At 39.5% G+C, this 72,089-nt stretch overlaps 5 protein-coding genes across 10 annotated transcripts in view; 4 read left to right on the top strand and 1 right to left on the bottom strand.

The window, feature by feature from the left end:
* Positions 1-26,255: 26,255 nt before the first annotated feature.
* fdx2 (ferredoxin 2) lies at positions 26,256-30,737 on the top strand. The gene is made up of 5 exons (XM_067579425.1): positions 26,256-26,471; positions 26,822-26,873; positions 29,006-29,112; positions 29,200-29,287; positions 29,407-30,737. Exons 1-5 carry the CDS (start codon positions 26,285-26,287, stop codon positions 29,561-29,563), a joined length of 591 nt encoding a protein of 196 aa, XP_067435526.1. The 5' UTR covers positions 26,256-26,284; the 3' UTR covers positions 29,564-30,737.
* A 191-nt stretch (positions 30,738-30,928) lies between these two features.
* zglp1 (zinc finger GATA like protein 1) lies at positions 30,929-37,296 on the top strand. Of its 3 annotated transcripts, XM_067579415.1 has the most exons (6): positions 31,516-31,535; positions 31,638-31,783; positions 32,520-34,010; positions 34,144-34,256; positions 35,248-35,341; positions 36,334-37,296. In XM_067579415.1, exons 3-6 carry the CDS (start codon positions 32,533-32,535, stop codon positions 36,464-36,466), a joined length of 1,818 nt encoding a protein of 605 aa, XP_067435516.1. In that variant the 5' UTR covers positions 31,516-31,535; positions 31,638-31,783; positions 32,520-32,532; the 3' UTR covers positions 36,467-37,296. The 3 variants fall into 3 exon arrangements, with proteins under 3 accessions (XP_067435498.1, XP_067435508.1, XP_067435516.1); XM_067579397.1 differs by lacking the exons at positions 31,516-31,535; positions 31,638-31,783 and adding an exon at positions 30,929-31,130; XM_067579407.1 differs by lacking the exons at positions 31,516-31,535; positions 31,638-31,783 and adding an exon at positions 30,929-31,075.
* Positions 37,297-38,326: 1,030 nt separating this feature from the next.
* On the top strand, positions 38,327-39,727 carry LOC137174254 (forkhead box protein D1-like). Its single transcript, XM_067579435.1, has one exon. The coding sequence runs from the start codon at positions 38,602-38,604 to the stop codon at positions 39,514-39,516; it is 915 nt and encodes a 304-aa protein (XP_067435536.1). The 5' UTR covers positions 38,327-38,601; the 3' UTR covers positions 39,517-39,727.
* An 8,128-nt stretch (positions 39,728-47,855) lies between these two features.
* Positions 47,856-52,543, bottom strand: LOC137174262 (sialidase-3-like). 4 transcript variants are annotated; one of them, XM_067579468.1, is made up of 5 exons: positions 52,338-52,542; positions 52,107-52,199; positions 49,765-49,822; positions 49,488-49,673; positions 47,856-49,358 (listed from the first exon to the last, which is right to left on the bottom strand). In XM_067579468.1, exons 4-5 carry the CDS (start codon positions 49,671-49,673, stop codon positions 48,450-48,452), a joined length of 1,095 nt encoding a protein of 364 aa, XP_067435569.1. In that variant the 5' UTR covers positions 49,765-49,822; positions 52,107-52,199; positions 52,338-52,542; the 3' UTR covers positions 47,856-48,449. The 4 variants fall into 4 exon arrangements, with proteins under 4 accessions (XP_067435569.1, XP_067435554.1, XP_067435561.1 ...); XM_067579453.1 differs by having other exon boundaries at positions 49,488-49,822; positions 52,338-52,543; XM_067579460.1 differs by lacking the exon at positions 52,107-52,199 and having other exon boundaries at positions 52,338-52,541.
* An 18,486-nt stretch (positions 52,544-71,029) lies between these two features.
* The window catches only part of lyl1 (LYL1 basic helix-loop-helix family member), a 6,778-nt gene continuing 5,718 nt past the window's right edge, over positions 71,030-72,089 (top strand). The window contains exon 1 of the mRNA XM_067579554.1: positions 71,030-71,718. The gene's annotated coding sequence lies outside the window, so the exon portion shown is untranslated. The remainder of the gene's footprint in view (positions 71,719-72,089) is intronic.

A 72,089-nucleotide genomic window follows, 5' to 3' on the forward strand; every position in this document is an offset into this window, starting at 1 on the left:
ATCTCACTCAATCCTAAAGATGATGTGTGTTCATGTTTTTCCTGCCATGTCAGAATTAACACACAGCGCTAATCGACGCTTGGTCCCTGAGGGCATTTGTGCGTACATCTGAGCGTTTGTCAGTTAGAGATTTTGCATATACACACTTTTACTGATGAATGTGTACACACATCTCTACATGAAAAGATAATAATTGACTTTGATGCAACTGTTCCGCTCTGAACCAAATCGTTAACTTCATCAGTACACGCTTAACCTTCAATCCAAACCCAAACTTGAACTAGTAACAGTTTTAACCCTAAAATAAGAAGTACTCAGATCCTTTACTTAAGTTAAGTACCAATACAGCAGTGTAAAAATAATCCATTACAAGTAAAAGTCCTGCATGAAAAATCCTACTGCAGTAAAAGTATCAGCAGCAAAATGTAGTTAAAGTATTGCAGTAAAAGTAGTGGTTTGGTCCCTCTGACTGATATATTATTATATATGACATCATTAGATTATTAATAGTGAAGCATCAGTGTTAGAGCAGCATGTTACTGTTGTAGCTGCTGGAGGTGGAGCTAGTTTACACTACTTTATATACAGTTAGCTAGTTTAGTCCAGTGGTTCCCAACCTAGGGTTCAAGCCCTTCCAGAGGGTCAGCAGATAAATCTGAGGGGTCGTGAGATGATTAATGGGAGAGGAAAGAAGAAAAAACAAAGTTCTGATACACAAATCTGTTTTCAGTTTTTGGAATTTTTCTTATCTTATCTTATTTCTGTTGAAATATTAAACATTTATTGAGATGAAATCATGTGAAAAGTTGTCAAATGTGTGCGTCAGATCTTCATCTGAAAAGAAACTAAAGCTGTCAAATAAATGTAGTGGAATAGAAAGTACAATGTTTCCCTCTGAAATGTAGTGGAGTGGAAGTATAAAGAAGCATTAAATGAAAATACTAGTAGACTAGATAAGTAATCTGCATGTTGTGGTTGGAAACAAAACTATGACAGCACTGGCAGTAAACAGTAAAGCTATGAACTTTAAAACCAAAACAATGAGCTGGGTGATCATTTCCTGTGGGTTCAGCGACACCTTCGTAGCTTTAACTTCATCTAAAAAAGATGCACTCAACATTAACCCCCCAAAATGGAACTTAAAGTTCAGTAAACACATAGCAGTTTCTATGATGTCAATAGAGATATATTTCAAAGTAATAAAAAATACTGCCGCCAGTTTTTGTGGCAAAGGATAGAAAAATTTGCTCTTTTTGAATGATATCAAATGAATTGCAGTGTCTACCACACACTTGCCAATACATTCATACACATCCTTGCAACACACGAGTTCTGCCCTCATGGATCTCTAGAGACATGATGGTAATCAGAGAAGATGGGCGGACAAAGACATTACAACCACACGGCAGCCATACGGATCCCTGTGGGACGCTCACTCAGGGATTTTGTTGCTTGAATGATTCGTGCTGTTTCTTTTTGGCCCCTTGAAATTCCATCTTGCTCTCTTTTCTTGAAGAAAAAAAAAAGGGAGCAGGAGAGGCACAAACCAGTGAGAATGTAAATGGATGCCAGATCTCCCAGTATTGGCCCCTCTCTGCATCCCGGCATAATTTGTAAAAACGTGCAGCCAAGACGCTGATAAGGTGAGAGTGAGGAGAAAGGCACAAGACAAGCTCGGGCTTGAAACCTTTTTTTTTTCTGTTTTTCCTTTCTGTTTCTTTCCTTTTTTTTTGTCTCTCTTCTCATTTTCCATGTTTGACCTCTCGTCACTTTCTTTCTCACTAACTCTCTCTCTATATGTCTCTATTCAGAAGGTGTTTTATTAAGAGAAAGGCTCAGGCAAAATGGGCAGAGTACCAGCTCAGTCAACCAGGGTAAGGTTAGCGTGACTGAGAGTGATTTGAAATGAAGTCTGGTTTCCCCCTTTTTTATTTCCTTCCAGTGTTTATTCTTACAGAGCATACCACTCAAAAAAAAACAAAAAAAACGCTGACCTCAGCTGAGCAATTAGCCCCTTGCATCGTCCTCAAACCAAACCAAGTGACGTTGGCTCCATTAATTGTTCAAAGAATCTTTCCCACTGGTGGTCCACTCATTTCATTGTGGTCATGAGTGTAAAAGAGAAAGTTTGCGCAAGGTTAACTGGTGCCAGATCAAACAGATGACACTTAAAGGAATAGTTTTCCATTTTGACATTTAGGCATGCATTGATCCCCACTCTTGCTGAGAGTTAGATGAGAAGATCGATGCTATTCTCATGTTTGTGCACCAAGTAGCCTCTGGAGCTAGAGCTAGATGTTGATTGGCTTAGTTTAGCATTAAGAGTTGAAGCAGGGGTTTTACTATGTCCGGTTGCTGGTTGCTAAGAAACAGTTACAACCATAGACTATATATAAAGATAGACGTAGCGAGGTGTGATGTCATCCGTTGGTTTGCATTGGAGTCAGTTTGAAGTTGAGTTGTAGTTTATGGTTGACACCATCTTTTCTGTTTGGAGCCAGGACCTTCCAAATAAGAAGTTTGGAGTGTCACCTTTCAAATTCTGGAGCTAAAAAAGCTTAAAGCTACTATACATCTCTACATCTTGTTAACGGAACAATAATTTCCAAAACGACCACCAGTACACTTGTTAGAGGGCCTGAATTTAGCAGTTGAGACCATAATGACTCACTGAAAGAAATGATTGACTTAGTATCTCTAGATGTTGATGCATTTTGAATGGGAGTCAATGGGAGACGGGAACTTTTTGGAGGCAGCATCTAGCGGTCGTCACCGGCATTGCACTTAAAGATACTTCCACATTGGATTTAGCCTCAACTTGTGGTAGTTGCTGCTTGGTGAAAGTGAATGTTTCCAAAGATGTCAAACTATTCCTTCAAAAGGACAAACAGTTATAATAGTGCTCTGAATGTCTCACAAGGTCAACCTGGATACCTACATACATACATACAGAGAAGTGAGTTACTGAGTGCTGATGGGTAGATTCCCTGTTTGATCCTATTACACAATTAACACAACGTGTTAAAGTGTAAATATTTTATTGCACACATAAACTTACTTGGAGGAATCAAAGCATTCAGAATTTAGCAATAAGCTGAACATGTGTCTCAGATCTGAGCCGTGTTAACACATTTGGCGTTCTACCATTTGATGTGTTGTTATCCATAAATCATTTTGGCTGCTCTCCCATTCAAACTGGCTTGTTCAGTTTTAAAATGGGAGGTTTTATCAGAGCGGCGGCAGGTATTTCATCCTCTTACTGTGCCTGAAATATCTGTCACATCTTACACTGCTGCCTCGCCAATGAATGCATGAGATAAGAACAGATTAAGATAAGCAGCAAGGGTGAAAGAGAAATTCTCATTCAAAGAACTCATTATGGAGACTAATTTATCATACAGACAACTGGATTCTAAAACACTATGGATTGTGTGTAAAACTTCATGTATGAGCTCTGATAGCCTATTTTGTTTTGAACACTCTTGAACACTCTTTCAGCAAGCCCATTAGTGGAAGTCAACGCTCTGATGTCATTCAGGCTCTGCAACCAATTAAGCGCGGTTCAGAGAAATTCAAATGCAGAAACTTAATGTCTTCCTCGGTTTCTGAGCCTCCACGTCTATGTGTCAGTCATCCATCTCTTTACCCCCCCAACCCACCACCACTGCCCCCGCCACCTCCCCTCTTCCAGAAACCACATTTCCAAGCTGCTTGTTCCATTGCAAGCAATTAGATGTCAGGTCACAAGCACACCAGCAGCTGGGTCCTGTTTAAATGTGCGGTGGTGCAAGTTCAGTGCAGGTTTCAGTAAATGGGGTATCATGAGTACATCAGCCAGACTGTACACACATGTAGATACAAACCAGCTGGCCTCTTCAGCTTATTTGCTCCACAGCAAAAAAGCGAAAGAAAAGTGAAGGGGATTTTAATTCTATTTGAAAAGTGTTCTTGATGAGAAGTGTTTCCTCACTTCCACCTTGAGCAGTCGCAGCAGCAGAATAATTACATGTACAGGCATGTACACATGCACACACTCTCTCTGGGGAGTGGGGTAAATTCTTCCAGAGCAATGTTTCTCCTCATTTATCAGGCAACCCCTCTCTTTGCCTTCATGCTTCAGTAGATCAGAAATAGACTCAGCTGACAGCCAGAAGGGACAGAAGAAATCTCCAGAGTCACAAAATCCCCAGTCAAACATCCCTCTGTTGAAAATCAGTCAGTTTCTCATGTTTTCAATCATGACGTCTGATTAAACAGTTTTCATTTGATTGTGACCCACCACTACATAAGGGATCAAGTTACTTTGTCATCACAGATTCCTTCAGTTGTTTGTTTGTCAGCAATGTGCAGTTGCAAGCCGAGTTGTCAAGTCAACTCAGCAGAGGGGTTTCAAATCAAGCAATCGTACTGGGGCTTGTTAGCCTTAACTGAACATCTGGGCAATGAGGAGATTACTTGTCAGTCCCACAAAGCCATTGGCAGGTCTGTCATGAGATTTGCTCAAACCTGCAGAACTTGTAAATTCAAATCCAGATGCCAAAGTTTCCAAAGGTATCAAATATGCCAGGGTGAAATACAGGAGAATGTGTATAAAATGACACAAAGGCGTCGTTCATTTTCCATCTTCTGTAAGTAAATTTTAATCAACATTATCGTTATGTAGCTTCAGTGATGTGTTGGAGGAAGCAGATACAGTATGTATGTGACCTTAAACCGAAACCGGCTTCATCTCATCATCATCATTTTGAAATTAGGTCAATTGACTTTCAAAGCAAATATTGGGAACAAATAGTTGAAATCCCACAACAATGTTATGGTATGTCTATGCATAGTTGTGTGTCAGTGCCAATCAGCACTGTGGGACTGCAGAGATCAGCAGGTCAATGTGAGTTCCAGCTCCGTGTCTTATTTTGGTGTTTTGTTTGGGTGCTTTTCAGGAGGGAGGGTATTTTAGTTTTCCCAGTGACTGATAGGCCTTGTTGTTTACGGAAGCACAATTATATGAGCGACTGGGCAGCACACTGATCCCAAATGAGTCCCTATAGGCCATGTAATGGCTCACCATAACTGCTGAGGTTTGGTGAAAGGGCAGCTAGTGTCTTTGTTAGCTGCTATAAACCATTTTATTGTTCGCTAACACTGTAGACATTGTGCTGGGTCTGCATTTGCGAGGTCTTCCATGTTTAAATGTTAGGATTGAGAGGGACTGACAGAGGCAGTGGTATTTTTACATGTGGTGCAGAGGCTGGAGAAGGAGCCACTGGCGATGGATTTCACAAGCTTCCTGATGAGCCTCTGACATTCCCACTGGGACTTGTCATCTGGGACCTTTCCCCCCTCTCTGAAAGGTGGGATGTCAGGAACAGTTTAGAGGAGTAGAAGAGTAGAAGAAGGAAGATGGAAGAGTAGCCAGGGACAAATAAAAAGAAAGTCACTTTGAAGAAGAGAGGAAAATGGAGGAAGAGACAGCTGGACAGAGATAAAACCACCAACACCAACAAAGACGATGATATACAGATTTTAACATTAGCCAGTTGCTGCACACATAAAGCAGCTTTAATGAAAACACGGAAAGTGCCTCTCTCAGTGTATGGCCAGGAATATGCCAGTGCCCGAAGAGAAATGGCACTCTTATTTCAAGCTTGTTTAGACTGGAGAGCAAAAGATCCTCCATAATTCCTCACATTCATTTGGTGTCTTTTCTTCTTCTCGAACATAAACATTTTTCTCAATCTCTACAGAATATCCTTTCTTCTGGCTTTTACTCTCCAACTAGGGCTTAAAAGTGAAATGTCTGCTCTTGCACATCTGTGCTCGTGTTTATACAGGAAAACATAAAAATCCCTCGCCACACTGACATGTTGAGCGTCAGCTGCAGTGCATCTTTTAGCGTGGTGTGTTTAATCGCCTCACAAAAACACACTGTACAGACCAGTCACTTAAGTCCACTGTAAGTCCGTTGGGTTTGGTGAACGACAATAAATCAGAGGGTTCAAATCTGTATTTACAGTACATGTTCTCCAACAGGCAGGGTACATGTTCTTTATGGCTACCAGCTGAGGGAAACACTCAACCAGAGCATTTAGAGGAGGAGAATGGACTGGGATGCAGTTGAATGAGGAAATATGTGGTACATGTAATATATGGTGCTCAGTATGAGCATGTGAACTCAGCTGGAGGGCTCATGCTTCATCAGGAGGGGGGGTTGTTTATTTACTATTCAACACTTCCGTTCTCACCCAGGCCCTGCTCCCACTTTCTCCCTCAGATTCCTCGACTCCCCCTCTTTCTTTTTTCCTGAACGCTTTTCTTACTTTGCTCTGGCTATTTCCATCCACCGGATCACTTGCACCTTTTCACCAATTTGCTAATTCTTTAAACCTGTGAATCGGCTGCTTGACATGCCAGCATCAACACTCAGACTTCCTTTAGCAGTCTTCTTTTCTGTAACTTTTGGAAACCTACTATACCACAAGCATGCCCACTTCCAGCAACAATAGTGTGTGGAGGTAAGAAAGCAGACTTTCCTCTCAAACTTCCTTTATTTCTCACTCTACACATGACTACTTCAGTCACTTTTCATGTGTAAAAAAGAGTGCAAAAGTGTGCGCTGTTATCCCCATTTGAAAGGTCATTGCACCTCACTGCTCATATGAAGGCATGTTTTTTAACCGCGCCTTTGAATGTGGAGGAAAAGCTATCACTAATGCCTTTCGACATGTTCATACATACGTTATACAAACTAGTTTGTTCAAGCATACCCCTTTACTCAGGCCCTTAGCCTATACTCTCCGTCTGCTCTATAAACCATCACATAGTCTACCTCTTGTAGCCCAGAATTCTTCGATGCCTTTTCAGACACGGATGACAAAGGAATTCAGATGGGTTAGTGTTGCCATCAGCAGAGAATATGAACGGAAAATAGGTCAAAGTCAATATGGAATATATGCATGCAGTTAGTAACTGAAACCTGATGACAACACATGAAAGGAAATACACTTAATCGTCTCACAATTGCATTCTGAATAAGAAGGGAAAAGATTTTTAAGACATTACTTTTCCATGATTAGCTCTTCTCTATTCAGTTCAATGGAGAATTGTGTTGGCTGGCAATATTTGGATGAGTCCAATGGAAACAGAATACAGATGGTCACGAAATCTCCCTCCAGCCTACTTCCCAAACTCCGTCTCCTCCAGGACAGCTGACAATTTCATGCCTATTTCTGGACAACTCTTTCAGGGTATCTATGCTACACAGAGCAAAACAAGTAATCAGCAACACAGTCATCAAATGTTATCATCATACTTGCCACTCTCAATTTAAATGTTGCGTTGTGCCAATAAGGATTAAGAGAATGTCAATTTCATTTAAACACGGGCTCAAAACAAGCTCATTCATAGGCTGTTACTTCCTATTAATAACTACCATTACTCTTTCTAGGTATACATGCCAACAAGACATGGAAGACTGATTAAGTGAACAAAGGAGATTAAATCTCCAGGCCATGTTTGTATAGTTTTCCAATTGGGATTATTTGTTTATTTTGGTTCTCTGACAAGCACTCCCTAATTGCAGATGTGATTTTCCGATGACTCTTAACTGGTTTATGAAGATATGTGCTTCACCGTGGGTGACCTTTCAAGTCTGCGGGAAGTTTTGTAGGCGAGGTTCTCTGTGATACCTTTGGCCTACTTACGAGTATTTGCATATGTTTGGATATGTTTTTCTGAGTGTGTGTGTGTGTGTAGCAGTAACTTAGCCCCAGGTCAACTGGACAGGTAGAGTCATAGGCCCCAAAAAAACAAAATATTCTCAGGAAACGAACTTCAGCAACATTATCTGTCAACTCTGACCTTTAGCTCTTAATGGTGATTCCTGAGAGCTTGTTTTCATTCTTTACATTACCCTCATTCCCTCACCAGTGCACCACCCACCCCTTTAAACCTTTCTTCAAAGCTTTGAGTCTCAGTGTCAGATTTTTTTTTTTTTTTTTACTTGTTTTCCTCTGTGACCCACTGCCTTGGCTCTTAAGTGCTACATTAACATCAATTTACACAATTAAACTAGAATGCGTGCAGAGTTAGCACGTTGGCGCTCTCCAGCCAAATATGTAATTGAGCTAATAGCAGCTGTTCAAGCCGGATCTTATAGCACATTCACATGTTCCATTAGGGGCTGCACTCACGAGCCAGCGGTGGAGTGACTGGCTCCAGATGTTCTCTCTCTGTGGCAGTAAAGAAAAACCTCACAGGATACAACAGGGGAGATGAGGAGATGTGTTTTCTGTCACAAGAGAAGGATGAGAATCATCCCTGGTGATTTTAAATACCCTACAAGGAGCTCTGTTTTTACCAGCTCGGAGCCAATTGAGCTGCATTTAATCAGACATCCTTTCGTTGCCAAATCCTCAGGAGTAATGATGTCTTACGAGCTGTCCAAATGATAACACCTCAGTGATTTTGTTATTATGTTTTTGATTCTGGGAAACTGTGATTACTTCATGTTTGTGGTGGAAGGATGTAAACAGCGCTGCATGATTCAGAACTGATCAAGGGAGACTCTTCCATAAATCTGATTTTCTTTAATGTTAGATGGATGCTTTCTTGGTAATCGTTATACTCTTGTCTCACATACATGTCCTGAGGTGATTTCTTCAACATTTGTTTGTGCCAAAAAAATTCCATTGTTTGTGCAGTGAAATCTGATTAGCAGCATTAAAACTACTGTTGCAGATTCTGCTGCCGGTAAACTCTGTCCAAACTAGACAGCTGTGTTCTCAAGGGAAAGCTATTATCGTCACTGATGAGAGACTCTCTCCTTAGGCACTTCATGTAGAATCAAGCTTTGCAAACATTTCCCTCATGACTCAGGCTTTCTCTTCCTCCAGCCAAGATGAGGTTAATTATTTATGCTTTTTTTTTCACCTGGTTTGGATTAATGTAACGCTCATTGTGTACTCGCTTATGCAGGATCATCACTTGATTGTATACAAGTGATTTATGAGATTGCTGCTGTTGAGTGTCTGACTTATACATTATACCCATCTTTATCTTGATCTTGATCATCTTGATCATCTCTATATTTCCACAGGCACCCCATCTAATTCAGAATTCAAGTGAAAATCCTCGCCATTATTCATGTTTAGAGCTCTGCACAGACAGTCGACTGTTTACACCACTGAATTATTGCAAGATGTTGGACTGAGTCTATTGAGTCTGTCGAGTCTGTTGGACTCCAGATCTGTGGATTCTGTGGGCACCTTTAACAACTACATTCTGTTCGGGTCGAATTTGACCCATTTTTACACTTGAGAGCAGGAAAAACACCCCAAACACCATTATTCTAGCCTGAAGTTTTCTGAATTTTCCAAAAGTTACCCATGTATATGTATATGTATATGTATATGTATATGTATATGTATATGTATATGTATATATATGTGTGTGTGTATGTATCTCTCTCTCTCTCTCTTCTTTAGTTTTTGTGCAGCTGATACATGATAAACCTGTGTTTTTTCAAAACTTCAAAAATCACCATTCAGAAATGTAGTTGTATTATTCACATTCAATAACATCCTTTGAATGATCCTGTTGTGGATGTTCTCCTGTTTTAAATAACATAGAACCATAATATAATGTGAGTGTGAAATGTTTTTTCTCTATAAACAAATAGCATAAAACCTAAAGAATAAACTCTCTGCTCTCTGAAGGCTTCATTAAGGATTAATCACCCATTTATCAATGACTGATATGAAGTATTTATAAATGAAAAATAGATTTGTGGTTCAGAAGTTTGGTATAGAGACTAAATATGAGGCCATACTGTGAAGTATGTTAGGATTAAAAAATGGTTATTTATTTTTGTGTATGTAGTTTGTGTGTTTATGACATATTGTTTTACTACTTTTTATCACTCTGCCCAGTATCCTTAGGAATTGTGTTCATGTTGGCCGATTCTGCACCTCATGATTTACTGTACGTCCAATGCCAACGTTCAGTGTCAGAGCAGTGAGTAGTGTGACAGTAAACGTGTGGAGGTTGTGATGATAGGTGGGTGTTTAGCACATCAGGAGACCAGAGTTCATGTCACAGACCTGCAAATTAATTTTCTTCTTTTTATTACCTGTGACCATAATTTTTTCCTAACTTTCAGCAAGAGTTTTAGTTGCTGAACCCAAACCATATCCACTGTTTATCTGCCATAAGCATGATATTACTCTAGCCTTAACCATACCAGAGCTGCCAGGTGCAAATATTAAAATGGTATAAATATTTAAATCTGCTCCCTAATGGTACAATATAAAGAAAATGTACTAATTTAAAGCTGCAATATATCACTTTCTCACATTTAAATTTACAATGAAAAAGCAGTAAGAACACCAAAGCTGACATGCATTTATTTTATTTTTTTCTGTATTGCCTGCATTGTCTATTAGCTTCTTTATCAGTTTAACATGACACTGCACATCATGGTTACCTCAGGCTCGGGGGTTGATGACAGCTCATCAGAATAAGAAACAAGTGGTGGAATAGAAATGTGAGCAAGTGAGAGAAAGAGGAGGGTAGAACTGTCACACACTCACTGCTTTCATGTAAGAAAAAGACTACAACTTGAAATGATCATGCAGGCGAGTTTGCACGTTTTAGTTAATTAATTACAGATGTATTCTGTGTCTTGTATTCTTTTCATTACTGTGCTGCAAACCAGGTTGTAGTGTTTCAGATATTTGAATGCATTTGTCTACTCTACCTCCTGGACAGGCATGATCTCCATTCATTTGTGTTTGAAATGAAATCAATTGGCAGAATCTTAATATTGTACAGAAATGAATGGATAACAACTGATGCCTGAAGTTAAGAAAACATACATCCAGAAATATGACTGACCCACAATCAGTCAATCAACATGCCCTCTATTTTTGGCTAATAAGAGTAAAATCTGCTGCCGTACCTTAATTTGTGTGAAAATGAGGAAATAACTTCATCACTTCAGATTCATTTGAAAGTAAATGTTAATTTCCCTGAAACCCTTCGAGTGTTGAAGAAGTGTTTCTCAAACTGACTTTGGGACACTGGCTCCTTTTCTACAGAGTCCCAGTTCAGAGGTTTCTCCTGTGTCAGGCAATGTGGTTTTTACGAGCCCATCTTCTCATCTGTATGCTCTCTTGTGGTATGGGTTTGTGTGGCTCTGATCTCTGCAGCTAACTGCTCCTTAAGCAGTCAACTCAACTATAAATCTTAAATTTTAACCAGATCTTGGATCTAGAGAAGAGTTTTGCCACATCATAGCTTAAGTTGTAGGTAATTGGAGGAATTGGCGTCTGGGGAGTTTTTTAATGATGTAGTCATTGGGGTGGCTTATGTGCTTAATGGCTGTGGTTCACATCTGCTTGCTCACAGTAAAAGAAGTCCAGTTTGATGAAGAACTGGATGCAGTGTGTTTCATGTAAACATGAACCGCTAAACAAAGAATAGTGTTCTCTCTCAGCCCCTTTTCAATCTTTTCTCCATCTCATCATCTATCGAAACACCACAACACCTTTTTATCTGGTTAGACAAACATGCCGAGGCTCTTTCTCAGTGTTAGAATACACACAGTGAAACGCCATCAGCTCGTATATCTCGAGCAAACTCGCAGCAGAAGAAAACAAAACAAAAGGCTACCCAGAGAGACTTTACACAAGCTTAGACCCAGTAGTGCTACACTAACACAGCGCAGACAGCGACAAGCCTCACTCCCAACTTCAACTCTCTGAAAGTGTTCCTTTTCACTCCCTGCAAGAGTAACAAGCACAGTTCAAAGACAAAGTGTGTGTGTGGAGCAACACTTGTCATTAACAACCTTTGACTGTGACTGACATTAAACAAGGAAATGACACTGTAACGGTGTCATGGGATCCTTGGTTTACACTAGCAGCACTCTAAGTAATCCAAATCTGTTCGGTGCCGCTTAATGACATGGAATTAATGTCAAGTTTAACATGCTAGTCGACGGACAAGTGACTCCACACTCTTGAGGTGACGTCACATCCTCTGCTAATGAACCCTTCAGAGACACATGAGTGAGAGAGAGAGAGAGAGATAGAGAGATTCCCTACATTCTTGTTGCAGAGTCAGTTACTGTTGTTGCAGCTATGATTATAGTTAAGTCTTTTCATTGGCAAACTTACAGGCGTTTGCTTGAAATCTCAGAGATAAATTTTATTGAATTACTGCTGTTTTTCACAATGTGACCCAACGTTGACCGTCAATCCCCACCCCCTCCTTCCATTTTTCAGAATTTTTTCTAAAAGGCCAATTTCAGGAAATTTCAGTTGTTGAGTGATACTGTATTTGGGAAATATAGGCAGACAGAGTGCAAAACCTCTGACCAAAACGGTTATTAGCCTTTATATCCTTGCTGAACTCAATTAAGTGCAATGATACAAAAATTTCATGTTCATACCGTGGTTCATACTAAAGTTCGTCCAAAGCTCACATGAGGCTTCAGCAGTCGAGTTAGCCAAATCAAATGGGTCTGAAGTTAGTCTTCTCTCTTTGTGTTGTGTTTCCCCAGACAGTTTTTTTTTTACTAAACCACCTGGGAGGATTACTTGATTCAGCTAACTCACGTTGCTGAAGCCTCGTTGGCTTTAGCTGAACTTTAAAACCCAGTCACCCCAGCATTTAAAACGACTGAGTAGCATGTTAGCAGTTAGCTCACCAGCTGCAGTGGTTCACTAATGAGCCATGCGTGTAAGCTTCTAGCACCACTTATTCTTGCGAGTGTTGTGCAACTTTCTAGTGTTCAGAATGCAGTTTTACACAACGAGGGCCGTGTGTTTTGTCCCTCATCTTCTCTTACTGGCAATTTTGGAGCCACATAGTTAAGATCTTTGTGATATTGTGCAGTGAAGCAAAAAAAGTGAGCCAATCCATGCTGTCGTCATAGATGTTAGCGATGCAAGCTGTAAAGCTAGCAAGTCCCACTACTCTGTGTAAACAAACTCTGTTGTTCAGCCCTCCTCCTAGACAACTGGAGCCGTTACCAGCCACCGCAGAAACCCAAGGCTCTCTCCTTATTAAAGATTGCCTTCATCCACGGCCGTTTTCATAAGCCCCTCTACTCCCTCCCATTCGCCTGCTCTCCATCCCTTTCTCCCTTTCTCCTGCGATGTCATTCTTTGTGGGTTTGGGGTTGGCGAGTGTTTGGCGTCAAAGATATTGAGGCCCACTCTTTCGCTCCCCCTCTCTTTAATTTTTTCTCTTCTCGCTTCTCTGTCTCTCTGCTCCCCCTCCTCTTCCTCTCTCCTTCCTTCCTTCACTCCCTTTCTCGGGACTGGGCGTTCACATTTTTTAAAGGAGAGGCCTTGCCAAAGCACATGTCAACGGTCGAGTGTTGTCGAGAAACAATAAGGGAAGGTTAGTTTGAGAGAAAACACAGGAAGCCAACATGTATGGACTCCAGCGAGCCTGTACCCCGGTAAGAGCGAGAGCCAGCCAGAGGAGAGTGTGGTTTGTGGGTGCGGCCCGCTGGGTTTTCTACCCGGGAAGAGAACAATTTACCTCACACAGACAGAACCCGCTGAACTTGCTCACACACACACACACACGCACAAAAAAAATCACTCAGACACTTGCCAGAACGCAAGAATAAACACACATTGATATTCTGAATTCTCTATTTCCTTTTATTCTCCAAATAAATTTCATGAAAACAGTTCAGCATAAATGGTCCAGAAAATTCAACCCTGTTTCCAAATGTATGTGTGTGTGTGTTTGGCTTTGACATGAGACTGATTGGCAAGATAGTTAATGGAAACCTGCAGGGACAGATAAGGAGTGAGCATTATGTTGAGGGTGAAGATTTTACAACCAGTGTGTGTATATATGTGTGTGTGTGTGGGGGTGGGGGTGGGGGGGGTGGGGGGCAGATGGACCCCTGTAGATGCCGATGACGGGGGTCTAAGTGAGCCTTTGTTGATAACAGTGATGGATGATGTTCTTATGGACTTATGGGGTGGTAGATGGTATCTATTTTTACACAGACGTAAAGATGGATCTGGGGGAGATGGGCGCAGCGCCACGCTCCATTCATCATGTAAGGAAAGAAAGAGAGAAGGACAGACAGAGAAAGAGATACTGTTGTTTGAACATACGTTGTTTATGGTGAGTCCTGCTCCTTACATGGGGCTTTCCACCAAAAGGCCTTTCAACTGTGAAACATAGCAACATGAAACACATGGTGGAAACAGGAGTTGGGAAGAGAACAAGAGTAATTATTGGCACGGTGGGAGTCATGGAGTCATGAGGGAGTGCAGTCTGTGCAACTGGCATATCCTCCCATTTTGTGGTTTCATATGAATCATTAAGAAAAGTTTACTGAAGAATTTCAACTTCAGTTCTCACACATGGACTTTTTATTGAAGCTGCAAAGCTCACAGAGTGAACCTGCTAAAAGGACACATCGAGTGGTTCATCTGCCTGCTGCTCCTGCTTGCATGCCTGGTATTGTGGCTCCTCATCAAGCATGTCTTCATATTTTACACAGATGGCAAAGCTGACCTCTTGAGTAGAAGCAAAACCAAAACCAAACGTATTAATTTTCTGTGAGGGGAAAAACTTACACGAGCGGATAGCTTTATGAAAAATGCAGCTTTCAAGAAACATCTGCTCTGTGTTTCTTCATCTTCTTCTTCTGCGCTGGAAACGTTTGACTGACAACCCACTACCGCTGTGTGACATTTAGCTTTTGCAACACAGGAAAGGTCAGCGGGGAGAGTTTGGGGGGGGCAAAGTGCCAATAATCAAGAAACATGATCCAAGACGCCCGATGCTGGACCAAACCTTGGCTGCCTGTAGTTAAACGAATGCAAGATCAGCAGCCTGCCTGCATGTGCGAAACAAAATCTCATTTACACCTAAAGTAAACGTAGCCTGTAGTCACTCTAAGTAACTTGTACATTAGGTAAGGAAATGCCCTTGAGGAAAGTGAAAGAGCGATTTGTAATGAATTCTTTCCGTGCAGGGAATTTCCACACGCAGATGGGTTACTATTAAACTTGTCTAAATTGTATATCTTCTGTGTCAGAGGAATGTGTAGCGTAACCCCTTCCGCTTTCATCTATTCAGCCCCGACTACGAGAAATAAAAACCTCATTTATGCAGCTGTGGATCATAACTTTAATTAAAACCCAAATTACTGAATAGATTTTGGTCAAATGACTATGTAACCAAAGTTTTGGCAGACACTCTTCATGACTAAACTTCCAGTAAAGATCAGTCATCACACTTGTCTTTGACATATTTTAACAGTCTTATTATTGATGCTCATCCTTGTTTGTCTGTTTACAACATTCTAACACACTAAGTCTGTCTGCCTTCCCAGCATTTGTTGTTTTTAATGTCATAAATTGACTTGAGTTGCATGAAAGTCTGACTGCTTGTTTTCATGTGTGTATGTGTGGTTTTACGTTGGTCTTTATGAAATAACGTGACTTTGTGCTGCCTTATAGACTTTAGAGAAAGGATGACGTAAGTATACTGTGATAATTACAGTAAGGGACCGTGTGTGTGTGTGTGTGTGTGTGTGTTTGTGAGAGTCTGTCTGCATCTGATGTGTGCAGCATGGGCGTATGTGTTCATGTCTTGGAATGCGTATGACTAAAACCTGCACTGTGCACAAGCTTGATGTTACAGCGGCAGACACACACAGTAGCCTTTGACACACCTGTTCACACCACGTCACCTTCCCAGCTGTCTGGTTTTGGTTCTGCTCTTTAATGAAAAGACCCAACAGACAGTTATACTGTATGTCTATGTGAATTCACCTCATTATAAGACAATAAACAGATGATTATAAAGCACACGTGACTCCGAAACCCTCCTGGTTGCACGTGATCACAGCGTATGTAATGTATACATCAGACATTTGACAGCAAGTGTGTCTCTGTGCCTTCATGTGTGTGACCGTGTCAACAGGAAACCCCTGAGTAATAACTCAGTCAGAGCGGTGACAGGAGCTGCTGCGATGCCCAGCGCAGATACACCATCCCGGATCAGGCAACACCGCTCACAGCTGCCCATTTTCCAGGAAAAACCACACCAGACCGTTCAACTGCCACCTGCCAAGCCTTTATCATCACCCCCTGTCCTGATGGTGTGTGTGTGTGTGTGTGTGTGTGTGTGTGTGTGTGTGGGGTGCGGACAGGCAGGGGAAAGGGGTGCGATGTGGCCACTGGTAGGAGATAAAGCGAAGGAACCAGTTTAAAGAATTGCATCATGTGAAAGGCTGTAGTAAATGAGAGTGAGAGGAAAGCTGGTGGAAGGAAGATGTGTGTTTGTGCGTGTGCGTGCGAGCTTGGTGTGTCACACAAACGTCTCATTTCCATAATGAAAATCATGCAGACTGTTAATCATTTCCACACAGTGATCCCAGTGTTACTCACATGATGGCCCGTGCGATGTTCATTTACTTAACAAATTATCATCTCGAATAAAATGAAAGCTCCGGCTGCTCTTTGAATCAGTCCTCATGTAATATAATATCTTTTTCAATCGACATGTCTGACCTAAATACACAGCGTAATGAGAGTTTGGTGCCAATTTGAACTAGATGACTTTGCCTGAGTTTTGCTTGACACAGTTAGACCTCTTCCTCTCTTCTTATTTTGTACACTCTCCAATCCATCTCCTCATAAATCTGTCCTGTCATAATCCTCCTCCGGCCTGCTGTACAAACCCCTGAGATGTAAAAAAGAATGAAGGCTTTGTTTAAGTTTGCTTAAGCGTTGCTTAAATCTTAAATCTTTGCAGCTCTCTTACAGCTTGGAGAGACTAATCTTCTCACATGTCTTCAACCGCAGCAGAGTTTACGGTACAAACACCAACATCAGAGACAGACCTAGATTAAATCTGAAGCGTAGAAGAGAAAATCCTCTCAAGCTCGTTTAAGTTCAGTCAGCACAAATTCACTGAGGAGTTGTGTGTAGAATTTCAAATGATTGTACACGTGTTGGGACTCTCTGAGCTATCAGAAAGCTTCCTGTTTCTTATGAGTTCTTTTTGTCTTTCAGTAGACAGTCAGTCAGTCAGGCAGTCTGTCAGTTTTCTAGTTCATAGCAACCAAAATGAATTCACAATTCCAAATCTAAATCCAGAGAGAGAGAGAGTGATTTAGGTGCCAAATGACGCACAAGAAATAATCATGTTTAGAATTTTTCCCACATTAGGCTGTCAGAAATAATTTAACTTGAGATTTCACATCATCCCTTGAAAGGTCAATTTCAGTCGACCCGAATTACAAAAAATCACATTTTCTCACATACCTCTACAGTTTTAGATTAATTTGCCTACATTCATCATGTGTTTTCTGCCTTTGCCCCCATGCAATGGAGGTACATTTTGTTTGTGGTGCTCATGGCATTAAAAAAAAAAAATCAACAGTAACATATCTTTATAGAATCAGTAACCCACAGGAAGCTGTCACCAGATGTCATTATGTGTGTTGGTTTGTGTATGTCGCAATATCACTTTTGCGGATCAGTTTAGTCTTAAAACCAGCTATTTGAGGAGAGCACGTGTGATGCCAGTATGAACAGACAAGTGTGCTTTATGGTCAGAAACAGATACCAGACAGACCAACACCACGTCCTGCCGTATCTCTTATCATCTCTGCTGTAGGACGATAAAGCCCTGAGCTCCAGATGATAACATTACTCAGGCAGGAGACGGACAACCCCGACATGTTTAATACACAAACAAACCACACACACACACATGCAAGGAAACATATACCACCTGTAGGATTATTATACCATGTACCTTTTGGATAACAATATATTACTATACAATTTTAAGATTTAATCATCATCTATGGCATTTATAAAAAAAAAAAAATTACACAGCGGATTTTGATCTATGACGTGGCCTCTCAAGTAAACACATTATTGATAAAACTCTCAGGAAAGCTGAGGGCATGCATGAGGACGCATGTACACAGATGCCTACCATTATGTTATGTAACAATAAAAAAAACATTTGAGACACACACACACACACACACACACACACACACACACACGTACACATACAAAATAGGTTTCCCGTCTCATGCTGCTTTGGGCCTTTTCGGTCTGCAAACACCACTGCTGATAACACTGTTTAGACTGGCTATTCTCTAGATATGTCTGCCTGATTCAGAAGAAAAAAAAAGTTGTTCTTGTGTTTTGTTTTGGTCATGAAGTGGATGAGGGATGGGGGTTTATCTGAGAGACAGCAGTAGATGGAGAGAACGTGGTGGATGGAAAATAGAGACAGGGGTGAAGTACGCCAGGACAAGCAGAGATGATGCACTGACTGAGACTTGATGTGTCTGATACCAGAGTGAAGCTTGTTTTACAGCGAACAAATCAAAATAATCACCAGAAATGCCGTACATGGAGTATATTTTGTTCTTTGTGCAAGTTTCTTTTTCGTTTTGATGCTTCCTAAAATGACTGGTTCAGTCATTTTTGGGGGGGAGGGTAGACAAAGTTGGCAAACTAGAACCAGATCCTGTTTGTGTTGGTTCAAGCTGTGAGTCTGGACTTAAAATCCTGCTCACTTGAACACAGTGTGACCTATAAATGTTACTGCTCACTGCTCAGCTAGATCCTCTATTAGGTGAGACTGGGGTCACGTCTACTCCAGTCTGTACCCATACTTTGTTTTCATTTTAATTACATCTAAACAGATGTGGCATTTTGTAAAAGGCTAATAAGTCATTTTGAAATACACCGTTGAAATACAAAAAATTTACAGCTGCAATAAAAAGTTGCACTGGAATCATGTGGAGTGAAACAGAGTCCAGTTTGTCATGGAGTTAACACCTCTTGGTTCCCCAGAGAGACATTGTACTCTGTTTTGGACTGAATGTTTCACAGAGGCCAGGTCTGGATCATGAAGGGTCAATTACAGTCACTGTTCCAGCCATAAGTCAATGACAACACACAGAGCTCCAAGAACAGACACACACACACACACACACACACACACACACACACACACACACACACACACCCACACACACACACACACACACACACACACACACACACACACACACAGGCCAGTAGTCAGTCTTTTTCATTTGAATTAAAGTAAGATACATATGTATTTACACAGCCATACATACTCATGCATAAGTCTTTACCTGTTGACGACACAGAGAGCAGGCCTGGAGCTGCTCTCTCTTTCTCTAAGGAGCCTATCAATCATTCTGCTGTCATGACAACAGAAGAAGGCCTGCGGTTGGCTGGCAGTATGATGTTTCAAGTTCTGGAGTGCCAGTGGTTGCCATGTTTCCCTGGCAACCACTGAGTGACTGACAGGTTAGTTTGCTTTCTATGGCAAACTGGAAACAACTGGAAAGCTTTCTTAGATGGAGATGATTTGTGGATATTATGGGAAGGGGAGATGATATACTGTGAACAACCGATGAGTCCGTTTATTTCACTTGATATCATCAAATCCCACGAGAAAAACAAAACCAACAATGAAATGGCAAGTATGGTGCGTTTAGCCAAAGCCTGATATAACATATTCCTCTGTGCCATAGACATCCAGTGTTGTTAAAAACACATCAGTGAGCCACACTGCTGCACTGGGTGACATAATCCTTCATTATGACCAACATGGGCAGTTTATTTTGAGTCTATCCCACATGCATCATCCTGCTGGTGTTTTAAAGGGTAACTCCACACTTAGTCATTTTTTACGCTGTACACATAATCACATAGGCTTTTGTTGGCTCATGATGTTAATGCAGGTGATTTTTCCAACAATACACATACTGTGTGTATTGCGTTTTGTGCTTTTTCTGCTCAAATTATCTTATTTCTTTCTGCTTGGATTTGAAAATTCAGTTCAGCCGAATTCTCTGCCCCTCCCAAACCGTGACGTAATAGGCAAGACTCCGAGGTCTATTTCATTTCAGCTGCTGTGTGTCAAGTATAAATATCAGAACACCGGCTAGCTGTAGCCTCAGTTTGTGCCTCTCACACACAGCTGCTGCAGCGCTAGCAAGCCTGATAGGAGATGGCAGAGAGACAACGTCATGCTACTCAGAGAACCGTGGTTATGCAAATAACCCAAAGATTTATTCCTTTTCTGCAGCAGTAAATACAACACATGGGCCTTATATTTAGAGCTTTACAAGATATTCAGGGCTGACAATGTTAATGATAAACAGCCCCACAGACACACAAACACACACAAACACACCAGAGAGCCTCTCGTCGAAGAGCCACTAGCTCAGCTACAACACAGGTACCACATAGAAACTAGTACAAAGTGTCATGAATGTCCTTCTAGTGCCTTTCCAGCGTGGACACAGATTCTGTCACTATTCATGCTACTGAGTGGTGGTCAGTTGGTGTCCCCTGACCTTCTGGGTCATGCTCCCTACATTCATTTCCCTGCGGTCCTCTGTTGCATTTTTTAAACATGCTGGGAGGGAGGGAGCTAGCAGAATTTGAGCATGTAGTTACCCCTTAAGTACTCACTAGGGCACCAATGTGTATTAACCCACCACCAGAAATGGGCTGAGTGCTACAGACAGGCTGGGGAAGTCGTAAAGTATTGAGACACTAACTTTAAGCAAAGCTGGTTTTAGTCTTTATGGGATTTGTTGACAATAAAACTAATGTAGAATGTCACCAGCCCCCTTTAAATGTGAGGAAATCTTATCAACATACTGTGTATCCTCATTCAGATGCTCATGTATGTTAAAATCCACAAACTTTTCTACTCAAACAAGCAACAAACAGACAAACATAAAAACATAATTGGAGTGGACTCATGATTTCCGCGGTGTGTTTGGATTGTGATGACATGATTGGTTGCACCTCTGTGACCTCCCCAGTCTTTGACCTCTTTCCGCAGCTTTACTTTATCCAGTGTCAAAGGTCAACAGTCAGCAGTCAACGCTGTCCATCACGGGCCAGACATTAGACGCTCAGCCACAGACTGAAACCACTAAACCACAATCAGACCTCAAGCTAAAACAAACACCTCACCGCTGGCCGCTGTGCACTTTTTAGTGCTGTGCGTTAAAAAGGTCATTAATTACACACAACCGAACGCAACCTTGAATCCCAGGGAGACATTTAACTGTCACACAATTGAGAAAGTGTCCCAGAGCAGACATATAAGCATCACAGGAGTTTGACTAAGATGCTGTTTTGCCTGTAATAATTCCAGCTCCCAGGCTGCTGTGTTTACTCACATTGATGGTAAGTTCCTTTTGTGTGGCTGAGAAACAAGAATTCCCACACAGACGGAGCATGACAGGTCATAGGGGTACTTTTTTTTCTCCTTTTCACTGTTCTAATTAGTTACTCTCAGAGGTTTGTGTGAGTCATCTGAGAGGAGGGATCCTCTACACGGCTTGCACAACATTGCACACACACAAGTACACACACGCATTGAAAGTGGGTTTAAACATTAAGATGAAGATATGATAAGATCAAATGGAATTAAGTTACAATAGTTCAGACATGTTCAGATGTTTAGTGTTATTTCAACTAATTCAGAATGTTTTAGCACTTAAGAAAACTTATTGTCTCATTAAGCCGCTGGGCGCCGATGCAAAAGGAAATCACTTCATTTAAGTTCAGGCTCTGAATGTCTGCAAACGCTTGCGTCATTCAAAGCTGCTTTAAAGGCAATGTTGATCTACGAAACATTCAAACTCTGCACTCACTTTAAAACACCATCTAACTCTGAGCAGACTGCAGTAAAGCAGCTGAAATCAAATGAAACAGCTGCTGTCATTCAACCCAGTGGCCTAATATAGATCATCACACCCGATGATGTGGTTACAGGCAGGTCTGTCACAACATTTAACACGAAGTAAAAATGAGCACACACACTCACAAACACACATTTGGAAAAACCTTACATTTTAGATTTTTTTCATGTTTTGACATTAATGGCTTTTAAACACCACAAAAAATGACTTCAGTTAAGTTTTTGACAGTTCAGACAAACTCCATCTGTTGAGGAAGATTGTGTTATATGAGTAAGTTCAAAGATAAGGCTCGTGTTATTCTGTGCTTTTCTAATTGTCTATAAATCCCATGAAATACCAAAACCAACAATGTATTCATCAATCTTTCAGCACTTCCCTGCCCTGTCTGTGGCCTTCAGCCCAAAGTCAATTCTTTCCTACTGACGAGGTAAAGTCTATAAAAATTGGTCACAAATATAGTTTCATTTTTAAGAAAGACTATTGTAGGTTAAAACAGGAGAAAATCATGCATTTATTGAGGACTATTTTCATTGGTGCATTAATACAACATTCTCATTGATGTATATTTAAAGGGGACGTATCACGCTTTTTGTGATTTTCTGTTATTTATATAAATATACACACACACACACACATATATATATATATATATAAAAGTATATGTATATACTGTTGTAATGTCTGACGTCTATGATAACTTGGCTAAAGTTCCAAACTTTAGGTGAACGTATGTAAAAACGTCTTCAACATGCTCTGAACACTCCATTTGCAAAGTTATCTGTACTTCTCCATCAAACTGATATGAGATCGTTCACGCATGCCCGCTAATTGTCGTCCTTTCTGTAGCCATTGTTGCTAACATTGCTCCATGGGCTGCTCATGTTGTCCACTTGCAAATTTTGGATCAGATTCATGATCAAAAAATTGGGAGAGTTGAGCTAAAAGAGACAGGAGCTGCTTCAGACAGAGGCTGAACTGAAAAATAAAAAGTAATTAAGGAGATTTTTGAACTGCAAATGATGCAAAGATATTCCAGTAGAGCCTGGAATAGAATTGGAAATGTGCAAGAAATACCCCCTTTAATAGTTTTTGGACAACAATACTTGATTTCCAAGTTCCATATGGAGACTTTTTTTTTGAAGAGAAAGCTCAATTTAAACTTCATATAAGTATATCCCAAAAGTTCTGTTGTGAATGACAAGGTGGGAAAGTAAAACACAATAATGGGAGTACTGATGGGAGTGATTGAATGGCACCCAAAGGATTGCTGAGAAATGTTTTGTTTTTCCATGCTTTATCTTTTCTTGGAAACATAAGCTGTGCACATAGACATTGTGTTCTCTGGGGACATTCAGCAGATCACTATATCAGTGCTAAAATGTCCACACATGCTGTTGCTGTTGAGCTTGTTAACTGTGTGTGTGTGTGTGTGTGTGTGTGTGTGTGTTGCATGCGCATGTCTGTCTTGAGACGTGTCTTGTTTAAGTATTTCAGTGTGAATGGCTTAAGGAGGTATATGCGTGTTAATGTCTATGTGGGGGTGTATGACTTATTGTACTGCTTAGTCATCAGGGAGCATGGGGAGTGTAATCTGAAGGAACAATTTAATATCCTAGTCAAGCGTGTAAGAGCCTCCACCCGCCACACCTCTACACACACACACACACACACACACACACACACACCTGCAGGACCTGAAGACAACAGGGCCCAAGGACACACTAAATGCTCTAAATTCTTCACAGACACACAGGTAAACTGTCCCTGGATACTAATCCTGTGCAGGTGTGTGTGTGAGAGAGTGCATACAGCACATAAATAAGTGCAATAATGTTTCATTATGTGGATTTAGACTACATAAAGTGTAATAATCTATATACCAGTGAGTTGAACTTGCTATAAATTAAAAAAAAAAAAAAAAAGTAGACATGAGAGTGGTCCATTTACTTTTTATGACCATCCACATGGGAGGAACCTCTACAGCCAGATGGGGGGTTAGTATACATCTTAAAACCAACTTAAAGAGAGAGTTCTCCCCAAAGTATAAACCATAATGAGACACCGAAGAGAAGATAAGAAAAGAATCATAAAATATAGTGCTATCCCAAAGGGTGAGCTCATCAGTCATTATAGACTCACTCAAGCCTATAAATCACATCTCAAATATCAACACGATCCTCCTCTGTGGGAGTTTAACTGCTCTGTAAAGGGATTATATGTTTAATAGCATTTTTTTTGGGGATAACTTCCTTTCCTCCGAGTGGATGTCAAGGGCAGAGAAGAATGGGAAAGTAAGAGAAAACAGAGTGTCTGAGCACTTCATCCTCATCTAGTCATAACATCACTTCTCTGTCTTCACACACTGGTGGTCTCATTCATACATGACAGCGTCCTGCTGCCAGCCTGCATCACATTTCTTATCTAGGTTTGTCTTCCTCTACAGCGCACAACACCAAGACAGAGCAAGTATTTACGTCTGAGTGTGATACTCATGAGTATAGAGCTTAACACTGAATGGGACCTTGTGGAAATCTGAACTATTTTCAACTACGTGCAGACTTGCTTCTGCAGACAGAAGGAGCGTGGTGGACATGCACATCCCAAACTTTTTTTTTTTTTTTTTTTACAGGTTCTTTATCAAAAAACAAAACAAAAAAAAACAAAAAACAAAAAAAAAACTGAAGGCCAAAATCAGACACAAGATCTGCACTCTGCACTGATGGCTCCCAGCAAACCGGCTTCTTTAACCAGAGGCATAACTTTAACAGGTTTAGACTGGTCAGAGCTGCATCTGGAAACGAAATACAGTAGCACAGAATGTGGTATGCTTATGCTTAAAGCAAGAAAAAATAAAAATACTACAATATAATAAAAAGACTCCATTACAAGTTAAAAACTTGCGTTCAGATTAGATATTACAATATTGGATTATAATAAATGCAAGTTGAGACGGAGATAATCTGCAAAGTATGATAAATACTTGAGGTTTAGAGATAGTCATCAAACCCATTAAAACCGCGATGAATAAAACAACCACAATGAATATATATATATATGGGATTGACTCAATATAACCACATGTTATAATATATGTTGTCAAATAACATTTTGCAACAGTAAAAGTATTCATATCCTTTACTTAAGCAAAGTATAAATAAGTATAAATACTAGGCTATAGAAATATTCCATTACAAGTACAATGATAATAGTAATAATAATAAACTTTATTTATATAACACTTTCTTAACAATGTTACAAAGTGCTTTACAAAAGAAAATAAAACCAAACAAGGCAGATAAAAATAAGGCAAAGAGGAGCACAGAGGTAAAGACAGAAGCACAGAAGTAACAATAGAAGATGCACAATAATAGTGATAATAAAACAATAAAATGCACAGAAGTAAAAACAATAAAAAGAATAAGATAAGAACAAGTCCTAATTTTTACTTAAATAAAGCTCAGTAACTACTATTGGCAAAATGTACATAGATGTCAAAAGTAAAAATACTCATTATGCAGAATTGCCCATTTTAAATAGTTATGTTATTATATATTTTATTCCATTGTATTATTCTTGTTGTTGTTTCATGAACATGTAAGCAGCATGTTAGTGTTGTAGTTAAAGTGGAGCTTTATACTTTATATATTGGGTAATTTGATATGTTACAGTACAATCATATTATAAAATTATCATGTTTGTTTATGTAAAGTCTGCAAATCTGCAAAGTAGTTAGAATTTATAGGGGTGAAAGTACAATATTATACTCTGACATGCAGTGGAGTGTAAAATGGCAAAACAGAAATACTCAACTCAAGTAAAGTGAATGTACCGCAACATTGTTCTTAAAGTCTCACTCTGCTCAAAAATGTGTTTTTCTTCTTGTTACGTCAGTTGACCTTCACTGTGCAGAATGATGTACGTGCAGACTTTGATGCATAAAAGTTGTTTTCACATTCATCGGCTGAAGGGGGAAGGTTTATCTGCTCACTGAAAATCCTACGAGCCTATGAGCAGGATTTGTGACATCACAGCTAGTTTGGAAACTTGAAGCCTCCAGTGCACAAACACTGAGTAACTTTTGAATATGAAAATATTTACATATTCATAGATTCTGGATTTTTAATGAGGGAGAAGGAAGAGATGTAATTTTAAGATTTTCTAACTAGGTAACTGAACTTTTTTGTGGAAAAAAACAGACACAAAACATATCTAGGGGGGATCTTAAAGTGCAGTACTCAAGTACTTTCTATCTCTAACATTTTGTTTGAAAAGGTATTAGCTGGTTGGTTAGCCTTTGCCCTGATGAAAGCAAATTAATCTCACTCTAACTGGTCATCTTTTAGCCTTCATCTATTTAAATTTAAATCACCCGAATATCATAATAAGATCTTTATATTTGAGTCATTTCTGTGCAGTGTGTGAGGCGGCAGCGCCCTCTGCTGTCACGGCTGTATATCACTCCGCCGGAGCTCTTTTCCTATTGGCCGCTTTCGACCACGTGACCAAAACAGAATCATGGCGGCCTCAGCTACTGTCCGGTCGAGCATGGGACTGACTTTGAGACTTTCTCGAGTTATACCGGACTGTAGCACATGTCCCCTGTACAGGCTAAAGAGCTGTGGGAACAGTGCAGCTAATTTACAAAGGGGAGGCTCCTTCGATAGTTTCCGAACGATTAATCGACATTTGCAGACGAGTATAGGTGAGTGTTGCAGCTTGCTAACACATTTAGCCTCACTAAGACCCTGCTTCTTCTACCTCAGGACGATTTATGCACGATAAGTCTGAATAAGCGGTGATAATTCTCCTTTTTACAAGAGTTTATGTTACTGATGATGCTAGGAAAGATTGGCGTGCAGGTGGTCGGGGGATGTCGGCCATCATTAGTATCGAAAGTTCACTCAATAACACTTGTGTAACTTTACGTCACCCAGATGTTGTGGTGAAACCTTGTGCAACAAGTCAAACATCCCCTCGATGCTGTGGAGTCTGTTATCACCCCTGACAGCAGCGATACTCATTTTCCTGATACCTTCTTATCTTCTCTCGAAGGTCTTTACCACAGTGAGGAGGGGAGCTCCAACGCAGAGGACCCAGACGATGTGTAAGTTTACGAGGGTTATTTTTATTTTTTTTTTAATTTTTTAAAATTAAGTAATACACATTTATACTTTTAGTAAGAACAGAGCTTCATCTATCCAACATTAAAACAGAATTTCAGTTCCAAACCAGTGGAGACTGCATCTTTTCTTACGGGGTGGAAAGATATTTCTAATTTTTGCCCAGTCATGCTCAACTTGCATTTTGTGGCACACTGACCTCATCCTGAACTTGTGCTGGATTTGGATAGAAGATAGCTGCCTAACACTGAAAGAGGTTTTCCTCGCTGTAATCATTCAAAGATCCCCTTCAAATCTTTTTCAATGGAAGTGATGGGGGACAAAATCCGTTTAAACATTTATTTGAAGCTTATATGAGGCTTCAGCAGTTTGATTTAGTCATATCAAGTGGATATCTGTCACATTTTAGCATCAAATTCCCTCTTTGTGTTTCCCTGTTGAGCTGCGGTGGAAGTATAGTAACAAAAAGAGGGACTCTGGCACTAAAAAGACTAACGATGAAAGATATCTACTTGATTTGACTCATTTGGAAGACTGAAGCTTCATATTAGCTTCAGATAAACTTTTAAATACATTTTTGCACAGGAGCATTGGATTTTGGCCCCCGTCACTTCCATTGTAAGTGTATTATGAAGGGACCTTCTAATAGTCAGGATAAACAGGAGGAATGATTATGGCAAGAAAAACATTTGTCAGTGTTCATTTAGGCTCCTGACTGTTGTTTTAAGACAGACTTGGAAAAACTGTGAACCTTTCCTTTAAAAAAAGTGCCAGTACTCCAATCAGCACCTGGCATTGCACACACATAAAGCATTTGAGGGAAAGAATCATCTGCATGAATTATAAATTTTAGGGTACAAATTTGCAGTTCTGAACATTAATAATAATTCATGCAGGGCTGAAACAATTATTTTTATTATCAATGAATCTATCAATTATTTTCTCAATTAATCGATTAGTTGATCACTGTTTCCCAAGAGCCTGAGAGAAAATGTCTTGTTTTGTCTACAACCTAAGGATATTCAGTTTACTATCATAGAAACCACATTTATATTCACATTTGAGAGGCTGGGATCTGAGAATTTTTTTTTTCTTAAAAAATGACTCAAAATGATTAATTAATTAACAGAATGGTAAAATAGTTGACAATTATTTTAATAGCTGGCAACTAATCGATTAATCATCACAGCTCTAAAATGCACACTAATTAGCAAAATGTTCACTCCTGATAAAGTACCTGTGGAGCTCCGTACAAACCAATATATACAGAGGTGCTGCATAAATCCAAGTTGAAGTCGACCACAAATCTTGCGTAGCTGCACATTTTTAGCCTTGTGTTGGGGCTAATTTGAGCAGGAATCTGCCTGACACTTACAATAGTTACTCCATGATAAGTAAGGACACTCAGACAGAAATCTAATGTGACTCACTGGTGAGTTTTACAAGCACTGTCCTCAACATTGTAAATCAGAGCCTTCTTGAGTTGGCTGATATTACTTTATCACAGATATATTAGAGTAGGTCGGCGAGTAAGTAACAAAAAATTGCAGTGCAGAAATACCAAAGTTATTTTTGAGGCAACTTACAGACAATGTCACCATTAACATCTGTGTAGATTCTCAGTCATCCAGGTCACGGTACGTCCAGAAGAGCTGAGTCGAGGGCAACTGGACCCGGCTTCGATTCTTGAAGACATTTTGGAAAAAGACTAATACTAGAAACATGTACATTGATATCAAAGTGGTTATTTTATGGTTACCATTATGGCCATATTATTATAGATTTCATTTGTCTTCAGTTCTGAAATGAAGACTTTTAGATAAAAGGAGAAACATCTTCAAGAATCTAAAACAACTCCAGTCACACATGACTCAGCTCTTCTGGCGTTAACTGTCAATTATTGATCTTGTATCAACCTCAAAAATCCAATATCAGGTGCAAATGAAAATGGAATTCCTGTACTGCCTCCATTTTTCTTTTAATCAAAAGGGCAAAATGATGAATGAAACCTTTCTTTAAGATCAATTCAAAACCTCATCTAATGTTTAATTTAATCTGTTTGAGTTGTAGGCATGAAATCATGTACAATATATCTTATTTGATGTCTGCTGTTCAGGGTCAATGTGGTGTATATAGATCGGTCCGGGCAGAGGATCCCAGTTAAGGCCAAAGTGGGAGACAATGTTCTTTACTTGGCGCACAAGAATGGAATTGAACTTGAAGGTGAGTGTTTCCACAGTTAAAGCTATTTAATTGAAGCACAGTTTTAAGACAATTATTGCTTATTATTTTTGTGTCTCTTTCTTTCAGGGGCCTGTGAGGCATCTCTTGCCTGCTCAACATGTCATGTTTATGTCAGTGCTGCTCATTTTGACAAATTGCCAGAGCCTGATGAGAGGTAGGTCTACTCCTGATATCTTCACTAACTGATATACATTTGATTTTACATAAATGTGTGTGTGTGATGGGGTGAGAGGGAGATTGCTGTAAATGTTCACAGATATTTTGCTGCTTTAGGGAGGATGACATGCTGGACATGGCGCCCATGCTTCAGGAGAACTCCCGGCTGGGATGTCAGATCATTCTCACTCCAGAGCATGAAGGCATGGAGCTGACTTTGCCCAAAGTCACCAGGAACTTCTACGTGGACGGCCACGTTCCTAAACCTCACTGAGAAGAGGCACATATGATGGAAGAAGGGGATCGGAGCAAAATGAGAGGGTGTCGCTGCAAGCTAGATACCATGTGTGCTGGTTGAGTGAGGGGGCAACCACGAAGAGACGCTCAGCGAGGATAGTAAAATCCGTAGCAACTCCCAAGATGTCTTGCTGACTGACAAATTCCACACTTACAACCAATGACAGGACAGGGCTGCAGATGAGATCAGACAGTCAGACTCAAATCTCACTCAAAGTGAAATTAATGGTTACTTCCAAAAAAAAAAAAAGAAGAAAACTGTGATGTTTTAACCGACAACGTATTTATTTATGTGGAGTGTTCTCAGGTCAGCATTATCACCATTCAATCTCACAGACTGTTCTTTGTTAAAACACCAGGGGGAGTTAAGAGACATTCATGTTTGTGTTGCAGAGCAGGTTTTTTTTTTTTTTTTAACAAAGTCCATCTTTGTGCCATTGAATGGAACATTCCTTGTTACAGCTCATATACGCACAAGTATCACAAGACGATGTTCTTAGTCATTACAGCCAGTCCATAATTATCACCCTTTTTCACATGTCAGATATTGTATGCATAGCATTTACTTCATTTTCATGTACCAAGTTCATTTGTAGGTTTTGTGATGGCTCAACAAGTACATGCTGACTGTAGTTTCAGGCAACTCAGACATTTACTGAAGCTCAGAAAGTGGGTGCTTAAAGCAAAATATAGACTGTTAAATCTTACATTTCACTTACTATAAACATGTCATAAAACACTCAAGGGCCTCAGCTCATAACCTTTTGCTTGAAGTGTTGGATAAAACTGATTTAAAAAAAAATAATTATCACAAGAGGAAGAACAGTTTGAGCATTTAAGAAAAATCATTATCACAGGAAAGACTTTTTTTGTCTAATGCTCACGGTGCTGTTATGACCCAGCACTTCCTCTCTGGTGACTGATTAAGGCTTGATTAGTTCATGTGGTTCAGCTGTGCTTGGATGGAAGTGGAGCCCAGTAGGTTTGTTAAGTTGATGGGCTTCACGTTACCATGGAACGAGTTTACCACACTTACCATTTACTTGTTAAGTCTACTGTACTGGTCCAATTTATGCACAAATGTAAGTGTATATTATGTCTTAGAAATTATCAATATTTAAAGTTGTGCAATAAAATGCGTTTTAAAATTATTTTGTCCTCTCTGCACTCACTTTACACTTTACTACAGGGACTCAAATGGGACAAAAATGACGTTTCCGTTAACTTATTCAACTTAAATAATCATCACTAGTTAATTGCATGAGTATCTGGTGGCTACTTTTGGTAAAATCTCCCCGTTTATCCAGCAAATACTTAACCGGGGTTTTGGTCTTGTCCACAGAAATTGATATGTTGCTACTAAGTGAAAGGAGCTCAATGTGAACTTTTATACCTCAGCAGCTGTAATCAAGCAAACCAAAAACACCCGCGCAACTGCTCCTAGTCCAAAACAGGGATCCGGTCACAGCAACCAGCTCCATCGGTTTGAGTAAGTTGACAGACACTCTGAATGATTTAGTTGATCATCGATGTGAAGATCGAAGGTGAGCGATGGCTTGCTAACTGAGTGAACTGTACAATTACAATTCTAGCATGACAACCTTTGAACTCTGCTCAGTTAGGCTCAAATGGTGGAGAGTTGGTTAGCCGAGGCCATGACAGCTCTAAAGTAGGAGGGCGCTGATCGGTGAACAGTTATAATACAAGGCCCAATTATTGGTTTATTTGATATGCGATCATTGATCGGGCTTCATGTAGTATGCTGCTCTCTGCGATCTACACTCCTATAGTTCATACTTGATGGTTAAGGATACACGTTAATTGCTAAAAAACGTACACCCACTCAGCCAATACATAGGCTAACTGAGGATGTCCAGTAGCCATTTTGAGTGGTTCACAATATGAAGAAGTTATGTTATATGTTATTACATAAATGTCCAAGAACAAAGGTGGGATACTAATTAATTTCCAGTGACTGTCATGCACATTTACAAACGTGATTCATTGTTTAATAGTACAGTTAGTTTTGAGATATTTTCTCTGTGTTTCAGTGGCACTGTGACCTGTCTGCGCTCGCGACATATAAACTCAGAAAACCGCGAAAACGTCGACATTCTAGAACACGGATGGCTACTTTTTCGTTCTAGAACACATTTAAACTTCACCGACGGTTCCGGGTTTTGTTACATTTGTTCCGGTGAGTTAAAGAAGCTACATGTAATTAAAGTATTTCCACTTATTTTTTATTTTTTTTTTTAAAAAAAAACAACCTCTGCGTGGTTTTTAAATAACGAACAAAGCCAATATAGGCTCCAATAATGTGACGCAGGCCTAATTAAACTCGTTTTTCAAGAGTACAATACATTATAAGAAAACTATCACAAACTGTAAGTTTGTGTTTTCATTAGCTTAACGTCACGACTGTTACTGTCGTCCAGTTTGGAAACAAAACTATTAAACACTGCAGTAGCACTAGCTTATTTGCTGGATTCAATAGCTTATAGCTCAAAGGAGCGACTGATGTGGAAAGGTGTATTATTCTGTGTTGTGCCAACGTTTGAAATGCAGTTCAACCTCTATGATGATTACCCAGCTTTTTTTTCTTGTCAGTTCTTTAATATGAAACAATTAACTACATATTTTCACCCCACACAGGGTACATGTCTGTGAGTTCAGTTGACGAGTGTTTTCTCTATCAGACTCTTTCATTTGAAAAACATTTAGTGGCCCAGAGGGGTAAAACTACATAATGTTTTACAACAACAACAAAAAAAGACAAGAGAGAAATCTCAAAAATGTGCATTTTTTTGTAGAAGGATTTGTATTGTCTTATTTCCTTTTTCTGTGATCACCTCACAACCTCTTGTGGGGGTCCAGACCACCAGCTTTGGAACTACTGATCTAAATGCTGTTTATTTCTATTTATGATGCAGACATTGCCTGAACATGAGCACAGGACAAGAGACACAAGCTGCCTTCTTCCAGGGAAACCAGAGCACAGTTGAACAAGATGCCTCCCAATCCGCACTCTTCTACCTTTTCCAGGAAGTTAACAAACTAGCACCTCCCATCCACAACAGTTTCCTGAACACGGATTCTCTGTCCACATGGCTTAATGAGACATCTAGGCAGGATCATTTCAGAGTAAAGCGAGAGGAAGAGCATGCACATTCATTTCAAACTTCTAATAGTTCCTGCCAGCACAGTTTGTCTCGTATGTCGCCTTATAATAAGGTGAAAAAAGGGAAACAGGAAAGTCAAAGCAGCAAGGTCATAACTTTGGTTGAGGAATATCCTGAATGCAATAGCCCCTGGAAAGTGCTGACTCTGATCAACCTGCAGTGTGAGAGGCTCATGCATCAAAGAAATGTAGAGGAACTGGACACAAGATCAGTATCATCTACCACAAAATTAGGCTATTCAATAGCCAAATCACTGACTGCAGCAGCAGATGTGACCGGTCAGAGAGTTGGAGGTGACTGTGTAAGTGTCGAACACACTTTAAGACCATCTGTTCTTATCTGTGAGAGGCAAGAAATCACATCTGGTGTCGGTCCTGTGAATGATGTAAGAGGGGACAGTAGCGGAGGAGACAGTAGTTATAAACCACATCACTGTATGAAAGACTTTGAAGTGTGCTGTAGTGTTCAAGCGCAGATTCCTGAAGAAACAAACACTGTTAGACCAGAGCTGATGGAGGAAAATGCTTCACATAGAGACAAAAAGAAGGTCAAGATGAGTAATAGACAATCAGAGCAGAACCAGGAGAGTAAGAAGGGTTGTTTCTCTACTGAACAGGATATTTTTAATCTACCCTTTTCTGAAAATGCTTTGTTGCAAACACATATCCTCAATGCATCCATTAAAACCCAGCTGACTTTTAATTCAAATGAAGATGTGAGCGTAACTCTATCAAAGCCGACACTAATACTAGACTACAATGCAAACCTTGCTTTGACTACAGAGCCCCCATGTGACACGCAGCTGGCACCTCCGAGCTCTGTCCCGCCTTCTTCACAATCAGCATCACTCTCATTCAGCACTGTAGAGAGTCGTCACTCACTCTCAAAACAAGATGAGATCACGTCATCTAAACCAGAATGCTCACGTGCTCCCACAGAGGAAAAATCCCCTCCAGTTGCACAACTGAAATCCTCAAACTATCAGGGTCAGACAAACCTCTCACCGTCTGAAACGATAAAACCAGAACCCAGACCGGTGCAAAAGGAGGAAACTGAACACTATTCTACTCAGCATCGTTCCTCTGAATGCACATGGAGAACCAAGACTCCCAGAAAACAACCTAATCCCAGCCGGAGTGCTGATATCCAAGACCCAGACTTCCAGGGAGTGACGTTCAGGATGGACACGGAGTTGGACGACAGTAAGGAACAGTGTCGGCTCCTCATAACTTCAAAGTACAGGTAATGACAGATTGAACTGGTGGGTGGGGGGAGGGCATCACGTTTTCTATCTCATTATGGTCATTTAAAAAAATGGTGATGTAGTTAAATTCACACGCACTATTGTTCTCTGCTGCATGTGATTCCATCACAGCAAGGAGCTCTACAAGAGTGTAAGAAAACCGAGGCTGAGGACACGAACATCACAGAAATCCCTTAAAACAAGCAGCTCGGATGAGGAGAGTGACCTGACAAACACTGTTGCAAGTGAGTAACAAGTAGACACTGGGAACTATTCGATGACGCTGCTGTCAGCTCATGTTGACATTTTTACAGGCTCTCCAGGCAGAAATACCTTACTAATAATATATAATTGATTTCTTTATTTTAATGGGGGAAATTAAAGGGAAACCCTCAGGAAGAGCAAATAAAATACACAATATATAGTGGTAAATAAGTTTGAATTTCATGTGTTTAAAATGAAATCATCCAGAGCATCATTCTAACACTCTCATGTGGATTATCTATTTGCGTGAAATGCCCCTTTCCTCCACTAGAGGACGCCACCACATCAAAACATGTGACTGCACAGCATCACTTGGGTGGTGCTGCACATCTGAGTATTTAGGGGAACAACTGTTGAAGACCATAATGGATATCAACTAGTTCCCTTAGTACCATGTAATAGAGGAGAAAGGAAGAAGAATCGGGGCATAAATTTCTTTCTCTCTTGGAGGTGAAATGTGTCAGTGGCAGCAGTATCATAATGTACTGGCTCCTGAAGCAACAGGTTTTAAATGACAAACATTTTACAATTAGAAATTTGCATACTCTACCTCTTTAGACAAGAAGGAACTAGAACAAGTTTGTATTAACGACAGAGATAAGACAGCCAGAAGATTCTGATCTTTGTCACCACCCGGATACACATCCTTCAACTGGCCTTTTAGCGATTGATAGGAACTGAACCTTTATTATTTATTATTTATCACAAATGAGAAAATCTTTGTGTTCAATCAGTCGTCGTTAGTCATTTTCAGTTCACCCTCAATAACTTAGTGACTTCACAGATGCATAAAACTCTTTTAGATCAGAATGACCATTAACCGCTGAAATGTCATGAAAACGTTTTGTTGCATCACAAGCACTTCCTTTATTTTAATGGAACTGAAACTGACATGAAGTTTATAAGAACACTCGGTTCCAAATGACTCCAACACTAACTAAATATTGTTGTGTTTCTTTTCTGTTTCACAAGAGGGAAAGATTTGTGCATCATGCTGCACCAGGAAGACCCCCATGTGGAGAGATGCAGAGGATGGGACCCCTCTTTGTAATGCCTGTGGAATAAGGTAGCTTTAGAAGACACATGCTGGAAACTCACCCGTTAGATATGGGAGACTTGAGCCATATTCAATTTAACGGGAATTAGTTTGAACTTTTAAACAGATGTGAAGAAATAAAACATCTCTGATGAGTATTTAGAAATAAAACATCTGCTTAATGTTTGGAAAAAAGCATTAAGCAGATGTTTATTAAGCAGATGTTTAGAAATAAAACATCTGCTTAAAAGCACATTTAAGCAGTTATGTATTGGATGAAGCATTAAGGTCCATAATGATTAGATCCTGAGGGCTGATTGTCCATTTGGACATTTTTGACAATTTGTCCATAAAGTAAATTATTAAGAACAAATAATATTAAATAGAAAACTAGTTCCAAAACATCACACCTGTAACTTATAACATTTTAAGAGTTCGACTGTATGTGGTTTTATCTGGATGACATATTTTTCTCTAACATGAGTTCTATGGAGTAGAAGCACCTCTATGAAATGTCTAACTACAGACTTGATATGGGCTAAAACACTGAACCAGCTCTGCTGTTGGCTTGTTGTCAGCACTGGTTTGCATTAGTGGAAAAGAGAAAGACAAATCTGTTTAACTTCTCCACAGTTTCCTCCGTCGTATTTGTAAAAGTGTCAAAAAGAACTTGCTGTGGTAGGACAAAATAAATTAATTTCTAGTTTTTGTGCTCATAGAAGTCTCAATACACAAGCTTTAGAGCTTATATGAAACACATTCTGTGTCTCTGCAGTGAATCTGAGGATGACCATATCAAACACTCTTTCATAATCACAGCCTGCGGGAATAAAAATCAATTTGCTTCTGAAAACCACAGTGATGCTATGTTGGATCAGTGTTGCACTGATTTACAAACCTATTCTTTGATGTTTCTAGTGTCATGAATAAGTATCTGAGGGTTTTATTAAGCATTCATTGTATTCAAATATCAAAAACAGAAAGGCTTAACCACCGCCATATTTTTGTCTGGACTTTTTTAGGTATAAGAAGTACAGAGTGCGCTGTGTCAACTGCTGGCATATCCCCAGGAAAGAGGGCAACTCCAACTCATGCTGCCTCAAGTGTGGAAACTTTGTGAGGCTGACCTCAGCTCAACGGAAACACACCACCTAAGGACCATACATAGAGAAAAAAGGTTTTTATTTCCACAGGAAGGAGTTCTGCATACACACTTGCACACAACAGTCTTCAGACTGGCACAATTCACTACAGATGTGAATGTAAAAAATGGAGGATAACACGATTATCAGCACCAGTCTCTTGACCCAGGTTATTTAAATTAGTTCCACTGCTATGATGTTGTACCTCTGGCTTTAGACAGCTCATAAAACAATCTGTATTTGTGCTACCTGCTAGCCTGTATATAACATAATTCACAGAGTGTATAAAGTTGATGGGTTTGTTTTTCTGTATCTATGGACAAAAAGGGGACATGTTGATGAAGCACAGACAGAGATTGTAGCTGAAAATACTTTGGAACAAATAAACGGGATAGTGTAGGGACACATTCAGTGGAAAGTTTAGTCATAATTGATGACTTTTTTCATCTAAATAGCGTCAGTGTTGCTTGTGTATAATGGTCAGCAGTGCCAGACAGCTGCGATACAAGTTATTTCTGTACCGCACCAGAAACTGCAACCTGAGCTCAGTGCTGTGATCACTGTTATTAACTGCAAAACAATTTACTTCTCTTGACCTTGACGGCACGACTGTCTGCTATGTTGAGCAGAGGCATGTTTGGTTGCACAGGTTAAATTAAGTTATTTATTTTTGTTGTGTTTGTCAGTGTTTGTTGCTTTTCTTGGAGTTTGTTTGTTTGGTTTGTTGTTGTTGTTGTTTTTGAGGGCAGTATTGTGTTGTTGCTGGTTAAAAAGGTGCACTGATATCCTCAGCGCGACTGTTTCTGGGTTTCGGTCTGTATTAAATTCAGTATGAAACATTCAGTTTGTTTCCTGGTATTTAAACAACACAATGAAATATTTAAAGGAAAACATGTGTGCACTTACCTGTAGGTACATGAACAGGACAAACACTAGGTATAAATCTTCTTACTGGAAAAAAGGCAGCGATTATAAAATGCTATAATAGTTTGAGAAGAGTACAAATATCACATTAAACTACAGTGAGAGGTACAGAGCAGAATTGTTCATTAATGAGACTTCCCACAGTTCCCTCAGCCCACCATGCAGTTCAGGCCTGTTTCCCAAGTGGGTGGCCTCACATGGACTGATACAGTGCAGCTATTATTTCAAAAAGGATTACGTCTTCCTCTTATTTGAAACAGCCAGAGAGAGAGAGAGAAAGTGCCAAACCATCCGGCATAAGGAACACCAAAGGAAATGAGCGCCTTGTAAGCCAAGAACATAAAAGATAGAATCAAGCTCACTGAAAATAATGTGCTTGTTTCATTTTTCAGTTTAAGCATATTATTGTTATTATTATATTATTATGCAAAACAGTCTCTTCTGCTGCAGTCATTTCAACATCAACTGTATTTCAGAGGCAAATATAGGCTAGTACTTTTTACTCCTCTATAGTTTGTTACTGTACTTTGCAGATTAAGTTTCTTTATACAAAACATATTTTGCACTTAAAATACACTTAAAAAGCTACTCACAAGTTTATGTGTAATAATCTATTAATAAATTAAATTAATAAATATTATTGGAAACAGACTCTTTTTGAGGGGCCACTTTGCATTTTGTGCCTCTGTACTTTTTTGTAATAGAGTATTTTTTCAGTGTGTTATTACTACTAATACTTAGCCTAAGTAAAGGGTCTCAATACTTTTGCTAATCAGTACGCACTGGGAGTCATTTTTCACCCAGTACTACAATAGGCCTGCAATAAATATATGAATAAAATAGAAAAAAAACCCACACATAGGTCTGCTATTTGAAAGGCAACTTAGAAGTAGGTGGCAACGGGTGGCATTTATGCAGCTGTATGTTTGCACGTTCTCAGTATCATCAATTAATATTCATCATATATCATACAGTATTATTTGTTATGTGAACCCTTAGGTTTAATGTTTCAGATCTCTATCTGCTGTTGTTTTGATGAAGACAGACTGCAGGAGGAGGAGGAGGACGAGGAGGAGGAGGCTGTATAGACAGGGAAGCTAAAAAGTCAAAGATGCAGTCAGATGCGCAACTTTTTTGTGAATGAAAAGGGTCTGCGCCTGTTTTGTCAGACAGGCGCTAATGTAGCCTGCTGGGGCCGCCGTGCCACCAGACACTGTGAGGACCATGACCTTGGACAGCAAACTCATGGAGGAGACGGACATTGACGTGGAGGGACAGACAGACGGCGGTGAAGATGTGAAGAACACAGATTTTTCAGTCTTTCATCAGGGATATGCGGACTTGGAGCAAAGCGCTTCATCCTTCACCGCTGAAGTGCGGGAAGAGGGAGACTTTGCAGTTCGACTCCAAGATGGTCCAGGCAAGAGAACCGCCTCGGTGAAGCCCCCTTACTCTTACATCGCTCTCATCACCATGGCCATCCTCCAGAGTCCGAAAAAGAGACTCACCCTCAGTGAGATATGTGATTTTATCAGCCAGCGCTTTGCGTATTATCGGGAGAAGTTTCCTGCGTGGCAAAACTCAATCCGTCACAACTTGTCTCTTAACGACTGCTTTGTCAAAATGCCCCGGGAGCCCGGGAATCCCGGAAAGGGAAATTATTGGACCCTGGATCCCATGTCGGCCGATATGTTTGAAAACGGGAGCTTTCTGCGGCGGAGAAAACGCTTCAAGAGGCAACATTTCTTTTTGGGAGAGTTGAAGGACTCCAGGGCGCAGGAACGCAGCCTGATGCCTGTTTTCCCGCTGCCCGGAGCGCACACTGGGATGGGGTCTTGTCTTCAGGGTCCTGATTTGTACCGAGATATGGGCTTAGGAAGTCGTTTAAGCTCCCACACTTGTCCCAGCATCCCACATGTAAGCAGCATTATACCAGCGCTCTCCTCGCTCCTCTCCAAGAATTTCCCCTCATGTTTTGAACACTTCGACCCGAGGCGCTGCGCCGCGGTCCCATCTTTGGCTCCAAACTCTCCGTTCATCTCTCCGGTCTCGCTTCACGGAATGATACCCAGCTACCCGGTTTCTCAGTTTCCCAATTTTCCCACTGGGACTATTAAAGTTTCGTCTAATTTAATTTAATCTAACGAACTCACTGGCAGCTGAACTGAATCTTCAGCTCAGCCTCAGAATAATAAACCCACGGTACATTTTGTAAATACGCATTTTTAATGATGGCCTAAGCTTGCAGTCAGGCCACCATGTTTAGCAGTGTGGTTGCTTGAAGCAAATGTTTTTGAAAAACATGTTTTACAGTTCTTAAAATGTTTGGAATAAAATGTGTTTGACTTTACACAGCGTCTGTGCAATTTTAAATCAAGTCTCGGGATTTATCATTTTAATATAGACATTATAAAATAATGTCCGTCTATATGCGCAGGTGCGATTTTTGACGTTTTGATTGATTGTTTTGCTTTACATCTGTATTTTCTTTCGTTTTTTAAACGGAATTGAAGAAAATTTAACTGAAAGATTTGTGCGAATTCAGCAACCATAATAAAAGTCATAATTTCAATTTCACATATGTAATTTTAAACTACTAATAACCATAATATTAATAATAGAGCATTCGGAGGCAAAAGGGGGCCATTACATTTTAGAAGATGAGAATGAACAAAATGAATATTATTACTGTATAATAAATAAAAAGCAGCATGCTGATAGTGGAATCACCAAACAACAACAGTGTAAATATACAGCTGATAGATAAATATTAAAGTTATCTGACAGGCCTGCTGATTTACACAAGCCTGCACTGACTGGTTTGAAAAAGAAAAATTGTTCAAATGTGACGACATCTTTTCTTTAACTCCGCTTTGTTGTAAGTTTACAGTGGATGTAAACACAAAAGATCACAAAAGATCTGAACATGTCCACATTTTCTCTCTCCCTCTTCGGTTTTTGGAGTGTGTGTGTGTGTGTGTCCATGTGTTTGTGTGTGTGATTTCTTCCACATCATGTTTAAAACAGGGCCTGCTTCAGTCAAAACTGGCCTTCATATTACAGCACAAGCTGGCCTCATAAGCCTCTGCAGTCTAAATAAGTAGCACATGACTGTAGCAATGTTTGCTCTGTACACTGTCAGCATGGATATCACATACATCTGGCCATCTGGCTGTCAGGCATTATTACAAGTTAAAACTTTACTGCTGTCTTTAATCGGATGTACTCGGTGCTGTTTGTTTTGTTTTGTGGAAACATGAGTGAAGCAGTGCGCCTGCATCTGGGGAGTGGTGGATTCAAATACTTTTCTAAAAGTAGCAATACCATAGCTGAAAAATACACATGATGATAATAAACTGAAGTATTGTGAAGGTAAATATAAAATGCATTAAAGGTAAAGTAGTCATTATACAGAATGGCATCTTTCAGTGTGATGCATTAATGTTTATTATCGCCATTTAATGTTGTAGCTTCAAGTAGAGTTCAATCAATCAATCAATCAATCTTTATTTATATAGCGCCATATCACAACAGAAGTCATCTCAAGGCACTTTTCACATAGAGCAGGTCAGACCATACTCTTTAATTTACAGAGACCCAACAGTTCCCCCATGAGCAAGCACTTGGCGACAGCGGTAAGGAAAAACTCCCCTTTAACGGGTAGAAACCTCAAGCAGACCCCGGCTCTTGGTGGGCGGCCATCTGCTTTGACCGGTTGGGTTGAGAGAGAGAAAGAGAGAGGGAAAGGGGGAGGGGGGACAGAAGAAAAACAATGACAACAACAAACAACAACAAGCACAAGCAGCAACAGCCAGGGAAGGATGCCATCAGGACTGTGAAGGACCGCGAAGGTTCGGCCCGGGAGTCAGGTTTTTCTGTGAGATGAGAAAGCACAAAAAAACTCCGGGGAAGAAGCAAAGTTAGTGACATGCATTGATGTTACATGAATGCATACAGATGGAGAGGAGGAGGAGGAGAGAGGAGCTCAGTGCATCATGGGAAGTCCCCCAGTAGTCTAGGCCTATAGCAGCATAACTAAGGGCTGATCCAAGGCGAGCCTGGTCGGCCCTAACTATAAGCTTTATCAAAAAGGAAAGTTTTAAGCCTACTCTTAAACATAGAGAGGGTGTCTGCACCCCGGACTGAATCCGGTAGATGGTTCCATAGAAGAGGAGCCTGATAGCTGAAGGCTCTGCCTCCCATTCTACTTTTAAAGACTGTAGGGACCACCAGTAAGCCTGCATACTGGGAGCGCAGTGTTCTAGTGGGATAATACGGTATTATGAGCTCTTCAAGATATGATGGTGCCTGACCATTAAGGGCTTTGTAAGTTAGGAGAAGGATTTTAAATTCTATTCTAGATTTTACAGGAAGCCAATGTAGTGAAGCTAAAATGGGAGAAATGTGGTCTCTTTTTCTAGTTTTAGTCAATACACGTGCAGCTGCGTTCTGGACCAGCTGGAGAGTCTTTAGAGACTTGTTAGGGCAGCCTGATAATAAGGAATTGCAATAATCCAGCCTAGAAGTAACAAATGCGTGAACTAGTTTTTCTGCATCTTTTAGGGACAGGATGTGCCTGATTTTTGTGATATTACGTAAGTGAAAAAAGGCAGTCCTTGAAATTTGATTTATGTGGGAGTTAAAGGACATATCCTGATCAAAGATAACTCCCAGATTCCTTACGGTGGTGCTGGAGGCCAGGGTAATGCCATCCAGAGCAGCTTTATCATTAGATAATGTGTTTCTAAGGTGTTTAGGGCCAAGCACAATAACTTCAGTTTTATCTGAATTTAGTAGTAGAAAATTGCAGGTCATCCAGGTCTTTATGTCGTTAAGGCATGTTTGGAGTTTGTTTAACTGATTGGGTTCATCTGGCTTCATTGATAAATATAGTTGGGTATCGTCTGCGTAACAATGAAAATTTATGGAGTGTTTCCTAATAATATTACCTAAAGGAAGCATATATAAGGTGAATAGAATTGGTCCAAGTACAGAACCTTGTGGAACTCCGTGTCTAACCCTTGCCTGCACGGAGGATTCATCATTCACATGTACAAACTGAAATCGGTCTGATAAATAGGACTTAAACCAGGTTAATGCAGTTCCTTTAATGCCAATTAAATGTTCCAGTCTCTGCAAAAGGATTTGATGGTCAATTGTGTCAAATGCAGCACTAAGATCTAACAGGACAAGTATAGAGACAAATCCTTTGTCTGATGCAGTTAGGAGGTCATTTGTGACTTTCACCAGTGCTGTTTCTGTGCTATGATGTGCTCTAAATCCTGACTGAAAATCCTCAAATAAACTATTGTTATGTAGAAAGTCACATAACTGATTAGAGACTGCTTTCTCAAGGATCTTGGATAGAAATGGAAGGTTAGATATAGGTCTATAATTGGCTAAAACACCTGAATCAAGAGTAGGCTTTTTAAGAAGAGGTTTAATTACAGCTACTTTAAAGGACTGTGGTACATAGCCTGTTACTAAGGACAGATTGATCATATCTAGTAAAGAAGTGCTCACTAAGGGTAAGGCTTCCTTAAGCAGCCTAGTTGGGATGGGATCTAAGAGACAGGTTGATGGTTTAGCTGAACAAATCATTGAAGTTAGTTCAGACAAGTCTACTGGAGAAAAACAGTCCAAATATATGTCAGGATTTACTGCCGTTACCAAGGTTCCTGTGTTTGGGGAGAGAACGGTGCCTGTTGAGGGCAGGAGATGAGTTAATGTTAGTTCACAAATGCTTCATAAACTCATCATATTTGTTTTTAATGCAAACTGTTAGTGTTATTTATGAAGTAACTACGGCCTTTGGATGAATGAAATTGAGTTAAAAGGTCAACGTTTGTAATTTATTTATAGAAAAATGTGTATGTGTGTGTGTGTGTGTGTGTGTAAGAGATTATAAGAGAGTGTAAAAAGAAGCGGCTGCAAAACTCAAACTGTGGTAATATTATTGGCATTAAAAGAAAGAAGCAGTATCATGGGTAAATGAGACTGGCAGAACAAATCTGCTGTAATTATTGTTAATCTGCTTTCTTGCAAAGTGTCGTCCTGTCAAGACAATTAATGCATATTAACATTCCTCATAAATAGAAACCTAAACTTTACATGCCATATCTATAATAACCACACAATTTTTTCTATTTTTCAGTCTTACAAAGATGACCTTTTATTTAAAACATCTAGATGGGCATTTTTTTCAGTCTATCTTTTTACTGTTATATACAAACTGTTACATGTTTTTTTCTTTTTTACAGTTTTTACAAAGTACAGTTAATTTTAAGACTAAATGTTGGACTTGGTGGCTTGTTAAGGTTTCGCACTGTAGTTTGAAAAATACTTTGATCCACTCCAGAGGAACACTGGGTAAATGTATGCAGGAAATCTCCCCCAGGACTCAGCTGCTGGTGTAAGTGTGATGTGGCCCAAAGCAGGCCTTCTGCCATCTGTGAACGGCCGCCTTCCACCTAAATAACCCCTCAGGGAGCAGTTTGCTTTCCTGGCACGCTCAGTCACATTCAACTTTTATTCAATTATAGCACACATACACACTCACAGTCCTCCATATACATGTATCTCTGTGGAGTGTGTCCCATTAAAGTCTGTCAGTGTGAGTGTGAGCTAAAACCCTTGAGTATGATCGTTTGGACGTACTGTAACATGAGCCCTGTGACAGGAAATATGATGTGTGTGTGTGTGTGTTTGAAGGAAGGGGGACCCCTCTCAAATCCCTAAAACCTGGAATCAACAGATGTCAGAGACATATAACAGCAGAGACACCCATGAGCTCATACAGTAATTTATCAATATTTATGTATTTATTATACGTGTCTGAACAAAAAGGGAAAGACTTTATTAACAGAGCGGAATGGCATAGAGAAAGTATGGAAACAGAAAATGTTAGTCATGATTAAAAAATGCTCATGGGAGGTCAAAACTATGAGCTAAAAAGCCATAATTTTGGTTTTCTATCTCATAATTTCAATTTATTAAGTCCAAATTTAAACTTTGTATCCCCTAATTTTAATGTACCGTGAGCTTTTTTGTTATGACTGACTTCTTATCTACTTCTTTTTCCTTTACTGGTGGAAATGGGCTTCCATACAAAAGACAAAGAAAGAAAGTTTAGCAGATGAACACAAGGTCGAGGTCACAATCCAGTTTATTTCCAGACAACTTTTCATCCCAGCAGTCACGATCAGCGATGCTTGAAAGATTCTTGGCTCTAAATCAGAGGTGTGAAAAACAAGTGTGTCTGATTTTTATGACCACAACAAAAGCAGAAAATTGGAAGATTGCAGAAATAGTCTATTTTCCCCAGCTGTGTTTACCCTCCAAACAAGCAGACGCTGACAGCGGCCAAAGCAGAAAACCAGAGATGTGATGTAATCAGCTCACCCTCAGTCACCCCATAACTGATCTAACACATTTGAGAATTTGTCTCTTTGTGTATGTAACTGTGTTTTGTGCAGTGAAGGTGTATGCATGTGTATGCCCTTTGTAACCACAGAAACTGTAGTTTCTTGGTCAACAAACAACACACAGAGGAAAGAGTTGGACCTTCTGAAGAAAGTGAAACAAGTCCAGAAATATATTATTGCACAAGCTTAGTGACATTCATTGATAAAGAGGCTTTTGGTTTCAGTTCATCTTTTTTTTTTATTTTCATGCAACTTGCTCCTGTCATTGGTGCAGTTTTCTTCTTTGGCATCTTTCCCACCCTGTACCACATGAAATCTTAACAAAACTGAAAGGGTCAATTCACCTAAATTGCACAATATATAATTTATCACTCAACCTTATGTTATCATACAGATAGTTTCGGCCATACTAGCAGCTCTGTGAGTGCTAGTATGCTAACATGCTCGGCAATGCTGAGATATAATGTCTACCACATTTAACAAGCTTAGATTAGCATGTTAGCATGCTAGCCTTTGCTAATTTGTGCTAGCTACAAAGAACAGATGTGGCTGATGGGACTGTTAATAGTTCTGCAAGTATTTAGTCATAAACCAAAGTACTGAACAAATTGAAAGTTTAAACTGATGACGGTGCTAGATGAAAAATTATGGGATCACTTAAGTTATTACAATTCATCCTGACAGGAACATGAGTATCTTCACCAAATTTTATGGCAATCCATCAAACAGTTGTCGAGGCATTTCACTGAAAAGAACAAAAACAAATCCTCCAAATTAAACAACCAAATATGTCGTTTGGCCATGTGCCATATTGACCAAGTTTCCAGCCAACCACCAGACCCCTCCTCCTCCTAATAAGAAAGTCAGCTCATATAGATGTCATCTAAACTACGTCACTTTAGAAATGTTGATATGATACGTATTGTATAAATGTTGATATGCTACATATTAAATGTATTCAAACGTGCAGATTCAACGTATCCGTGGTTTGCAGAAGTATGAGGTGCTGTGTGCCTGACACCTGTAGTTAAGGTGAACCAGCTGTAGGGATGGGTATGGTCAGAATTTTATATTTATCTTATCAATACTCTTATTGGTCTGTTTTTTTCTTGTGTATGTGTGTGTGTGTGTGAGAGCACAGAGAGCAGAGGAGAGGACAGAAGCCTTTGCTGCTGACCTTGTGCGAACTTTAGGGGCTGGTGGTGGAGCCCACTTAAACAGTAAAGTATGGGGGGCAATGTGACACACAAATGAAGACAACAATCAATCACTTACTTTAATTCTGTCCACTATGCTGTCAATACCAGCCATTTGAACTAAGTTGTCCATCTTAATGTGGTCTTTTATAGTCTGACCTGTGATGAGATGTGCAGCTCTGTTGGTCAGTTGTTGAATCTGGTGCCCTCTTGTGTTACAGTGTAGTGCAGAGACATCCAATCATATTCATTCACTTCTCACTATTACTCTGCTGATAGTCTCGTATAGTCAGACCTAACTCCGCACTTGGTTTTAGCCCTGTGCAAGCGCTACGCTGCTGATAACATTATGCACCAGCTTCCTCCACCACCCAAGCATCTTCCTTATGTGCTATATATTTGTTTGGTTGATTTAAGATTGAATGTTCATATGTTTATTAGGGATGATTAGTTCTGTTGTTAGGTGCTGCTGTGAAGCAGGAATGAGCTTCTAGGCTCCTATTAACTCCCTGTTCCTCTCACTGAAATATTACACCCAGGTTTGCTTTGTGGTAACACAAAATTATAGGAATGTGCACCATGTAAGCACAATATATAAGGTCAAACTAGATTTTGCTAGATTGTTTTTCATGACAGAGCCTCAAGTTCTGGTAACAGAGCAGGAAAAACCTTGTCAACTGATAATGTGCTTTTGTGCATAATCCTATATTCCCAAACAGAGTTACAACTATTCAAATGACCACAAACCAACTGCCACATAGTGAATATTTTGAGATGTTGTGTTCAGGAACGACAGCTTGCTTGTTGGCAAAAGCCGATTTGAAAAGAGTCGTAGTTGTTTTTCCATTGAAAACAAGACACAGGAGCTGCTTTTTTAGTAAACTGCAGTTTCCCTTGACTGATTAGTAAACCAACTTCATTTGTTATTAAAGGAATAGTAAGAAATACAAGGATGTATGCTTGTTCACTTTTTTGCAAAGATGAGAAAGTATGGAGTATGGAGCTAGAGCCAGGAGACGATTAGCTTAGCTTAGCATAAAGACTGAAGAGAGGGGGAAACAGCTAATCTTGTCCTGGCTATATCAGACATTAAATAATCTGCCTACCAACACAGCTAAAGCTCACTAATAACATGTATCTGGGTCGTTTAATCCACACACAAACAAAAATGTAAAAACCAAAAGTTGTCAACTTACAGAAAGTTACATACTGTAACTATTTCTTGGCAAACCGGTGAGGCACAATAACTTCCTGTTGTCTTCCTGGGGACAACATGCAGACTTATAAAAACATTAAGTAATGACGTAGCTAACTAATTGTTGGCTCATTACAAATGAGACACCTGTGACCCTTTATAAATGACTTTAATAACATTCGTAACTGCAGAATTGGGGGTTAGAGTTAGAAAGTTTATTATTATTAATGTATTTGATATAGATTACCAATGTTCATAACAGAAGACTTGATATCTTATTAGAAAATGAGAAACTGATGACCCCTTATTAATGATTTACTAATTATTTAATAAGTTCAGGCATGATGGCTCATAAGAAAGTGACTGTGACTGATGGAGATGAACACATGTATATGAAATATAATACACTGGTGGTTAAACTTCTTGTCTCCAGTTAGTGAGAAAACAAGAAAAGAAAAACAAAAGATAAGATGAATACCTACGTCATGGCTGGAGCAGAAAGCCACACAAGATGAACCATTAATTTACGGGGATGAACGTCGGGGAAAATAGTTTCCAAAGTGTTTTGTTCAGTCAGGTCAAACCAGGTCTGCAGCTAATCACAGTAGTTTCTCTCAAAGCTATATTGAATCATTTTCAGGAATAAAGATGCAAAAAACATACTTTCTATGATATGAGTGTATTTTATTATTTGAAGAACAAGTTCTGTTATATTCATCAGTAAATATGACATTACAACCAAACAGAGCTGTGACTTATTTTTCAACTGTTTCGACTTCAACAACACAACATTTTTATTGAATTCAAATCTCTTGATCTCTAACATAACAGTCATCTTCTACCATCATTTTATAGACTTACAGAAAACCAGACTAGTTTATGTTAAACAAATTAGTGATGTGATGTTAATGAGTCACTGTTACTGTATTTACACTGAAAACAGAAGGAAAAAGTTTCCTGCTGCTTTTGTTTCTCACAGTTTCCTTTGTGTAAAAAGAGGAAATCAAACACTTCATTTCTATTTTTTACAGACTAAGCAATATTAAGATCCCTCTAAATATTGTGTCTATTGGATTTTATTGTGCTACTGATGTACACATCAGTTGCACTATAAAATCCAGCATATTATAATACATCATTTTCATGACAAAAAAACAAAGTAAGCATCTTAATGTCTGGTGTATTTGTGGAACCTTAAATCATTTTAGGTGAACTGTCCCATACAAAATACCCAAAGAGAGAAGGCTTCACATCAGACTACGCGTCAGTGCAATGCTTTAGATCACTGTAGCTAAACACCTCAAAGGCTATCTGCTCAATTGCGCTCTTCTCCCCACACTCCATCAAACATACAAACCAACCGTCATCAATGTAAGCCAGGTCTGAATAACCACTGGGTCCGTGATTGATGATCCAGGGTTTGCTCCATGCTTTAGGATTCCTTGGGGATTTGTTCAGATACACTCCTAAATTAACCCTCTTGTGCCTATTGGTTGGGTGGATGAAGAGCAGCCACTTGTTATGAACTGCATGAGCACCTTCACTTTGAGCTGGAAAGGAGACCACACTTCCGTGACAGCCTCCACCTGTTTCCACAAGTTTTTTAGTAGAACGAAGGGTCATAAAACCATCTCCCTCATTTTCACTGACAGCTTCTACTCTTTGACCTTCTGGACTACGGGCATTGCAGTAGATGACGCTGTTGCCTGTATCATCAAAAACCTCTGCCATTTCACATTCACATGATTGTTTTTCAAGTTTATTGCCTAATGTCCATCTATTACCCTGATCATCACTGTATAGGCAGAGTGCATACGGAGACTTGTCAGAAACATAATAAGCATAAAGTGGGACAATCAATCTACCACTCTCCATTTGAAGACCATGTCCTGGCCCAACAGCAAAAGTGGCCCACTGCTTGATTTCATCCAGTTTGTCAGTCAAATCAGTCACCTCGCTCCAGTTTTGGCCAACATCATTACTCTTGATGTAGCAGAGACGGGCCTTGTTGTGGCCATTACTTATCTGCCAGTGCTCTTGGACCTTGCCTTCAACACAGATGAAAAACAGGAAAAGTGTTTTGCTGGTCTTCTCATACACCGGGCAGGGGTTCATAGGACGGTATCCATCAAGATGTGCCTCCTTCACTGGTTTTAGATCTGACCACTAAGAAAAAAAAAAGAGAGGTGAGTAAATACAAGAATTAACTTAGTATGGATGCACTTACAAACAGTATCTACACAAGTAAGTCAGGAGAGGTGATATACCAATAAACCACCTGATTCAGATAATCACCTCAATCGTCACCTCATGAGTGGATTCATTCTTGTTCACCTCTCCTGTTTTCATTTCCAGTGCCACTGTGCTGGTATCATCTGAAGTTGTCCGTTTCTCTGCAAAGGCCAGGATTTTTTGGTCTCCAATGTAGATAAGAGCAGGAATCCTGTACACCACTCCCCGACAGAGAGTTTTCTTGGGCATCTTTGGTTCAAATTGACAGCGATTGTTGGCCATTGTTGGTGTTTGTGCATAAAATGATGATACAAAGGTTAAGAAAGAAAGATGTGCTTACTCCTCCAGGGTCATCATAGTTTGCCTGCTGAGGGTTTTATAAGTCTGGGTGGTGCAGCCTGTAAATGAGGAAGGAGTCATTATTGCATAATCTGAAACTAAAAGGTTTTTCCAGCCCCTTAAGGGTTAGCCAACGGCCAGAGAGGAGTGTGTATCAATGTTAGGCTTACAGAAAATGAACTGAATTACGTGGTGGAAAATAATTCATTGTCATAAGGATTGTAAAAACCTCATGTTTGTCAAGCATGAATTTGGCTTATTTTCCTTGGTTAATACTTGTGTAGCCATCCCTGTAATACACTTTAACGTACATAAAATGTACAGAAAGTTTTTTACATTGTGGAAATTGATTTTTATGTCTATGTTCACTTGACCTCAGTCCACCTGACCAGGTGTGCCACTCTGTGAAAAACTCTACCTTTCTTACTAAGACCTGACTGGAGCGCAGCGTTCACTGCAGGTTTTGCAGTTGATGGCGCCAAGGCATTTATCATCTACAGTACCAGTCAAACGTTTGGACACACTTTCTCATTTAAGTGAATAGGAAAGTCTGTCCCAACTTTTGACTGGTACTGCAAAACCTCCTCCATGTCACATTTAAGGTTGCATTGACTATGGATATAATTTGTGGTTTTGTAGAACTGTCTGATAACAATCTCTGGTGAGTGGGTTAGTATAATCACTATACTGGCAGAGCAAACAACTGTGAGCCAGTGATTTGATCTGTGCATATAGAAAAATGACGATTCAAGTACAGTATAGGGCAAGAGTTCAGACACACAGCTGAAACACATATACAGGTCACCATGGAATAAAATTTGGCAGCAACCAACTTTCTTCTTGCTACAGAGAAAAACATGATTCATCAAATGTGTTTGTTATGCAACAATTTGTTTTACAATGGTTTTCACAATTGCCCTTTTTTAGTACAGTTCACTTCTCACAGCTGATAGTGAACTCTATCAGATGCTACTTGCAGCTGAGTATGTGCCTCATTAATTAGACACTAACAAACACATGATGCTGTCATCTGCATAAAATGAAAGTCAACATTTGGTACTTTGCTTCAGTTATGTTAGTTCAGTTACATACAAGTTATGAACAACTTGCTCCTTGTGTTCCAGGGGCGGATAGTTACCGTGCCATACACAAATTCTTATAGACAAATCAGGGTTGCAGGCATAAGTAGCCTAGTTGGCATTACTGCAGTGGCACCTCACTTGTAAACACTGTAATTTATGTAAAAGAATTTCACTACTTCTCTGCACCAATTGGACACTGATATTTGAACAGTTACTGTTGTTAAGTGAATGCTGAACACGTGAACAAAGTCAGACAGAGTTCATGGACATGCTTGTTCTTCTTTTCCACTTGTCCACTACTTCCCATAACACTTACATCCTACGACTCCCTAACACAGAAACTCACTCCTACACATTTGAACCCTGCTCTGCACAGTCAAGTGTCAGCCGTTGTACAAAAACAAAGCAATAACTGAAGACATTAATTTACTGTACTCATTTGAATAAAAGTCATTAATCAATTACTGTCCAAATATTCAAAATCCCTCTTCTTAAAAATGTGTTTTTCTTCTTATTCATCAGTTGGATGTTTGAGCTTCACTGCAGGATGATGTATGTGCAGAGTTTGACACTTGACATTCATCCTCTGAAAGTGGAAAGTTTCTCTGTGCTCACTGAAAATCTAATTTATCGCTTGTACCAACGATCATTATTTGTGATATCACAACTAGTGTGGAGCCATCTTCCATCAGACATCTTGCATCCAAAAAGTTAAACTTTTGAAATGAACAATATTTGCATATTCATTGATTCTGGATTTTTCAAAGAGGGAGAAGGAGGAGATGTAATTTTTACGGATTTTTAACACAGTAATTTAACTTCTTTGTGGAAAAACCTTGTCAGACACAAGTTATTATTCCAAGCAAAGGATTTTTATATGTCTTAAAATATGACTGGAGGGGATCTTTAAAAGCAGAGACAAGCTCAACTGATTTACCTTATGATGTTTACAGTCTGCATGTGATGCAATAGCCTGTTTTTGTTTTGTGAGATTGGCCTCAATGTTGTTTTCTCAGTATTTAAGAACAGAAGATAAATTTTCAACTCACAAATCAACTTTTTATGAAGTTAAATAGTACAAATGGAACCATGTACATTCACTACTGAGCTGTAATACATTTCAAGCTCTGTTTCAGTACCTGATACTGCGCTGGGAATAGTAGGGAAGTGATTTTCACAGTTTGGAGGTGGGTCAGTTAAAGGTTGACCAACAAATCAATTCTAAATGAGCACAGTGTTAAACAAGTGACCACAGACTAACCGGAGAAAGCAGAATGGATGAAATGTGGTTCCTGTTTCGACATCCTGGTGACCTGAATTTTCCCTTTTCTACATACATGTGAATGTTGTAAATCTGTAAAGATTAGAGAACGGTAAAAATTAAATCTCTGTACAGAAAATGGCAGAAATACACCCACAGTTCTGCCGTGTGTGCAGAAGGTTTTAGCTCTGAATTGTTTGCTGCGTCACACGGTGTTTATTTATTACATACCTATTTAGAGGAAAGTGTTGAGTGGAGTCATAGTCCAAGTTAGTCTTTATGAATAATAATTGTCATGAAATACATCTTAGATGGATGATAACTTGAGAAAAACCGCCTTGAATCCAGCTGTGGCAGTCACAAACTGGAGCTGTTTCCTGAATGCTTCAAGAGTGCTACAACACAGTGCTGTAAGCAGAACTGAGTGCCACCCTGAAGCCTATAAATATCACAAATATCCCCCTCTCCTCTCCTCTCCTCCTCCCATTTCCATGCTTCTCCTCCCTCCAAACCGTTCTACCCTGCTCTGTATTCCTGCCTCCAGTGCTCATAAAAAGTGGAGCTGACAGGTGCTGGAGACCCAAGCCAGGGTTACGAGGGGGGAAATGGGGGCAGAGGGAACATTAATGAGTTCTGGCTTGATCATTCTTTCAATATTTTGGGTCTAAACAACCTTTAGACTCAAATATAAACACATCAACAGCTGTCATTAAACTAAACTGACCTGTTTGAGCTGCTGGCTTTTAGAGAACAATGTGGGAGATCTGAATCAGCAAAAACAAACAGCTGGGAAGTGTTTTGATTTTGATCCGAGCCAGTTCACTGCTTTGTCTGTGCCACTGTAGAAATAAGATGGAGACGGAGACAAGGTCATTGTCAGGAGCCTGCCTCTGACCTTCCATTGGATTAGCCAGATCTGGATATGTCAGTAGCAGTTGGGAGAGGTTAAGAGGAGTTTGATGGCTGTAATGTTTTATGCTGTTGTGTTGTGTTGACAAGCTTCCCATCCTATAAAGTGAAACACTGCATAGATCTAAGTAGTCTTCTATCAGAGCTTCCCATCTGAAATGAATGCAAGCAGCGAAAGACCACCCCGGTTGACTCTCAGCTCTCATAAAAGCACGCTCTCCTTCATTCTTGCTTGCTCTTTCCTCTGCTCGTATGTGAACTACGGTTTTCATAGTTGGCTGCCTTGTTCTGTTTGTTCATTTTGTCTTTGTGCATCATGCTGCTGTTGCAGGTTGTTCACCATTGTTCACGCAGTCTGACGTGGAGTGGATTATTTTGTGAATGTAGACTATGTACAGCATTCAGCATCAACAGCAGGGAGTGGGCAGTGAAGATGGACTGAGAACATACAGGTGGATGCTGGGGAGGAAGTGGCGTTTATGAAGTGCCTGCATAGTTCTCAGGTGAACAGCGTGGCAGCAAAAGAGTGAGCAGAGCACTGACAGCTTACATACACCACCACAATCAAAAGTGTTCATTGGATATGTTGTCATATCACATCATGTCAGTTTATTATTTTCTGTCACATCATATTAAGTCTCATCTCATTTCATTTAACATCGATTCCTTCCTCAACATCAGCCCTCATCATTACAAGTATAGTGCCAATTAAATACCTTACAAATCATTCATGCAAAACGATATAAATATATATCCAATAAAACACTTCTTAATATTGATTTGCAATAAAGGATAGCTGTAGCGAGGGCCAAATTAAAGGACCAGTGTGTAGGATTTAGTGACATCTAGCAGTGAGGTTGCAGATTGCAACCAACTGACTACCTTCAACCGACTACTGTATGGGCCCAAAGGAAAAAATGAGCTATATACCCCCCATTTCTCCCACTTTCTGTGCATTGTGTATGTATTAGTTAGTAGGTGGTTTGCTGATTCAGCACAAATGTATTTACAAGGAGAATGAGAGAGAAAACCATGTAAGCAGAATATAAATTTAAATAAGTAAGACCTTAAAACAAGATGTAGGTGTTGTCTTTAAATGGGGCATACTTTTCATGCTTTTTTTTTTAACTTTACTGTCATTTACATATATACTTTTTATATTACTGTTATAATGTTGGATGTCCATGTTAAACATGGTCAAATTTCAAAATCTTGAGGTGAACATATGTAAAAATGGTTCCTGTAAGACAAACCAGCTGCATAAAGAACCAGTATAAAATAAAAAACCTGAGTTTTTGAACTGTAAATCATGCAAAGATATTTCAGTAAAAAATAAAAATATAGACCTGGAAATGTGGATGATATGTCTCCTTTAAGGCTGCAAAGGGGAATACAGTATTAACAAACACCCCTTTCATGCATGAATTATGATTCAACCTCAGACACGTGTTTTTATTCCCCTTTAGGCATGTAAAAAATATTTTTTTAAACATGCATTTTTCAGTTTGTTTTTCACATGTCATCTCAGGTGGACATCATATGTTTGAGTTTTCACTTGTAGAAATATGTATTTAACAAACCAATGAATAAAATGATTTATGAAAACTAAACAATAATACATATGTTTTAATGCTGTTAAACTTGTGTTTTCACATATTTTGACATATAAAAACGCTGAACCTCACTCCTGACTCCTCAGCCTCTCCCCCCTCTCTCACTGCATTTATTAGCACATGAGCTACAGATGACTTGAAATGCAGAAGATCCTTGCTTTTCTAATCCAGACATTCTGTAGAGGTGCAAGGCATTTCCTCAGCCCCCTCAGCATCTTCTGCATCCTCAGCCCCCTCAGCATCCTCAGTCCCTTCATCATCCTCAGCCCCCTCATCATCACTGCCACGAGCATCATCCTCACTTGACTCAGATGGTATTTGCTCCACTATCCTGTAGGCCTATCTATATCACACGCTACACTGGAGCTCTACAAAATATAAAGACAATGTTACTCACAAAATGGAACTAATCTGCACAAAATATTGTTTTTGTTACAAAAACTGCAAGTCACACTCTAATAACATAAATCAATTGATTTACAGCCAAAAAAGTTACTGCAGATGAAGAATTTTCATGAACAACAAAGTCACAGTAACAGTAATTAGTTTAAATGTGCCAGCGATGCATGATGTTCAACTAAGTAGTTATTTCCTCCCAACATAAAATCAATACTGGGAAATTTTAACAATATTATTACTCCTTAGACGTTACTTGATGTTACCAAATTTAATTTACCTTCAAGGGTCTCCTACTATAGAAGGATTGGCCAGATATTCCTGAGCTGCTGAGCGTTTCTGGTCATCCATTGGCCATCTTGGTTTTGAGAAATTTGTGTTGTGCTTACAATGGCCAGCCAGTGGATGGCAGTGTATGAGATGATGCATTAGCGTCCACTGTAGTGACCACTATGCTTGAAAGGGTTTTAACTGAGTAAATTTCAAAAAAAAATTCCAAAACAGCCACATGGTGAACGTGGAGCCGTCCACTGTCCACTGATAATCCAGACTTGGTTGTATGAATACAGCAAAATGTCAGATGGTTTACAAAGTTATATTTTTCCACAGTATCGTCATATTGCCCACATATACCCACCACCATCTTTGACTGTTTCTCTTGTGCTGATATCTGTCCCCTTAAGTGCACGTCTCATATACTGACTGTGCTGTATCTGTTTTCTCTGCTCTTCAAAGTCGTTGGTGATCCAACTAAAGGTCAACACAAGATTAATGTCAGACCCAATGAACAAAGATATTGGACCAATCTGCAATACATTCCCCAATTATTGACAACCTGTAACATAAATAAGTGAACATGTGGACCAGAGTTGTCTGTACAGTGTCAGCACAGTCTCATTGAACCATAACTCACGCAGCAGAAGGCCTCGTTAAGTGGAACACTGTCAGCGACCACACAATGCTAGGACTCACTTCAAAAAACAATACGAATACGAAACAAGGGAGATGCACATGTGCGGAGGAGCAGACTCTTACATGGATCCAAAAAAATGGCCAAGTTGAAAGACATAAAAGCTGAATAGTTTCCAGCATATGGTTGCCAGATTTTAAGCAGATTTCCAGTCATACGAATACAACCTTTCCTGGTTTTTGAGCGAGAAAGAATGAATGGGAGGGGGATAACAATGTGAGGGAGTCTGTTTCATGTCAGACAGCTAGTGTGTGTGTGTGTGTGTGTGTGTGTGTGTGTGTGTGAAAGCTGACGGACAGCACCATTCACACTGAGTGATACATTAAACTTTCAATGCTCATTTGTGTCAAGCTGTGTGCTTCTATGAAATGTTCAGTATTTGTTACATTATTTCTAGCAGCGGTAATGACTCATGAGGTGTAATGAAAGGAAAAATGACAGATGAGAAAGAAGCTTTTAGTGAGTGATCATAGCTTACATCAGAACTAGAGTCCATTTGTCTGCCAAAGCAAACAGATGATGAAACTACAGAGTTTGCTCACAAATTACATTTACATAGAAATTAAATATCTGACATTCAGATTTTGAGGGAAAGTTGAAGGCGCTTACAGAGGGAGAAAGCATATTGTATGTAATATTTTCCTTTTGTGGAAAGCAGTGGAAAGATCAGACTTGTGTTATGTCAGATCACAAAAATTTTATGATTTGCAAGCGCTGTTTACACGCTGATCACAAAAGGTGTCAGCATCATGTTTCACAAATGACTGTTGAAAAAAGTATCTTCTGCATGCTCATTGGTCTTCCCTCTGGTGTTTATTTTGATTAGTGAAATGTGCAAAAAATTAGTGAGATAAACTGATTGCTGGCTGGCACACACATTTCTAGCCTGATAATCAGACTGCAGTGCTGTTGTGTTGTGTTCACTTAATTATTCATGTGTTCATGTAAACATTTTCTGGCTCTAACCAAACAATAGCCAGTGATGTATCGGTCCCGCAGTTGACACAGAAGCTGCAGTAGTGATTGAAAACATTTGTATTTCTGCAAGTTGTCTATACAACAACCTTTACAGCTGTGTAGATCTTCTCCACACTTGTTACCATATTATGGGCATTTCTCCAATGCAGTTTTTCTTGCTTTGATTGGTTTGGTTGTTTCACCAATCAGGCAAACAGCCATCAATGAGCACAACATTTGATTTATTTGGATTAAAGAGGTAGATAGATATAGATAGCTGCTAAAGCTGTACCCTTCTTTTAACTGGGCTGGAACAGAGAGAACACTATCAGTAACATCACTCACTCCCAGAGCTAAAATATGATAAGAGGAACCTTTGTCCAGGTTTGAGGCTCCTACCTCCTCTAAGTGTTCCCCTCCCACTCATTAGCACCCTAGATACATGCAAAACACACGCCATGCACTATGATACATATGTATAGCCACACACATATACACACACCAACCTAAACACCCACGCAGGCCCACACACACACACACACACTTCTCATATTGGTAATATGCTCTACACTCAGAATCCCAGTAATTAGCCTGCATAAGATAACACTTTTTTAAAGGAATCCAGGCACTTTATTTTCCACCATTTATTGCTCTGCAAAGGTATGTCTAACCACTCAGCTCTGAAAGAACAACAGCTATCACTCCGCCAAGTGGGATTAAACCTAATAGCACCCAATAACCAGAGCATCAACAAAAATAACTTTTAACAGTTCCAGGTAACACACCACGCCATCTAAGCTTAGCTGGGGTGAACGTGCATTGAGGCCTCAGTTACCGTTATCCATGTGTGTTTGCCTTTCCACGCTTGCTGGTTTAACTAAATATCTCATTATGAGAGCGGCCAGTGAGGTCCGCTGAGCCAGCGGGGAGAAATATGAAGGATCAGGTAAAGGCCCTGTATGGCAAGGCAAAAGCTTTAAAGCAAACAGGACGTATACAAATACAAACTGGTCTATTTTATGTGACGTTCTACGGCCAGGAACTCGTAAATACAGATTTTTTTTCTGCCATTTAGGAGGGCAATTTTAATGTCATGCTGTGTAACAAGCCACATCTTTATCCTGTTAAATTTTATTAATTTGGCTGCAGCTTTCATCCAGGGTTTATAGGCCCTCGAAATGCCTAAATCATAGAGGTAGGGCTTGTTGAACAAGGCTCACCCACTGTTAGCTATGTAAACAGCTGTAAACCACACACAACCACACACACACACACAAAAATACACACATATGCCAGAGGAAAGAAACACTGAATCCATAGGAGCTAAGCAAAGAGATGTTCGACCACAGCTGAAGCTCAAAAGAGAGCACTGTGTCAGTGTCATGTAATATTTGTATATTGTCCAAATGCAGAATCTCACATGCAAATAGTCAGTGAGGGCAGAAAAATGGGACATACAGTATTAATACAGTATGTTTCAAAGTTGTAATCATGAACATAAAAACACTTTTAGTGGTTTTAAACACAATAATTAATTAAATTGTGTGTTACAGTAAAAACAAATAAAATTGAGATTGAAACTTAATTCTTGGAAATAGCAGTTGGCAAAAACAGTCTCACCACAAGGTTTACTCAGTAGCTGTTCTGGAGCTTTCAATCATAACTCACCATCTTCCTAAGCATGTGACGTTTGTGCAGTTGTCACAGACTTGTAGATGTTCAAATGTCCATTTTTTTCTGAGCACTTTAAGGACTTTGTGTATCTCCAGAACACTTCCTTAGTGAACCTTGTGCTGGCTTGTTTTTTTTTTTGCCAGGAGCTAATTTCCAAAGTAAAAAATGAACTTTCCACCTTAATTTTATTAGTTGTAACACAAAATTTAATATTATTTTTCTTTTCCAAGCTAAACCATATTTTTGTTATTAAGCTTTCTGAGTGGATCTTGTGAGGAAAAGTTTGTTTTCTTTTTACTTTTGTTCAAGTTTTGTCATATCTGTATTTTTATTTTTTTTTATTGTCTTTGATTTGATTCACAGTGTCGGTTTTATGCCCACTGTACATGTCACCCAGCCGACATGTCTGTGTGTGGTCAGGAAGGACCAACGTCTCGGGAGGACCACGAGCCACAGATTAAACAGGTGGTTTACAGTAAATAGATGGTTCAAGTGTGTGTGGTCTCGATAAGCATCTGTCCTGCTGCCAGTTGTTCATGTCTGTAAAGTATTTTATTTACACAGAACTACAATTAAGCACAGAATTTATCTCATAAAATGTATAAATATGACAATTTTCTTACAGTATTTAATTAGAGTGTAAGTTAATTATTGACCTTAGATACAAAAAAATCTTAACTGAAAGTCCACTTACTAGTTCTCTGTTATAAAGCTCAGACTGAATGCTCCTTTATGTTTCCATTATTGAGCAGAAAGCTTTGTAAAAAGCTCGTGAGTGGACCTAAAGTCAAGTCATGAGGTTTTGCAGGTGCACCTCTTTATTTTTTTTTAACATGTTTAACACTGAGAAGCATTATAATAATTTTACATTGGATTAAAATGAGTTGTTTGTTCCTCTGTAAGTTCAACCTGTCTCATCCCCTCTCGTCAACACTTTCCTAAACCACACAAACCGCAACTGGACATGTTTTGACAGGTGGTCGTCACTGGTTTATACTGTATAATAGCAGCATGCAGAAGTTCCTCCGGGAGCGGAAGAAGAGACGGAAAGAGAGTGAGTGTGTGTGTGGATGTGTTTGTGTTATGTATATAACCAAATGACAGACAACCAGTGCAAACACACAGACAGAGTAGAGAGAGTGAGTAAGCAAAGTTATTTCAGTCACAATGCATCCAGTTGTCACCGAGCCCCATGACCAAAAGTCTTCTCTCTGTTTCATAAACCACCTCCGTATGTCTTACAGCACATCTGGCGGACAGATGTCTATCTCCCCTCCATCTTTTGTTTTCTCTCTCTCACTCTCCTTCTTTTCCCTTCAGGCAGGCAGGGTGTTAATCCTTCTCTCCTCCACCTGGTCCAGACCACCCACGCGCTGAACGGTGCAGCGGCGGCCCACCAGCAGAGAGCAGGCCTGCATGTGTGTGCAAGTGTGCAAGTATTCCACGACATCATACTGACAACATGAGAACTTTAACACAGATGCATCAATAAAACGCTGACAAATTAAAATGACAAACAAATCCACATTATTTGTGTATAAAATAATAATTCATTTTGATTATATATTTAAGCACACATGATAAAAATCAAATTCTTGCCAGTTTAGAGTTGCAATAAAAATCACAACGCTCAGTGCTGTAAATTTGTTTATAACATCTTGCATCATCCACTGTATCCCAACAATCCCTAAATTACAACCAGCACATGTTGATATAAATAACAATGTTTCCTTACAAAGAGTGGAAGCACCTGTTGAGGCTAATTTGAAGCTGTTGAGTTGAGGTCTTTTCCACCTGGAAGCCAAACAGAGCGAGAGCACATTTCTACTTGATACTTACATCTTTAACTTATATACAAAATCCCCTAAACTGAAGAGTTGCCAAGAAAAACTGCAGTTTCCTGGTTTTCCTGTTTATAAAATGATTTCACCTTCATATTAAATACTGATGACATAATGACAGGTGGTGGGATGTACTCAGTTACATTTCCTTTTTGAGGTACTTGTACTTTACTTGAGTATTTACATTTTATACTACTTTATACATCTACTCCACTACATTTTGGAGGCAAATATTGTACTTTTTACTTCACTACAGTACATTTATCTGACAGCTTTAGTTACTAGTGACTTATCAAATATAATCAATCAATAAATTCAGATGTATTTTCATAGATTAATCGATCCAACAGTACAAGTAGGTAAAATGATCCCATCTTCACCAGCTGTGACATTTGTGATGCTTACATGAATGCATCAATAATTATAATCCAGTAATATAATATATATTATTCTGAGATTGGCCATTCTGCATAATGCATCATTTTGCTTTTGGTCCTTTAAGTATAATTCTATGCTAATACTTGTGTAATTTTCTGTACTGCTGATAATGACTAGTATATTGGTGATTATAAAAATGTCTTACAATGACAAATGCACAGAGAAAAGTTGAAAACTGAAAAAATGTCACTTAAAATAATCAAGCAACCAACATAACTGAAGTTAATAATCAGCCTTTGTCTCCATCTAGTGGTGAAATGAGTGAAGCACTGATTATACATTGTGAACAATAAATCAGCAGTGAGTGAACTATTGAACTCTGATATCTAAAGTATTTTAGTTCAATAGAATAATAAATCAGTAGGGTTAATAATCACATATTTAGATATTCCCACTGAGGTGCTGCAGACCAAATCACTTCCCTCATAACATCTACAGGAATGTGGTTAATGACTTTTTTATTGCAGTTTTATCGCTGCCTGCACTTGCTACCGGAGGGAATAAAGTTGCATTCTTTGCACCTGTGCACAATAAATTAATTCAATCAACATCAAAGCTGCAGCTGATATGTAACCCTGTGCAGGGTAATGTACTTACAAGGCAACATGAGGAAGAGAAGTGGCGATGTAAGCTTGTGACCAAAGGTCAATGCTGGTTGTTGAAGACCGGAGACCTTAGACTCCCCAGACTGGCAGGGTGACGAAAGTGAACCTTCAGCACTTTCACATATGATTTACCACTGAGCAAGCACCTTAACTGACAACTGGTCCAGTGATGCAACAGATCAGACTGTAGTTGTTCAGGGAAACTTTCGTGTGTGAACAGTGCCATAGCTGCCACTGAACTGAGTTTATGTCCTCTGTTTTTTGGTGAATGTCTGCGTCTTAGTAACTTGTTTCTTTGTGTAACTTTTCATTTTGGTGTAAATGAGGTGTAGAAATGGTCTCCCACAGTAGTGAACAGTCACGTAGATTTTGAAATTTAGGCCTGGAGGATAACAGAGAGAAACATAAAAGGACAAAAGAAACTTTTTTTTTTTTTGGTGTAGTCGAAATTAAAACAGTCACATATGACATATATGATTAATTAAATTACATCAACGTGAATGGGAAAATGGTCTCTACTGTACTTCAACATCACAACTATTTAGGGCCTTTTCTTTTCTTACTTCCATGCAGATATTTTTTGTAACATTTAAATAAAAAATTAGACATTTTGAGAAAAATACTGTATGTTTGGCAGTGATTAAAAAGTATAACTATAAGTCTGCTAGTTAATTACTTATCCAAGCCGTCAAAACCTCTTTTTAAGTCGTGTGTAGGACTCAGCCCTGCATGCATGTGATCACTGTGTGACTGTGAACAGGATCCTTCTGAAGAAGAGACCTTTCATCCTGGGACAATGATATTATTACACAGTAGGAGTTAGCCTGTATATCACTGAATGAGTCAATCAGACTGATTACAGTTTGGCATTCTCTGTACAACCAGACAGAGTTGTGTACATTGGCATACACTGTGTGTACAGTAACAGAAGAGGTGGTGGTTGCTACATTACAAATAGTTCCCAACTTCCCCCCTGTATTATGTAAATCAGAAAAAACAGCACATCATGTACAACAAAACCATTTCAGATAGGAAAGCAAACTTGCATTTATCCAAAACAAACAATGAAGTCCGGAGCAGAGAGGGGGCTCCAAACAGGAACTCATATATTTTGAATTAGCAGTGAAAAGTGAGGGAGAAAGTGGAAAAGTGATGCTGTGTTTCCTATTATTGCAGGATGGCGGTTGACAACGGGGCCGAGTCCCTCCGCCGTGCTGTGAACACACCAGTGGAATTTGGATGGCGGAGGTGCTGATGATGAGAAATATGAGAGAGGAAGACACAATATGCTGTTGTTCCACACAGTGTCATCGTGACCCAAGGGCACACACACACACACACACACACACACACACACACACACAGTATGTAAATATGCTTTTCTTTTATAAATACAGACTCATACTCATCTGTCCACACATACACACAATTAGAAACACACACTTTTGGCACTCATACACAGTGAAACAAACAAACAAACACACACACACACACACACACACACACACACACACACACACACACACTCAGACAGGCTATTGTCAATGTTCATCTCATATGGAAATATTTGTAGTTAGTGCTGCCAAAAGTGGAAGTGGATGCGAGTTGGCTGTTTGAAAAGCTGCAGCGCACTCGTAAAGTTCCGCACGTAATCCAGCCCAGGTGATGTGTCAAAGGTCAGACTGAAGCCTCGCGGGTCAAATGAGTCAGAGCAGTCGTCACAGTGAGAGATACTCCCTTCAAAACCATGTCAGATTTTTTTTCCCGCTCATCTTCCCTGTCGTTCTCCACCGATGAAGCTCAAACGAAGCATCACATGCAGCTAAAATTGATCTCAACCGTATTTGGATTTGATTATTTTCTACAACAACATTTTACAGTTAGAACGCTGAACAGCTACATCACACTAATACCAACTGACTCGATTGATGATATTGGTTGTAACATTTGTGTTTTATTCCGTTTGGTTGTATGTTTCTATCTTAATATTATTGATCTTTATTTCTGTTTTCTGAATTCCTTTTTTCTTGTGTCTTCCTTCTCTAAAATAGGCAAAAACTTCAATATAAACTTGATTTAATTTATTATTAATTCGTTATTTCATTTAAATCCAATTAAGTCAGTGGATGTAAAGTTTTTTTCTTCTTTCACAACTGATTGGAGGTTAAAGGAAAAGTATGAAGCATTTTCTTTTATAATCTTCTTTACTCGTTAATTATTTAATGGTTTTATTAATTGATGTATTAAGTAATATTTTTGATTCGTCTGATAACTTTCTTCTGCTTTTTGTCAATTTTAGGGCTCCATACCACCATCACTCATTTTTAAAGGAGATAGGGGGACAAAAATATATATTTTATATTTTATTTTTATCCAATTATTATCTTTTCATTGATTTATCTTTTGCTTTTACTCTCACATTTTATGTTTGATTGGATTTCCTGTGTTCTAAAAGGAATCAATAATTGTTCCAAAAGAGAAGATCCTCAAAATAATCATTAAATGCACGAGTTAACTCTTTTCTCTAGTTTCCAAACTTCTGAAGTTAAAGACATAATATGTAACTTTTCTGCATTCAAATGTCTAAAAATGATTAGACGTATATTATATATGTTATTGAGATATGGACTTACATATCCCAAATGTTTCCAACAATGTTCAAACCCAGAGAAATCTGTAATTTTAATAAAGGTAACGGTCCATTTCATTTTGTCACTTGTCAATGGCGTCATATCCCCTTTACCTCCTTTACTTGATATAACTTCTGGGGAAACATGGGAAAGAGCAGATGATACGTCAGAGAGTGAGAGATTTCAATATGGATTTAGTTTACTGCGATGTGCTACTGTTACGAGTGGCTCATGCCAGCCACCAAGCTAATGCCCGCAGTAAACTCTGTGTACGTAATGGTAGATTAACGTTACGTTAGCTAACGTTACTTGCGGTTATCTCATTAGAATGAATATAACTTTCCTCTAAATCTACCTCGTCCGTGAACATGATTTCACCTTTCTTCTTTTCTTCTTCTGTCTGAGTCACATCAGATCGATTTTCATTGGCAGTGGTGGTTGTTTAACAACAAAGACAACAACTCCCATGATCCCACGCTACGTCATGACATCATCAAACTCCGTCTTTTGTTATTGTTTTGATTGAGAGACCCCTATCGGCAGCAATTATATACTGTGCCTTTAAAATGACCATCTATGCCTCCACCGAGCTTCTGCACACAGCTCCTAAAAATACTAATGCATATACAGTAATAATATATCTTCAGTATGAGAAACACACACACACCATATATATGGTCCTCCATCAAAATGTTTTTTGGAGCTGTAAAAACATATCGTACCGCTCATTCTGAAGAATGACGATGTGGTGGTTCTTATATTTAACAGTGATTCCAGTACTTCATGAGAGTGTGCTGCTGTGCCACTTTTCTGGCTGCTGTTCAACTGTTGATGTGGAATGTACAGTATGTGTGCAATCAAGGAAACTATTGATTGAGCCCATTATGCTCTGATTAGCCCACTGACTGCTCTCTCCCTCCGAGCTCAATGAGTCTAATCTGAGACAGGAGACAATAAAGGAACCTCTTCTCCTCCCTCCCTCCATCCCTCTATATCCTCACCTCCCTCTGTCTATCCACACTTTCCTCTTTTTTTTTTTTTCTCCCACTTCCTGCTATCTTCCCTCCCTTTTGATAACGGGGTCTTTGATTTCACCTTTTTCTTTAAATGCAGATGAGAGCGAGGAACATTGTTACCCTCACACCTGTGGTCGTGGCAGATATATCCTGTTTGGAAAAGGCTTCACTAAACACCCTATAATCCACCCCTTCGTCTACCCTCTACCCCGCCCTTATCCCCCCCCACTAGACCCCCGCCCCCCTCTTCTACCAAACCAGGAAGTGTGCACAGGAAACAGCTGTCCCCTGCGTCCGCCGCTTGCCCCTGGCCAGGTGCATCCTGGGAACGGAGTGATGTGTGACCGTCGTCATGTGGCTGACACTGTACGAGGTGCCGTTACAACAATCAGGATCACCATGAACTTTATACAGTAAGGAGATAAAAATAATCTCCTTGTATTTACTCGGCTGGAGCCAATCTGAACTTTGAAGCACATTTTTGTGGGGAAAAAAAATACAGTGTTTGTGCCTCGATGATGAGAACGAACTGAATAATTTATGCTTGATCTGTTTTGAGGTGAAGCATGTGACACAGTTGACTCACCAACGAACTTAACTTTGTCTTTATCTGTTTGAATAGAATCAACCTTCTTTTTTCTAAATGTGTGGCCCATTTCAGGCGTTGTTTTTTTTTCTTCTAGTTTTGTTTTCAATACTCTTCACCTGCTCAACACGAATCTTTCTATTATAATTTATTATCAATATTTAAATAAATAAAGAAATTTGTTTGTGGTGTGATAATCTTGCTGTAATCATGTTCCTCTATTTCTTTTTTCCACTTGACACACAATAACCCCTTAACTCAACCTTTTCTTGATTCATTTGAATAGATGCAGGATGTTCCTGGTAGGTACTTTTTTCTTGATTCTCTCATATTTTAAGCAAGAAAAAATGTAATTGTCCAAACTTTGTCTTTCTCATCTACAAGACTTTGATCAATTTTAATATCTTACAAAGCATTTAAAAATCAATCTGTTTTTTATGTTAATGGTTTTTCCAGTTAAAGGAACAACATCAGTCAGGTGTTAGGCATATGAACAGTGAAAGGGGTTTTCCTCGCTGTAATCATTCCTCCTGTTCATACTGGCTATTAAAAGATCCTTCAAATGTGCTTTCCATGGAAGTGATGGAGGCCACACGGTCATTTAAAAGTTGTTGTGAAGCTTCTATTCAGCTTCAACAGTCTGAGTTAGTCATGTCAAGTGGATATCTGACACATTTACAGTCTTTTTAGCATCAAATTCCCTCTTTGTGTTTCCCTGTTGAGCTGCGGTGGAAGTATAGTAACAAAAACTTTGGCACTAAAAAGACTAACATTGAAAGATATCTACTTGATTTGACTCATTTGGACGCTGAAGCTTCATATTAGCTTCTGATAAACTTTTAAATATATTTTTGCACAGAAGGAGGACTGTGGATTTTGTCTCCCATCACTTCCATTGTAAGGTCATTATGAAGGGATCTTCTAATGGTCAGTATGAACAGGAGGAATCATCATGGCAAGAAAACCTGTTTCGATCTTCTGGGCACCTGACTATTGTTTTAAGACAGACTTGGAAAACTGTGAACCTGTCCTTTAAGCTTTTGCCACCTGAAGTTTAATCAAACACCTGCTGAGTGCTGATGAGGTGATCAGGTCTATGTCAGGTTAATTTAAGCTGGTGAGATAAGATTCTAGGTGGGCATTGTAAACACATCTTCATGGTTTGACCTAAACCATAAACTGAAACTCTTCTTGTGTCTGTAGTTGGATGGTTAGAGGTTTCCAGGACAATCAGGGCAAAAAAAAAACATCTCAACATCTGTTGCAGAGGAGTAGAGAGCGCCTGTCCCGGCCAGCGCTTGCAGCATTGTTTGTCACTTTCTCCATGAAATGCACTGCGAATATTGCCTCAAACAATTAGGTTCCAGTGATCCCTATCGCCCGGTACACAATAGTGTTTACATGACTTGGAGGAAACGTGGCCATGGAGCCCACTTTGGGGAGTGTGTTTGTGTTTTCATGGGCAAGCGCATGTGTGTGTATGTACTCACTGTATGTTCATATGGCTTTTATGACTTGAGGGTTCATACTGCGCCCTGCAAATGTGAAAAATATTAGTATCCTATGAATACTGCTTTGAAAATAGACTTTAGATGGATGTTGTTGTGTTTGTCAGTTTGCTGCCTCATGGCTCTTCTCTACTCTTACAAAGCAGTTTGGCTCAGTCAGGTGACCTATCGATGATGTCTTTAAAGCAACTGACTTGAGAATTTGGGGAAATGAAATATGTGGTTAGTTGCTGTTTGGTTACGTAGCTCTTAACATTTTAAAGGTCCAGTCACAACACAAAGTGACACAGTGGAGTTCGGCCATATGCCTTTACAAAATATTAAATATACTGCATTATGTTTTTTTAATTCTAGAGGCTTGGCGACGCTGTGACCACTCACAAGGCTAGTTACTGTAGCTGGTGAACAAACTGCTAACACGCTAACCCACCAGGATCAGAAGATGTCTTCGTGCTTCATAACTGTCTGCAAAGCATTCTTCTTTTGTGAAGCTGTTTATACTCAAACAGAAGTAGGTTAAATAAAAATGGATGGTGCAACACAGTAAAATCTACTTTTACTACAGCTTCCTCCATTTGGGATTTTCCGTCTCTCCTTTCCTGCAAAGGTTCACACTGTCAGGAAGGCTTGCTATTGCTCAACCATGTGAGTTTCTATGTCAAAGTTCATCAAAGTTGAATTTAACGGCAAAAACTTGTGCAGGTTTTCTCCACCCTTGCAAGCAAATCCACTGATTGGAGCGATCCCACTGAGCTGAAATGATTTCATGTCTTAATTCTACTTCCAATGTGAGAAATGTGTGTTTAGTGTGTCCGTAACCGTGACACAAAGACTCATAGCCGTTAATGTCATATTTTGTTTGGTTTCATAACTATAATTTATCAACTGTTCAGTGGTTATAAGGGTTTCTATTTTCATTTCTCACCCACACATGCTGACTGGCCAAGCAATGAGATCAATTTTTGTTTCTGCAGGTGCACAAACACACACACACACACACACACACACACACACACACACACACACACACACAGACAAACGCTCCCCCATCGATACTTTTATTAAGCAGGGTTTTTTGAGGTAGCCAGGAGGAGGGCGGCTCTCAGATTAAAACAATCCTCTCTTGATTTCTTCCTCACTCAAGGGAGAAGCGGAAGCTGTCTGTTATCGTTTGTTTCTATTATTATTCCCCATTTACAGTTTGAGCGTTCACACAGGGCCTTAAATGAGAAAGTCAACCATTTGTCTTGTGTCTTTTCTCTTTTCAGGGAGCTGCTCAGATAACTGTGACCCTCTGAGAAGTCAGGCTGTTCTGGTCAGAGGGGGGAAACCCAAAACGTATGCTGATTTATTTTCTACTGGCTCAGAGATTTATCTGATATCAACTTATCCTTTTCTGAGCAAAAACTCAGCTATAAGTCTGACTCATCATTTTGTCAATTCAACAAACTGTAAACTGCCAGGAAGCCAAAATACAAGAAAAAAAAGACAGAGGTGCTTATAAACATTTACAAATATTTAATGATAATTTGAATGATAATCACTCACAATGTTACTATAGAACAGTTTAAGGTTCATCATTTATACAGCAAATACAGCAGAAAATGTATGTATATATAAATGTAAATATTAGAATCAAAACAACTAAAAGTATTTAAAAAATAGTGTCACTGCATATAGACACAAGAACAGAAAGACATGGAGAAAATAATATGTCCTGACTTTCTAAGATTTCTTTGCCAAAAATGTCAACAAAATGAAGCGAAGCTGCACTCCAAAAACCAAACTGCACAAAATGAACAACCTTTAAAACTGTAACAGACAATACGAGACTGTGACAGTATTAGATCAAATTACTTTGAGCATTTAAAGCACAGGAAAATCTAATCCCAACAGATTTCTCTCTGTCCCTTGTGTAGCTTTTTATATATTACAGGCAAATTCATGCAGCATCTGCAGGAGCAGAGGTGCCACTGCAACATTATTATAGCACACAGAGTGCGATCAACTGGAACCACAGCTGCCGGACGCAAAGTAGTGTGACAGACCGATAGATGACACTGTCTGCACTCTGATTATACATGGACTATTGTTATTTCAGCATATTCACACCCCTGGCAGTTATTGTCTATAATGATGATGATGATGATGATTCACATTGGTGGCAATGTAGAATGAAAAAAACAAACAATAATGATGATGATGAAGGTGATGACAGATTTCTCGTAAAGTTGCTTAGCAAACTGCTTTCTTTCCCAGGACCTAGAAGGTCACGTAACTGTAAGCCTTTATAATGTTTGTGTTTCAGTCTGTCTAAGAAGGAAATGACTGCAGGGAATGTAAAAGAGGCGTTGACCCTGAGGTTCAGAGCGACACGCCGAGAGAGAGAGAGAGAGAGAGAGAGAGAGAGAGAGAGAGAGAGAGAGAGAGTTTGAGATGAATTGAGCAGTAATGTGTGAGCACAAAGGACAGCAGAGAGACAGTGAGAGAGAACATGTGTGTGAGACGGATCCAGGAAGGACGTTTGCGAGCTCTTGGAGAGGAAAGTAACCATGATGACGACTTGTGTGTTGGTCATCAGTGACACAGGTGCGCTCTGATGTCATAACAGAAAATCTCCAGTCAATTGAGTCCGATGAATGAATTCATGTTTGCTCAAAGCTCACTTTGCACTTGACTCATATAATAATAATCTCTTTTATTTGAACAGATGTTTGTTTTCAACCTTTTAAATTACAAAACTGTTTAGTAGATTTTCTCTGTCTCGAGTCTGATGAATAAAGACCTTTTTGTGTTTGTATAATTCTGTTACAAATACATATAGTGAATATTAGCACTGCACTATTATGCACTGCACTATGATTATTTTCGTTATTGATTAATCTTGATCATTTTGTCTGGCCAGTAAAATGTTGGAAAATAGTGAAAAATGCTTGTTTTATATTACAAACTGTCAATCAATTTACTATATGACAAAGAAAAGCATAAGATCCTCATATTTGAGAGGTTGAAACCAATGAATGTTTTTGGCATTTTTGCTTGAAAAATGATCAAAATAGTTGTGGATTAAGTTTCTGTCAATTAATCAACTGAACATTTCAGCTCTAGTGGACACAATGAGCTTACATTATAACCTTTAATAAAAGAAAAGCTTCTCTCCTGGTTTCATCTCTGCTCAGCTCTTTTATTACATCTATTTGTCTCAAATTTTAAATGAATATTTGTTGATAAAGCTGCTACAAATACATATTATTGGCGATTCTTTGCTTGTAATCTGCCTGTTAAAAGACAAACTCTAATAGCAGACGCTCTCAAGCAAAGACTTCAGGTAATTCCCCAAATGACTGTGTTATTTGTGGAAGTGTCTGCGTATGTACATGTTCTGTATGTGTGTGTACATTCATGCATGTACAACTTGGCATGCGTGTATGTGTACAGTACATCGTTGTCTGTTTATCATATTGTGATATAAGTACAGTTGCGGATATTTTCTTGGAAACAGTCCAGATCCCTTCAAAGTCTGGGACTGACCAGTCTAGTGTTATGTATGTGTGTGTGTGTGTGTGTGTGTGTGTGTGTGTGTGTGTGTGTGTGTGTATGAGAGTATGTGTGTTGGTATTGGTGGTGGTGGAGGAGGAGGAGGGGTTGTGGGGGGGGGGTGGAGGTTCCTTATCTACAGGCCACAGGCAGCTTTTGAGGCTCTTATCAGCAGCCACCATATTGTACTAGCACATCCTCTTGTCCAGCAGGGAGCGGAAAACTCTCCTTGCAACATGGTTCCCTCTCTCTCCCTCTTCTCTCTCTCTCTCTCTCTCTCTCTCTCTCGCTCTCTCTCTCTCTCTCCCACCTCACATTTTGCCAGTATCAGAGCGCTCCGACTGGCAGCCAGTTAGAGCATTGTGTCTTCTTGGCGAAGAGAGTGAGAGAAGGAAGGGATAGACAGGACGGTGAAAGAGAGAGAGTGAAGAAGAGAGGTGAGAATGACATATGGACAGGGGGGGATGGCAGAGACCTGCACCATCCGTCTCCATGCTTTGAGTGTGTCTTCGTTCAAAGGAGCAACTTCACAACAACAAAAAAACAAATGTGTGTGTTTGGACTGACTTTCGGTCTCGGTGTGACTTCATATCTTTGTGAATATTTTGGACTGTCATTTTTTTTAATTTATTTTTTTTATATTTAAGAATTTTATTTGCAGGGATTCATTTCAGTATTTGGAGTGTTTGAACGGTGTCAGACTGTTTGGCTCCAATTCTGATCTCAGAGATTGACAGACAGGCAGTGACAGGCTGCAGCAGAGTGTGAGTGACCTGAGGAGGAGGAGGAGGAGGAGGAGGAGAAGGAAGGAGGAGCAAGAGAAGGAGGATGTTAAACACTGAGGTGACACGTGCGTTCACAGATCACTTGAACTCTGACGGATTTTGCATGACAGACAGAGAGAAGCTACACTGGGTGCCATAATTTTACCTGTGAGTATTAATTAAATTATTTTATCAATTTATTTTTTAATTTTGAATACAAATCTATAGTATATGAGGCTCATTTGCAGTCTGTAACAATAATTTTAAATAATAATAATAAAAACACATTTGACATCAGTCACTGTCATATTTACAGCATGTCTGTATGTAAATCTAGTGATATTGGTAATAATGTCACTTATTGGTTGTTGGAAATTGGCAATAAAAACATTTGGTGATTTAGTTATGAGCAGAGGAAGATTGAATATGAAATCTACCAGAATTCATTTGATGGATGGACAAATTATTCTCCTAAAAGCTGAATTAAATTTGTGTGACAGTCTACTGGTTATGGTAAAAACACAATTATTTGTGCATTT

Source organism: Thunnus thynnus, chromosome 3 (assembly GCF_963924715.1).
Source record: "Thunnus thynnus chromosome 3, fThuThy2.1, whole genome shotgun sequence".
NCBI lineage: Eukaryota > Metazoa > Chordata > Actinopteri > Scombriformes > Scombridae > Thunnus > Thunnus thynnus.

Coding starts and splice junctions, on each gene's coding strand:
- fdx2 (XM_067579425.1), top strand. CDS start 26,285: ATGGCGGCCTCAGCTACTGTCCGGTCGAGCATGGGACTGACTTTGAGA. Junction 26,472..26,821: donor ACATTTGCAGACGAGTATAG/GTGAGTGTTGCA, acceptor CTTCTCTCGAAG/GTCTTTACCACAGTGAGGAG. Junction 29,113..29,199: donor GAATGGAATTGAACTTGAAG/GTGAGTGTTTCC, acceptor TCTTTCTTTCAG/GGGCCTGTGAGGCATCTCTT.
- zglp1 (XM_067579397.1), top strand. CDS start 32,533: ATGAGCACAGGACAAGAGACACAAGCTGCCTTCTTCCAGGGAAACCAG. Junction 34,011..34,143: donor CTCATAACTTCAAAGTACAG/GTAATGACAGAT, acceptor ATTCCATCACAG/CAAGGAGCTCTACAAGAGTG. Junction 35,342..36,333: donor TGTAATGCCTGTGGAATAAG/GTAGCTTTAGAA, acceptor GGACTTTTTTAG/GTATAAGAAGTACAGAGTGC.
- LOC137174254 (XM_067579435.1), top strand. CDS start 38,602: ATGACCTTGGACAGCAAACTCATGGAGGAGACGGACATTGACGTGGAG.
- LOC137174262 (XM_067579446.1), bottom strand. CDS start 49,706: ATGGCCAACAATCGCTGTCAATTTGAACCAAAGATGCCCAAGAAAACT. Junction 49,359..49,487: donor CTCATGAGGTGACGATTGAG/GTGATTATCTGA, acceptor TTTTTTTCTTAG/TGGTCAGATCTAAAACCAGT.